Source organism: Aegilops tauschii, chromosome 6 (assembly GCF_002575655.3).
Source record: "Aegilops tauschii subsp. strangulata cultivar AL8/78 chromosome 6, Aet v6.0, whole genome shotgun sequence".
Taxonomy (NCBI): domain Eukaryota; kingdom Viridiplantae; phylum Streptophyta; class Magnoliopsida; order Poales; family Poaceae; genus Aegilops; species Aegilops tauschii.
Genome location: NC_053040.3, coordinates 195,031,129 through 195,103,217, shown reverse-complemented (window position 1 = coordinate 195,103,217; position 72,089 = coordinate 195,031,129).

Below are 72,089 nucleotides of genomic sequence, written 5' to 3'. Positions count from 1 at the left end.
GATTCATATTACTGGAGGCATTACATTGAAAACAACATTGGTTTAATGTGTCCTTACTTTTAACAGTGCGACTGCTACATTTTACCAGTGGCATTACATAAGAGTGGCTCGGGGCAACAAACATCAGAACATGATATCTGGGTTGGTCACATTTTTATTCGGTATAGCCACCTTATACTGTGTGAGGCTAGCGAATCTAGTGTTGTACTTACTCTATTGACTTGTCCCCAAGTCCCCACTTTCTTTCCCTGTTCAACCAATAGATTGGGTTTATATTGAGTTTGTACCGCGTCTCCCTTTATTTCCCTATTAGACCAAGAGACCAGTTGGATAGCCAGTCTCTGCTACTTTTCGCCCCCATTATTTCCACTTTCGACCAAGTCCTAGATTCAGGTAACAGAACTTCCCCCACCCCCACCCCCTTTCTTCCTTGTTTGAACCAAGTAGTACTAGATTCGAGTGCATGAACTACTTTTACCTCTTAACAGTAAAAATTTAGGTGGCTTTCGAACAGCCGATCGATCCTATCTATGAGGGGGACCTGGGAAATAGTAAAAGATACAAATGCAACGACGTCAGGAGCTTGGGAAGTAGAGCAAGGCCGGTTTCAAAGGAAGTTATACCTGAGGGTAGCTGGGATGTCGCTAGGTGGGCGGCGGGAGGCCGGATTTTCCCACACTTCGGCAGCGAGGAAGAAGCGGTCGGAGGCCCTCCCTAGCCAGCGGTGCTTGGGAGAGAACGGCAAGGCATGCTGATCAGGACGCACCGGCAGTGGGTAAGATCCGTCGCCGAGGACGACCGTGTGAACGTTTCACCTTCTCACCTTCCCCGACGGAGAGGATCTGGCTGGATCTGTGACTAGGGCTGAGCAGAGCGAGAGAGTGTGGCCACCGCTGTCATGTTTAGATCTGGAGAGGACGAGACAGTGTGAAGAGAGCAACACTAGCAAGCAAGCGCGGAGGCTCCTGCCTATATAGTAGAGTACTAGTTTTCTTTTGTCTACCGGAGCCGGCTTGACCTCGTCAATGACTGTCGACAAGTCTTCATGCACGTGCCCCGGAGGCGCAGTTGTCGTCATTTTGATCTGAAGCACCAGATTATAACATATAACACGAAAAAATGCCACATGACAAGAAACAATAACCTCACTGCCCAAAGGAGACAACATGAATCCCGACGGACAAACCAGACAAGGATCAAAGCTCAAATTAAAGATAAACTCGTAGAAAAGGGGTCCATCAATAGATATCCTAATTAACATAGCCGGCTTGACCTAGATGGCAGCCGAGTAGTCTTCGTGCATGTGCCCCCAATGACCAGCGCCTTGGAGGAACTCAGTTGTCATTGTTTAAGCCTCGCAGTGATCCGAAGCACATGACACCTAATATTGCGAGTTGACAAGAAACCTTTCTTTAGATTTCTCATCAGAACTACAGCCCCGTACAACACAGCCTGCACAATATGTAGACGATAGCCAATCCAGGCGTGTCTGCTGGAGTCTGGTCACATGCATGGACGAACTGATCTTCCATGTCATGAAGGGTCCGTCCAGGCACCTACGTCTGTACAACACTTCTCTAGTACTATCACTCGTGTCTCTCTTCTATTAACACACCCGACTTGCGGGGCCGGGGAGTGTGCCTATGGTCTTTTCTCGATTGCGGTCCCACATGTGTGTGCAAACGCAATATGTCGCGCGTTCCATTCGGAGAGCGGCGTGCCAGACCGACCGACCGTCTGGGGTGTGACGCGAACACGACGGGCATGCTGTATACTCAATACATGTGTACCGCCGTTTTCTTGAGGCTTTGATCCATGGCGCAATCCATGGATACAAAATTAGTATACTGTACTATTTAAAAGTCGAGGGCGGGGATTTTCCCGCACGGTAGACGGGGCAGTTCTGCCTAGTCGGTTCGACAAATACGCGAGAAGATGAGGGGGTAGGTTGTTGCAAACGTAGGGCTCTGTGATTTTACAGCGAGCTAGTGCTGGACAGGTGGGGCCCCGTGATATGCTTCCCATTATCATTTTAACTGCGGCGCTGCGACCGGCCTCAGTCTCCCGATTCCTGACCACCTCCATGGTATACAGGTGCCTCTCCCAATGCTCCACCATGTAGAGGCTGGCTCTTGCATGAGAGCCCACTCCTCCACTTTTTCCTTGCCTCTTTCCTCCACATATGCAAAAATGCCATGTAAGCGGGCTTATAGCCCACTATTGCACTTGCACGTACAGGTGCTAAGCCTGCCACATAGGCATAAAGGCTGATGTAGCAAGTTAATTAGTAAGAAGAGAGAGAGTAGTTTAGTGACCCCAGGAAGAAACGGTGCTAAGCGCGTGTACCTAGGTGAAAAGACAATTTTGATTCTATAGCTAATTAAATGAAGCAAACTTAGCAACAAAAAACTAAGCACCTATGCATTGGGGACTTGAGTTGCTAAGCCATTTAATGCCCTTAGCATCTCATCTAAGCACCATTTCATTGGAAGAGGTCACTACCTGGCAAATGCAATAAATACTACGAAGAAAGAGATAGAGAGAAGTAAAAAAATACTCTTATAGCCAACCTTATAGCTAACCTTATTGTATGAGTGACTAAGTGATGACTATGTATGACATGCCAACATCAGATAGCCTAACGCACCGTGTTAAATCTCCAAGGGTGCGACTGCGCGAGCGAGGCGACAGTCGTGGACTCGTGGTAGGCGCGACCATGATACGGGCTGCCGGCAGCCCTTGGATCTGAGATGGAACGGTCGCGTGCTAAGTTGCTGAACATTTGCAGAATAACCGTCCAGGATAGGATATTCACCCATAGGTCTAGAATCACGCCATGCAACCGTTCGATCTCAGATCCAAGTGCTCTCGGAAGCCCGTATCATGGGAGAATGGAAAGCTAAGTATCACCTGTAATTTTCCCGACGGTTGACATGACATCGAAAGACATTTAATTGGGCGTCAAGTAGACATGACATCTAATTGGGCCCCCATAGTACTGTGCATGAATCCATTTATCCATCAGGCAAGCCAGTACACTGTCGTTGGCATGCCCCACTCAGCATTTTTACAATTGACAAACCACTGGCAGTTCGCTCTTACTCGTCCCCGGACGTCCTTTAACATTACGGCAGTTCGCTCCTAGTCGTCCCGTCCTTTCATATTACGGCAGTTCAACTAATCCTAACCCTCCTCCCAAATCCATAGCGTCCCAAATCTCCATGATCAGCGGTGAGTACAAGGTTAGAACCATCACCCACGATGATTTCAACGTCATCTACACCCATTCTTCCGCAACGGTGAAAGGATACCTTGCTCGCTTCCAAAGCATGTTCGAAAACTCAAAGGTTGAGTGGGTCACTTGGCTAGATGTTGAGTACACCATAGTCCGGGAAAGCGAGAAGATTCTAAAGGAGGCAGAGAAGAAGAAGCCCGCCATAATCTAGGTTTGCATGCATGAATTATGCTTGGTCTACCACATATGCCATGCCCACGTTGAGTGCGAGGAATTTAAGAACTTCCGCAAGGGCGGCCGAGTCAAATTTGTTACTGTAGACTTTAGGAATGACAGGGATGTCCTTGATCGGATAGGCCTCGTCGTAGGCAACCCCTTCAACCTACAGAAGAATGGGATGGTTCCCTCCCGTGATCAGCCTTCAATGCTGACCCTGGCAGGAGCCATGGTTCATCCTTCGTACGGTACACTGAAGAAACCTCCGTTCAAGTTTCATCATGCATGGCAGTGGAATGCACTAGATATAGACCACATCCACTACACTGCAATGGACGGCTACCTTTGTTTCAATATCTACAAGGGTTGGATAAAGAGCAAGAGCCAAGTATGCGGTTAAAGCAAAGAAGTATCGGCCAAGAGGAAGAGGGACAAGGACAAAGTCGAGCACGTGGACGAGGAGTCCAAGTAAGGTGGCAGTGTCGTTGCTGAGGGTGGTTCTAATGCAGTGTCTACCGAATTAGTTGCTTAGTTTAATTTCAGGTGTGCTTAGTTTTATTTGAGGGGTGTGTTGTGCTGAGCCCCCAGCAGAACTATGTTATGTTCCTTATCGTTACTTTAACTCTTCAGTACGTACATACTAGTATTTCTTACAGTTCATATTTTAGTTGGTATAGTACTACCACTCGTTTCTTCACATTATATACGTACAATATATATGGCCCACATCATATAGCCAACAGTTTAGTTGTCAAAGAATTTCAGTGTGCTTAGTTTTATCTGAGGGGTGTGTTGTGCTGGACACCATTATTGTGACTCAAACCTCTTTGGCCATGCTATAATGACATAAATACTGATGGACCAACATGCCAGCTCTCCCTCTATCTCACTACAGTAAAATAAAGTGTGGGGCCTACTTGATCCCAACAACGTTCTTATTTTCCCGTAAAATTATTCGCTTGGTTACTCCTGACAAGTGGGGCCACACTTATCATTGTGAGAATCGGCTTATTTTTGTCATATAACATGGTCAACGAGTTTGACGTGAAAATAACAACGTCTAATGGCATTTTTTAGCAAACATCTAACTTAACGATGGCATTTTTGAGATATCTAATTGCATTTTTTAGCAGGCATCTCACAGATCGATGGCATTTTTGAGTAGTTGTAATTTCTAATGGCAAAACTCAGTAGTGATACACAACTAGTGGCATAAATAATAAGAACCCAAGAATTAAATAGGTATGCTAATTTCTTTAATAGAATTTAGCTCCCCATTTAAGCACGTACTAGCTTTTTTAATAGTACTATATGCATAATTTGGCGACGAGCGCTCTCTATATGTACCACCTTTTTTATTTAATTTCATCTTGTTAGTTTTGCTCCATGGCACAATCCATCGGTACTACTACTGTACAAAAGTATACATTTCTTAAATGGCTAGAGGGCGAGGCAGTCTAGCTTGGTCGGTTTCAAGAGAGGCGAGGGCCTTTGTGCCTTGTGATTTGACTGCTCGTATAAATGTGCCGACGACCTGAGGAGGAGCAAAGAACCGTGCGGTATACTCAAGTTTTCCACTGGAGTAGCACGACGGAGGAGCACGAAACACGACATCCTAGTGCCATATGGCGATAAAAAATGATCTAATTTGCTAGTCATCTCATTGTTAGCATTTTTCTATTCATGCCTCGCAGAGAACATGACACATGCGGCGAAACACACAAAGCAAAAGAAGAAACACAGGAACAAAAGAAGAAGGAAGATTATCACCCCAAAAAAAGAAGGAAGACGCACACACAAGTCTGGGGCGCTGCTCTCTACTACATGAAGGGTTGCTGGCCGCGGAGTCGTAACTGCTTCTTCATCGCCTCCACGACCTCCATCTCCTTGCGCGTCTCCTCCTCCATCTTCTTCATTGTATCCATGACGCGGGATTTCTCGACGCGAGCCTTCATCATCTATTCCATGGGCGCATTACGTACCTTGACAGCAGCCTGGTGCTCGATGCAGAGCTTCGCCAACACCTCCTTCTGTTCCATGACGAGGGCCTGCAGCATCTTCATCGAGGAACTACTATTCTCATGCAGCTTCTTCCAGCCAGCATTCTCCTCCTTCAGCAGGTCGAGCTCGTGGCAGAGCTTCGCCTTGTCCTCCTGAAGTTTTAGGATTTTGCCGGCGCCTTCTTCTTTGAGGCAATGCTCTCGTTCAGCAGGATCACCAAGCCGACGGTCAACTCCCCCTGCTCATTGAGCTCAGTAGGCATGTCGTCCCTTCAGCAGCTCCACCAAGCCGTGGATGAACTCCTTCTGCTTATTGAGGTGCTTATTGAGCTGACTGGGCATGCCGGCATGTTCGCCTCCGCGTCTACGGTGCTCCTGGGAGCCATCGCCTGCCCGTGAGAGATCTTTCGAGGTCTCTGCGTGGCAGCGAGCCCTCTTTTTTTCCGCAGCCTTGGTTGCCGCTCCATTGTTACGAGTACTTCTCGACCTAGAGCTCTCCACACCGGCCATGGCAAGGACGGACGAAGAAGGACTTATGAGGAGGAAGGTAGAGTAATTTTGGGTTAGGTAGTTCCCCTTTTGTCACATCCGGTTTTTCAATAAAATAATTATTGAGAGACCAATCCCTTTTACGGACCAGCGAGGAAGAATTCCTTCTCACTGGTAGACAATATCTTGGTCACAGAAGAAAAATACCAGGAGTGATAAATATAATACAAGGTTGAGCAGAGACTGCCCAACAATTTATTACATGCACGCCGATGAAACAAGACGGTGGGTAGGGTGGCAAACTACTAACTCACGATAATAACGGTGGTGGAAATATCATCGCGAAGCGAGTGATATGATTCCAGAAGACTACAACTCTTCGAGCGTCGGAGTGAGGCTCGAGAAGGCTTATTGCGGGTGGCGGAAGCGTATACAATACAAGTGACCAAAATCCGGGATCGCGCAGGACTGACTGGGACTCCTCTAGGCATCGGACGCGCTATCAAACTCTTCATCCAAGAGATCGCCTTCGTCAACATCTGGCCAAATCAACAAGCCAGGTGAGTACTATGAAAGTACTCGCAAGACAGTTCGGACATAAGGTATAACAAATGTAAACATGAAGCACATGAACAAGTTAACCAGTGCGATCAGACATAGAGATAATAAATACTGGGTGCCAAGCGAGGGTCTGAATGACGCCTCGAGCGGAAACTGCAGAATAGTAATACTGGTGCCAAACGAGTGTCTGAAAGACTCCTCGAGCGGAAAATGCGGAATAATAATACAGGTGCCAAACGAGTGTCTGAAAGACTCCTCGAGCGGAAAATGCGGAATAATAATACAGGTGCCAAACGAGTGTCTGAAAGACTCCTCGAGCGGAATATGCGGAATAATAATACAGGTGCCAAACGAGTGTTTGAAAGACTCCTCGAGCGAGAAATGCGGAATAATAATGCGGGTGCCAAACGAGTGTCTGAAAGACTCCTCGAGCGGAAAATGCGGAATAATAATGCCACAGTCGGGCGTCGAGGCGACACCACCTAAAGGGCTTATAACAGAAAATAAAGACAGTGCATGCCACAGTCGGACGTCTGAGCGACATCACATAAAGGGCTTATATTTAAAGTGAGAAACGAGTACACGCCACAGTCGGACGTCTGCGCGACGTCACATAAAGGGCTTGTGATACAGCTCAATAATACAATAGTTCGGGAACATAAATTATCACAAGCATGCGACAAATATAAAGTTAGTCCATCCACAGGAATAAAAATAAAACTGGATTTACCACTTGAGCTTGTTCACCCGGGACAAGTTTTTCACACAGATGGATATGGAAATAATGTTTACACTACTTGATCATGGATACGGTGATTTGGAAAGAATTGACTCTGCAGAGTTTGTACTTAACCACAGCCAACGGATTTCAGTAGTCACGGGGACTAGTTCCGTCTACGGTGTTTTGGAAGAAACACATCTAACCAGTACACACCCAATTCAACCATCCAAAGCCAGGGATCACCCTCGGCAACATTCAAGAAAAACCTTGAGACGGGGAGGCTACAACCTCGCGTAGCATGGGATCAAATTTCTATACGCGCGCTCTAAGGGGGTGCCCCCCCTCTCGGTCCCAACCGGAAACACCCATGCCCCCTGACCGGATGACTGGCTTTAATCCTGGGCCAAGGTACCATCATCCCGGCCTCTCTGTTTGGTGTGTACACGGAAAGAGGTTACCAACTTACTAAACCGCATCCTGGCAATGAGACATGTGGTAGCACGGAAAGGGGAAAGAACGGTAACGTGGCTCCAACCACGTTAACGTCGGAGGAAGTCGGATGACGCAAGGCTGGTATGCTACAACAGTACCACCTTGCTGCCCTTCATGTCACCACATGATTTGGCCATCTCTCATCAGAGATCATCGCAACTTTGGAACATGCGGGAAAAGAACAATAACGTGGCTCCAACCACGTTAACGTCGGAGAAAGTCGGATGACGCAAGGCTGGTATGCTACAACAGTACCACCTTGCTGCCCTTCATGTCACCACATGACTAGGCCATCTCTCATCAGAGATCATCGCGACTTTGGAACAACTGCGTCGTTGCCTTAAAGGCAACGAGGTATTTACCGACACTCATATGCCACGCACAACCTTTCAAGCGAACATGCAAAAACACTCATCATATCAAATGTTCAAACATGCTTGCCTGGTTCGGAGAAGTCGGAGTCTAGCTCGGCGAAGTTCGCGGCTCCTTCACCTCTTCCGGGACCTACGGCAATCACGAAACGGGTACTAATGTGAAAACCAACACATGCACAGGAACTTTTCGAAATATTTTTCCAATAAATCCCATAAAAAACTAGACAAAATTTGAAGATTGTCAGAAAAAGAATCACTCAAAAATACCTTTTTATTAAAGAGTTATAAAGGTTTCGGTCCAGGGACTTATCTGTAATGAAACAGAAAAGTTCTAGGGTTTTAACTGAGAAAACAGGAAACGCTTCGGTTGGGAATGCGTAAGCGCAAAGGAGAAAACGTATTTGCCCGAAGGCGCCAACAGAAAACGGTTCGGAGGAGAATAGAATAGAGGCTGACAGGCGGGGTCCACTTGTCAGGTTTAAAAAGCTCGCCGGCGCCCGAAGACTGCGGTGGACGCCGGCGTCGAACCACGGCGAGTTAGGAGAAACGAAGGGTACCAAGAGCTTCAGCGTCTTCTTCCGCGTCGGTGGGTGGTGGACTCGTCCAACGGGGAGCACCACGTCGACGGCGACACTATCTCCGGCGGACGGCGGCTCGGGTGAGGATGGGGAACTCCGGTGGAGGGCTGCAAACTACGAATTGAGGCGCGGGTCAGAACGAGGGATGCAAGGGGAAGCTACTGGAAAGAGGATGGGGGCGGGGAAGCACACACAGGGGCGAATCGGGCTGGATCCGGTGGCGGGTCGCGGCGGCCAGACTCGAGGAAGGAGACCTCCTCGGGGCTCTACCAGTGGCTAGGCTTGCTCTAGGGGGAGTGCAGGGATGGTGGGTGCTCGAGTTGAAGCTCGGGGCCTCTATTTATAGGCAGATCGACGGGGTGGCCGTGAACGGAGAATCTCCGGAGAGCGATTACGGCGGAGCAGTGGATTGGCAGGAGGTTTGAGTGGCCAGGCAGCATCAGTGGAGGTTACTGGAGTCGTTTCACAGCTAAACGGGGTCGGTCTTGGCGTAATGGCGTCGGTCCACGGTGAGGTGACCGCACGGGCTCAACGGCGGCAGAGAGCGCGCTCCGCGCCCTGCGGTTCACGACGAGAGCGGCAGCGCGTTCGGGGGAGTGGAAGGCCACGCGGCGAGCTCCGGTGGTTTGGGCGGCGCTGGGTGGCGTCGTCGGCGCCGTGTCTCCCGCTGGCGTCCGCAAAGCCGCCGCCGGCGTCGGTCACGGGGCGGCGCACCTTCTGCTGCTCGTCGCCGACGCCCGCAAGGCGCCAGGCGTTCGTGCGGTGCAGGAACAAGAGGGCGGGGATGAGGAGCAAGTCGACGCAGTGGTACTGGCGAGATCGACGTCCTTCTCTGAAGAAAACGACAGCAAGCCACTGATTGAATCTCTGAATTTTCTGAACTTGACATAGACAGTGCACTGCAGGTGTTCGACAGAAATATTTTGCAATGAGATGAATTTTTCTGGAGCTGTAACTTGGTGAGGTGACCACTCAATGCACCCAGAGGCTGCCTGATTTTACTTGGAATTTTTGGAGAAGGTTTTGAATGAATTTCACCAAATTTGACAAATCTGGTCCAAACTTGCAGCAGGTGTAGTTTGAAAATTTTGAACTGAAGACCAGTGGATCTTCATGGTTCTTGATTGAGGGTTCAAGGGACTAGGAGGGGAAAAAGGTTTGGGGGCAAAAATCAAGACAGAAAGTGGAGTTCCTTTGCAAATCTCCAAGTGCTAGGAAAGAAGGCAGAAATTTATTTGAATAGAATATAAATGGAAATAATCACATGGGGAGGTTCAACTTGCTGGATTTGATGCAAATCATGATCCAAAGGTGAGGAAAGGGTTAGGAGAGGGGATTTGCACTAAGGCCATGGCAAGAAGGAATTATTGAAAGTGGCAAAGGATTTTCCAAAAGCCATAGTGCAAATTTCAAGGAGATTTTCAAAAGTCATTTCCCAAGTGAAAATATTTTGTCTTGAGTCCAAGTGAAAAGCAAGAACCTCCAAGACCAAAGACAAATCTTGGTTGAATCCAAATAAAACTTTTGCCATAAAGAAAAATATTTGAGAGTGAGAGTTCTCTTGAAGAAAAAATTAAATCACTCCCCTCAAGTCAAATAAAAATCTTTTGAAAAATCCAAATAAAAACTTGGGTGTCACAACACCCACCCCCTTAGGAAAAATCTCGTCCTCGAGATTTCTACTGATCCTCAAATAGATATGGATACTCTGCTCGAAGGAAATCTTCCCTTTCCCATGTAGCTTCATCCTCAGTGTGGTTGCTCCACTGAACCCTGAAAAACTTTGTTGTTTTCTGACAGGTCCTCCGTTCAGACTCTTCTAAAATCTTTACTGGCCTTTCTCTGTAGGTGAGATCTGGTTGCATATCAATGTCCTCATGAGGTACATGCTTTTCTGGGTTGCTCACACATTTTCTTAACTGTGAGATGTGGAACATGTCATGGACGTCTGACAGATCCTTGGGTAGGTCTAGTTGGTAGGCTACCGTGCCTCTTCGTGCCTTTACACAAAATGGTCCAATAAATCTTGGGGCTAGCTTCCCCTTAATTTTGAACCGTTGTAGACCCCTCATAGGAGATACTCGGAGGTATACGGAATCACCGGGTTCAAAGCTGACTTCACGGTGCTTCTGATCATAGTAGCTCTTTTGGCGGCTCTGTGCTGTCTTGAGTCTGTCCCGGATTTGTTTAACTTTCTCCTCGGCCTCTTTAAGCATGTCTGGGCCGAAGATACGGCTGTCACCTGTTTCTGACCAATTCAGTGGGGTACGACACCTCCGTCCGTACAATGCTTCAAAGGGTGACATTTGCAAGCTGGCTTGGTAACTGTTGTTGTAAGCAAATTCGGCATACGGCAAACTCTCTTCCCAACTGGATCCATAGGTGAGCACACAGGCTCTTAGCATATCCTCTAGGATTTGGTTCACACGTTCCATTTGTCCATCAGTCTGAGGGTGGTATGTTGTACTGAAAGCTAGTTGCATGCCCAGAGCTTGTTGTAGGTGATCCCAAAATTTGGAGACGAATTGGGTGCCTCGGTCTGATATTATAGTATTTGGGACTCCGTGCAAGCAAACTATACGAGAGAGATAAAGCTTTCCCAGTCTTTGTGTGGAGTAGGTAGTCTTCATGGGAATGAAATGAGCAACCTTGGTTAGTCGGTCTGTGATAACCCATATGGCGTCATTCCCACGTTGTGATTGGGGTAATCCGACGATGAAATCCATTCCTATTTCATCCCACTTCCACTCCGGTATCCTGTTTGGCTGGAGTAGCCCTGCTGGCTTTTGATGCTTGGCCTTGATGCGCTGACATGAATCGTAACAAGCAATGAATGTGGCTATATCTCTTTTCATACCGTGCCACCAAAACCCTTCCTGAATGTCCTTGTACATTTTGGTTCCTCCAGGATGGATTGAGTATGGAGCGGTGTGGCTCTCTGTCAAGATCTGCTGCTTGAGTTCCTCAATGTTAGGTACGCAAAGTCTGTCTCGGTACCATAATGTTCCTTCACTGTCGGTGACGAACTCTGAAGTCTTACTAAGATTCATTTTCTTCTTTATGCCTTCGATGCTGGGATGTCCCTGTTGAGCCTTCTTAATTTGTTCCACCAGGGTGGGTTGTATCTCCAGGTTCGATACGGTGCCCTCAGAGACTAACATCATGTGGAGCCTAGCGAACTCTCGCTGAAACTCAGGCCTCAAGTTTTGCGGACCGTCATTGTCCGTGCTGGGGTTTCGACTAAGGGCATCGGCCACTACATTTGCCTTCCCTGGGTGGTAGTGAATGCCGACGTCATAGTCTTTGACCAGTTCCAACCAGCGTCGTTGGCGTAAATTCAGCTCTGGCTGTGTGAAAATATATTTGAGGCTCTTATGGTCCGTATATATTTCACAGCGATTTCCCAACAGAAAGTGCCTCCACTCCTTGAGTGCATGTATGACTGCTGCTAGCTCAAAGTCATGTGTTGGGTAATTTTCCTCATGTTTTCGCAGCTGCCTGGAGGCATATGCGACAACCTTGCCATCCTGCATTAGTACGCATCCGAGTCCTTTTCGGGATGCGTCACAATACACCTCAAAGATCTTGTGTATGTCTGGCACAGTTAAGACCGGTGCGGTTGTCAGCTTCTTCTTGAGTTCTTGGAAGCTCTGCTCGCATGCTTCCGTCCATACAAATTTCTTGTCCTTCTTGAGTAACTGTGTCATAGGTTTCGCCACAGTGGAGAATCCTTCAATAAATCTCCTGTAATATCCGGCCATTCCCAGGAAACTCCGCACATTAGTAACATTGGCGGGTGGCTTCCAGTCTAGTATGGCCTTGACTTTTTCTGGGTCTACGGCCACGCCTTCTTGGTTCAGTATATGGCCCAAGAAGCCAACTTGTCTTAGCCAAAATTCGCACTTGCTAAATTTGGCGTACAACTGATGTTTCCTCAATTCTCCCAAAACAATTCTGAGGTTCTCAGCATGCTCTTCTTGTGTCCTTGAGTAAACCAGAATGTCGTCAATGAATACCACCACAAATTTGTCCATGAATTTCATGAACACTTTGTTCATGAGGTGGACGAAATATGCGGGGGCGTTCGTTAGTCCAAAAGGCATCACTGTGAACTCGTATAACCCATATCTGGAAGTGAAAGCTGTCTTGGGGATATCTTCTGTCCGTACCTTCAATTGGTGATATCCCGATCTCAAATCAATTTTTGAGAATACCTTGGCCTGTGCGAGCTGGTCAAACAAATCATTTATTCGTGGCATCGGATATTTGTTTTTGATGGTGACCATATTGAGGGCTCGATAGTCTATGCATAGCCTCAGTGTCCCATCTTTCTTTTTGGCGAACAACACAGGCGAACCCCAAGGTGAGGAGCTGGCTCGAATAAATCCTTTGTCCAACAATTCCTTTATCTGCTTCTTCAACTCCACCAATTCTGAGGGTGCCATTCTATACGGCTTCTTATAGATGGGAGCGGTGCCAGGTGCTAGTTCAATGCTGAATTCTATCTCTCGGTCTGGTGGCATGCCTGGTAGTTCTTCAGGGAATACATCAGAAAACTCGCATACCACTGGAACTTTTCTCAGTTCTGCAATGTCCATTTTGTTCAGTTTTGGTTTCTGTGATCTTGGCCTTTCTTGAGCGGAAACTCTTATTGTCTTGCCGTGATGGTGAGTGAGAATCACTGTCCGATTGAAACAGTCGATGAATCCTTTGTTGGTGGTTAACCAGTGCATCCCTAAAATGACATCCAGTCCTTTACTTTCCAACACGATGAGATTCGCGTGGAACTGTAGTCCTTCGAACTCAATGACCACTCCTTGGCAGTAACCCTGAGCGATTTGCTTATTTCCGGGGGACTTGATGATCATAGATTTTTCCAAGGGAAGTATCGGAAAACCATGTTGCGAAACAAAACTCTTTGAAACGAACGAATGGGGAGCTCCAGAATCAAACAAAACCGTGGCAGGTACTGTGTTGACAGGGAACGTACCGAGCACGATGTCTGGGGCATTCTGCGCTTCTTCCCTGGTCACATGGTTCAGGTGACCCTTCCTGTGGTTGTTGCTGGGGTTGAAGTTGTTGCGCTTGGGGGCTGGATTGTTTCCACCATTGTTCGGCTTGGGTGCCGAGTCTCTTGGCTTCGGGCACTGTTTAGCATAATGCCCTTGTTGACCACAAGCATAGCAGGTGACCCCTGGACGGTATGTGAACTCCTTGTCCCTGGCATGAAACTGTCCGACGGGCCTTGGCTCAGTAGTCATGGATTTCCTTGCGTCTGTCCTTGGGACCTCAGTCTTGCCTCGGTTGCTGCGGGCAAGAGTCGTCTTGTCCCTCTTCCGCTTACGGATATCTTCCAGACTACGGCGCTCATTCTCCAAGGTTATGGCCTTGTCCACCAGCGTCTTAAAATCCGGAAAGGTGTGCACAATCAGTTGGCATCTTATCGCTGGTGCCAGGCCGTCCAGGAATTTTTCCACCTTCTTGCTTTCTGTCATGTGCTCGTCGTAGGCATAACGAGACAGCTGGGTGAACTGACCGTTGTATTCTGTGACTGACATGCCCCTCTGCTTCAGGTCATCGAACTCTCTCTTCTTGATCTTTAGGATGCTCCTGGGGATGTGTGCCCCACGGAAGCCTTCCTTGAACTCTTCCCAGGTGATGTTGTGTTCCCTGGGATGCATGTGTAGGAAGTTTTCCCACCATGCTGCGGCTGCTCCAGTAAGGTAGTGTGGTGCATAAAGCACCTTCTCACGATCTGAGCACTGAGCAATAATCAGTTTCCTTTCAATCTCACGAAGCCAATCATCGGCTTCCAGCGGCCTATCGGTGTGAGCAAAAGTTGAGGGGCGAGTCTTCTGTAACTCGGATAACTTGGAATGTGGTTGATAGGGTTCACGGTGGTTTCCCATATTGATGACATGGTTCATCATCTCTTGGTGCTGTTGCTGGCTTTGCTCGAAGAGACGGCATACTTGAGACAGTGCTGCTTCGCTGTCTTGTTGGCTGGACTGACCCTGAGTGAAATTGTTGCTGGTCTGTGTCCCGTAAACCTCTTCTGGCTGATTGGGCATGGAGCGAGTCCACGGGCGAGACATTTTTCCAGTCTGGGGTATTATTTGCAAAACCCATGAGAAAAACTGTGTAGCACAAGAAAAGAAATCTTGCAAAGGCAACAAATTTAAAAGACCTCAAGGTTTTCAAAGAAACATAAACGATTTTACACGGAGAAGGGCTGCTTAACATAAAACTTACATGCGAAAAGCAAACACAAGATACAACACTCAGGATGCGCGTACACAATCCTGACATGTTATTAAAAACTAGCGTACTACTCCGGAAGGCAGCAAACACACCAATACAAACTAGCATACAGATAAAACAACACACCATACAGGCAGGCATAACACGCGGCTACTCAGTGCTCTCAGTCGGAGATGGTGAAGATCTCCTTCCCCTTGCCGATGGCAAGGCTCAGCGGTCCAGGAGAGTCAACCTCCACCTCCTCTCTAGCTGGCTCCTGGCGTGTGACGCTGCGCTGCGGTGATGGTGCGGGGGCGAATGGTGGTAGAGTGTGTGCGGCAGGCGGTGCGGCTCTGACTGGAGTAGGAGCGATGACTCGGTCGAACTCCTCAGTGGTAGGCAGACGGCGATCAGTGGCCAAAACGGCCGGTGCATAAGAGGCTGAAGACGAGACGAATGTCAGGGGCGGCGCCGTGTTGAGAAGCTCCTTCCTGCTGGCAGGACCGCCCCGGACTAAGTCCATGCGGGCAGCCACAAGATCATCTACGAGGTTGTCGAAAGACTCCTCCAGAGCCTTGAGATACTCCACAACCATCTCGATGGCTTCATCTCGTTCTCCCCGATGGCAGGCATACGCATAGTGGCTGGTGTAAGGCACATGGCATGGGAGGTAGCGGTAGCGATGAGTCTTCATCGTAGGAAGGATGTCCCGAAGGCGAGCTATCGCCTCACGGGCAGCCATCTGCATGGCATGCCTCTCCGTAGGCATGGTCCTTCCCACAAAACGGAAGTGGCGAGCAGCAGAACGTCCTCCCTTGAATTGCACCACAGCCTGGTGCATAGACGCGTCGTCACTGAGCTTGTGCTGGTAGAGTGTGAACTCTGGGCGAGCTGCTGGCCCGATCGCGAGCTTGGTGATGGAGACGAGGAGCTTGACAAACCCCTCGGGCACGTTGGTGAACACTCGGTTCTCACAGCTGCTGCCAGCCCTCTACAAAAGTAGGCAAAAATTCTGAGTAGTCATGTCATAAATTTATGATGACCAACAGAAAATAGCTACAATTGCAAAATGCTGAAAAAGCACAAAAGACGCTAATAACCGATTAGCGATCGCACCTAGTGGCTTCCTACAGTCAGCCTGGCTCTAATACCAAGCTTGTCATGACCGGTTTTTCAATAAAATAATTATTGAGAGACCAATCCCTTTTACGGACCAGCGAGGAAGAATTCCTTCTCACTGGTAGACAATATCTTGGTCACAGAAGAAAAATACCAGGAGTGCTAAATATAATACAAGGTTGAGCAGAGACTACCCAACAATTTATTACATGCACGCCGATGAAACAAGACGGCGGGTAGGGTGGCAAACTACTAACTCACGATAATAACGGTGGTGGAAATATCATCGCGAAGCGAGTGATATGATTCCAGAAGACTACAACTCTTCGAGCGTCGGAGTGAGGCTCGAGAAGGCTTATTGCGGGTGGCGGAAGCGTATACAATACAAGTGACCAAAATCCGGGATCGCGCAGGACTGACTGGGACTCCTCTAGGCATCGGACGCGCTATCAAACTCTTCATCCAAGAGATCGCCTTCGTCAACATCTGGCCAAATCAACAAGCCAGGTGAGTACTATGAAAGTACTCGCAAGACAGTTCGGACATAAGGTATAACAAATGTAAACATGAAGCACATGAACAAGTTAACCAGTGCGATCAGACATAGAGATAATAAATACTGGGTGCCAAGCGAGGGTCTGAATGACGCCTCGAGCGGAAACTGCAGAATAATAATACTGGTGCCAAACGAGTGTCTGAAAGACTCCTCGAGCGGAAAATGCGGAATAATAATACAGGTGCCAAACGAGTGTCTGAAAGACTCCTCGAGCGGAAAATGCCGAATAATAATACAGGTGCCAAACGAGTGTCTGAAAGACTCCTCGAGCGGAAAATGCGGAATAATAGTACAGGTGCCAAACGAGTGTCTGAAAGACTCCTCGAGCGAAAAATGCGGAATAATAATGCGGGTGCAAAAGTGTCTGAAAGACTCCTCGAGCGGAAAATGCGGAATAATAATGCCACAGTCGGGCGTCGAGGCGACACCACCTAAAGAGCTTATAACAGAAAATAAAGACAGTGCATGCCACAGTCGGACGTCTGAGCGACATCACATAAAGGGCTTATATTTAAAGTGAGAAACGAGTACACGCCACAGTCGGACGTCTGCGCGACGTCACATAAAGGGCTTGTGATACAGCTCAATAATACAATAGTTCGGGAACATAAATTATCACAAGCATGCGACAAATATAAAGTTAGTCCATCCACAGGAATAACAATAAAACTGGATTTACCACTTGAGCTTGTTCACCGGGGACAAGTTTTTCACACGGATAGATATGGATATAATGTTTACACTACTTCATCATGGATACGATGATTTGGAAAGAATTGACTCTGCAGAGTTTGTACTTAACCACAGCCAACGGATTTCGGTAGTCACGGGGACTAGTTCCGTCTACGGTGTTTTGGAAGAAACACATCTAACCAGTACACACCCAATTCAACCATCCGAAGCCAGGGATCACCCTCGGCAACATTCAAGAAAAACCTTGAGACGGGGAGGCTACAACCTCGTGTAGCATGGGATCAAATTTCTATACGCGCGCTCTAAGGGGGTGCCCCCCCTCTCGGTCCCAACCGGAAACACCCATGCCCCCTGACCGGATGACTGGCTTTAATCCTGGGCCAAGGTACCATCATCCCGGCCTCTCTGTTTGGTGTGTACACGGAAAGAGGTTACCAACTTACTAAACCGCATCCTGGCAATGAGACATGTGGTAGCACGGAAAGGGGAAAGAACGATAACGTGGCTCCAACCACGTTAACATCGGAGGAAGTCGGATGACGCAAGGCTGGTATGCTACAACAGTACCACCTTGCTGCCCTTCATGTCACCACATGATTTGGCCATCTCTCGTCAGAGATCATCGCAACTTCTGAACATGCGGGAAAAGAACGATAACGTGGCTCCAACCACGTTAACGTCGGAGAAAGTCGGATGACGCAAGGCTGGTATGCTACAACAGTACCACCTTGCTGCCCTTCATGTCACCACATGATTAGGCCATCTCTCATCAGAGATCATCGCGACTTTGGAACAACTGGGTCGTTGCCTTACAAGCAACGAGGTATTTACCGACACTCATATGCCACGCACAACCTTTCAAGCGAACATGCAAAAACACTCATCATATCAAATGTTCAAACATGCTTGCCTGGTTCGGAGAAGTCGGAGTCTAGCTCGGCGAAGTTCGCGGCTCCTTCACCTCTTCCGGAACCTACGGCAATCACGAAACGGGTACTAATGTGAAAACCAACACATGCACAGGAACTTTTCCAAATATTTTTCCAATAAATCCCATAAAAAACTAGACAAAATTTGAAGATTGTCAGAAAAAGAATCACTCAAAAATACCTTTTTATTAAAGAGTTATAAAGGTTTCTGTCCAGGGACTTATCTGTAATGAAACAGAAAAGTTCCAGGGTTTTAACTGAGAAAACAGGAAACGCTTCGGTTGGGAATGCGTAAGCGCAAAGGAGAAAACGTATTTGCCCAAAGGCGCCAACAGAAAATGGTTCGGAGGAGAATAGAATAGAGGCTGACAGGAGGGGTCCACCTGTCAGGTTTAAAAAGCTCGCCGGCGCCCGAAGACTGTGGTGGACGCCGGCGTTGAACCACGGCGAGTTAGGAGAAACGGAGGGTACCAAGAGCTTCAGCGTCTTCTTCCGCGTCGGTGGGTGGTGGACTCGTCCAACGGGGAGCACCACGTCGACAGCGACACTATCTCCGGCGGACGGTGGCTCGGGTGAGGATGGGGAACTCCGGTGGAGGGCTGCAAACTACGAATTGAGGCGCGGGTCAGAACGAGGGATGCAAGGGGAAGCTACTGGCAAGAGGATGGGGGCGGGGAAGCACACACGGGGGCGAATCGGGCTGGATCCCGTGGCGGGTCGCGGCGGCCGGAGTCGAGGAAGGAGACCTCCTCGGGGCTCTACCAGTGGCTAGGCTTGCTCTAGGGGGAGTGCAGGGATGGTGGGTGCTCGAGTTGAAGCTCGGGGCCTCTATTTATAGGCAGATCGACGGGGTGGCCGTGAACGGAGAATCTCCGGCGAGCGATTACGGCGGAGCAGTGGATTGGCAGGAGGTTTGAGTGGCCAGGCAGCATCAGTGGAGGTTACTGGAGTCGTTTCACAGCTAAACGGGGTCGGTCTTGGCGTAATGGCGTCGGTCCACGGTGAGGTGACCGCACGGGCTCAACGGCGGCAGAGAGCGCGCTCCGTGCCCTGCGGTTCACGACGAGAGCGGCCGCGCGTTCGGGGGAGTGGAAGGCCACGCGGCGAGCTCCGGTGGTTTGGGCGGCGCCGTGTCTCCCGCTGGCGTCCGCAAAGCCGCCGCCGGCGTCGGTCACGGGGCGGCGCACCTTCTGCTGCTCGTCGCCAACGCCCGCAAGGCGCCAGGTGTTCGTGCGGTGCAGGAACAAGAGGGCGGGGATGAGGAGCAAGGCGACGCAGTGGTACTGGCGAGATCGACGTCCTTCTCTGAAGAAAACGACAGCAAGCCACTGACTGAATCTCTGAATTTTCTGAACTTGACATAGACAGTGCACTGCAGGTGTTCAACAGAAAGATTTTGCAATGAGATGAATTTTTCTGGAGCTGTAACTTGGTGAGGTGACCACTCAATGCACCCATAGGCTGCCTGATTTTACTTGGAATTTTTGGAGAAGGTTTTGAATGAATTTCACCAAATTTGACAAATCTGGTCCAAACTTGCAGCAGGGGTAGTTTGAAAATTTTGAACTGAAGACCGGTGGATCTTCATGGTTCTTGATTGAGGGTTCAAGGGACTAGGAGGGGAAAAAGGTTTGGGGGCAAAAATCAAGACAGAAAGTGGAGTTCCTTTGCAAATCTCCAAGTGCTAGGAAAGAAGGCAGAAATTTATTTGAATAGAATATAAATGGAAATAATCACATGGGGAGGTTCAACTTGCTGGATTTGATGCAAATCATGATCCAAAGGTGAGGAAAGGGTTAGGAGAGGGGATTTGCACTAAGGCCATGGCAAGAAGGAATTATTGAAAGTGGCAAAGGATTTTCCAAAAGCCATAGTGCAAATTTCAAGGAGATTTTCAAAAGTCATTTCCCAAGTGAAAATATTTTGTCTTGAGTCCAAGTGAAAAGCAAGAACCTCCAAGACCAAAGACAGATCTTGGTTGAATCCAAATAAAACTTTTGCCATCAAGAAAAATATTTGAGAGTGAGAGTTCTCTTGAAGAAAAATTTAAATCACTCCCCTCAAGTCAAATAAAAATCTTTTGAAAAATCCAAATAAAAACTTGGGTGTCACACCTTTTTATAACCTAAGTACTAGCACTAGTAGTAAAACCTGCATAATGGGAACACGTTCAGGTTTGGTACGTACTAGTAGGTGTGAGCAGGCTTGCACTTAATTGTAGCACTAGTACTTTGGAATGTGATGGGAACATAAATTGATGGTTTTGGTTTCGAGGCTCGAAAGGGCTCCCGATGAGTTTAGTGGAACATAAATTTCAAGTACTCCCTCCATCTCAGTTTATAAGGCTTGCACGTGTATCTAGCTCGTCAATGTAACTTATATAAAATAAATTATTTAACATAAAAAATACTCTGAATATTTGAAGTTTGTAATGGTTTTTTGTAATGTATGCCTCTTATTAAGTTTGTCAAATTAACGACCTAGGTACACGTGCAAGACTTGTAAACTGAGATAGAGGGAGTACTACACTGCAGAAATGTGGTCGCACAAGTCATTGATGTAACTGGTCGTACATGTCAGACCAAGCCGATGCGTGTCCCTTCGGTGAGACGCGGGTTTGACCGACCGTCTGTTGGTGCGACCGACTGTAAAGTATTACGCGATGGAGACTTCTGGTTGTGGCTTCGGTTGATTGTCACGACCAAGCATTCTAAAACTAGTGATAAATCAATTACCATCTTTTTCCAAACGACCAAGTATTTTCACAGGAACACAATACATATAGATGGAGTGATTGTCAAGTTTGCAAACCGACATGGCGTTGCAAGTTCACTACCGCAGCAACCGACTAGGTCACTACATCACTGGCGGGGAAGGAGGGCAGCTCACCTCGCCTATGATGCATGGCTAGCAGCGCCACTACAACTGGTCCGGGGATTTGGCTTCTCCTACCGCCCACTTGAACAATTGCACTGGTGCTCATGCCATTGCGCAGGCATGCGCGTTCTTTCCTCCGCAGTTGAATCCGTGAATATGATCTCTGCTATTAGCCCTAGTTTGAAATCAACGTGATGCTGCCAGATGCTGACATCCCTCAACATCTCTCCCCTGAGATCGAGTTGCGCCTCCGCCTTGTGCTGCACCAGGCGCAACTCCTTGGAACTTCTCTCCAATCGATGCGACACTTCCTTGATCCGATTTGCCCTTGCTTCCCACCACTTGAAACATAGCCTTGGCATGTCCTCCGGCGCCACTGATCTGTGATTACAGAGCAATGGATCCCCTCTAAAACAAATGTGGGTTTCGCTCAAAGGCGGCAGTGCCGCGGGCCGCAGTGCCGCGGGCAGCAGCGAGAGGGTAGCCCGCAGGATCCTAGGATCTAAGGGATTATCCATGGCGGGATACGGTGGGCGAGGCGGGGAGGTGAGCCTAGGCGCCGGGAGAGCCCTACGAGGCTAATATAAAGATAGTACTACTCCACTCCATCCATATTTAAATACAAAGGCCAAAAACAGTAGCCCTGTCAAAAATTCATCATGCTGGCTGCGTCCTGGTTTATTGGCCCCCTTTTTGTGCCACTTTTTATGACATGCATAAATATTATGTTACTTAAAAATATGGTAAAAAATTGGCACAAAATACGAAGGAGACCAATGGAATTAGCAACCCATGATTTAACTACTCGCATGCATGCAGTGGAGTAGTAATGTCTTTCTTCCTCCCTCACGTCTACTCAATTTGCATGCGCTGTATTAATTGACCATCAATGAAGTGAAGGACTTTACACGCGTCAAATTATCACATGGGGTGGATCTTCGAACAAAAATGCGTCCCCCCGTGTACCTGCGTGTGCGTCTGAGGGAATGAGTCCGTGCGTGGCATGCGTGCACATCTTCGCATCGTGCATGTACCGCCAGTGTGCCTCAGAGAGGACGAGTACATTCTTCTAGAGCCAGCAGCGCGTCACTGTGATCAATCCACACAAGGAGGTAACGACAACGCCTCCACATGTGCCACGTGGCTTCATGAACTGTAAGAGAGACACTGTGTAGCGTGCCATTGGAATTCTAATTTATGTGTTTTGCAAATACTCGAAGTACTAGTAAGGTACACGTGGATTCCACGCATCAGATTTGGCAACCAAATTATGAATATATACCACACTATAGCATTTAAGCTTTGAGTCATATATGCCTGATGTAGACGTTCGTTTAATTCTTATAGTTCATATCATTCAAAATCAATTAGTTTTTATAAAAAAGCTAGGGCCTCTTTGATTCGTAGGATTTCCAAAACGCGGGAATAGGAAAAACATGGGATTAGAGTGGAGTGTCGTCTTGAATCCTACAGGATTGTACAAGTGTTTGATTGTGCATAGAAAAAATGCAGGATTCTTTCAAAGAGGTTTGAGTGGATGGGATGTTTCCTATGAAATCTAGTGCAAATGAATCCTATGGAAAAATTCCTATGGTTTACAATCCATCGAATCAAACCACCAAGATAGGAAAAATTCCTAAGGATTAGAATCGTCCAAAATTCCTTTGAGAATCCTTTGAATCAAATAAGCCCTTAATCTATTTTGTGATTCATGGAATTGTGCGTTGTAAAGCATAAAGTAAAAACAAATAATGGCAATTCAACTAGAAAAAAGTTTGGGCAGTTATGATACGGTAGATTCTAGAACAAAGGAGAAGCACTTGTGTTTTGAGGTTTGTGCATTATGCTTAAGTTCAACCATGGAGTCTGCTAGATTGTACATGTGGCAAAATCCGATGGGGGGCTAGAAGATAGTGCGAGGGGCCAAGTGGAGGGAGACTATGAAGGAGTGCACAAGTGAGAGATTGATATTTAAAGAGAGGGGGCGAGAACGTGCGCTGTTGCGCGCAGTGGCGGAGCCATGAAAAATAAATGAGCTAGGGGGGCAAGCATTGCTAATCCTTTACGAGGAGGGTCAATTCATCACATTCATATTAGCCTCGATATATAGTGATGTTAGGGGGCGGTAGGGCCCCTGCTGCCCCCTGTCTTCACCACTGTGTGCACGTCTAAGAGATGAAGTGGAAGGCATGGATGATGAGAAGGGGACGTTGGATATATAATTAATGTGGGTGTATTAGCTATGTAATCCTATATAGAGAGTGATAGGTTGATCGATGTGGGCGTGGGAAAGAGGGTGAGGCCTCACTAGATATATAGATTGATCGGTTTCTGTGGAAAACTGTGAAAGACCTAGCTATATATACACACACATACAGGAACATCGATTGTTGCGCATGCACGTGAGAGATATAGAATGCCCGATATGATGGAGAGGGGAGGTGTGCATGCATGGGAGACCGACCTAAAGAAAAATATTGCATGTGTGCGATGGATAATGCCAACGGGTAGTGTGTATGCATGCATGCACGAGAGAAAGTTAGTGGTACATTTATAAAGAGAAGACGACTGTGTGGGTGTAAAAGACTAGATGAGGTCATAAACAAATGTAAAGTTCAATTCAAATATTTGAATAGGAGATCATGATGTTCGAAACCCATGCATGCATGAATATATTTGAGATATGCGCAGTGTGGTTTGGAAACGAGCATGTTGAACTGTATACGCATTGAAAAAGGTCATACTGATTTGAATTTGAGATACCGATGGCAGGCATCATTTGGCCACATTGCATCCGTGCATGGACACACTATTCTAATTGGAGATGATGGGTGGCTTTCGCATCACAATTCTATATATACCCCTATATATTATATTTTATATTTTTATATAGTGTGCGGATAACTTTAATTAACTTTGAAAGATGGTCGTTGGATGAAGCCAATCCGATGGTGCAGAGATGGCAAATTTGAGCACTACTGGCCGTTGGATATCATCAAGATTCCACCAGATTTTTCCACATGTACAATCAAGAAGACTCCATGGTTGAACTTAAGCATAATGCACAAACCTCAAAACACAAGCACTTCTTCTTTGTTCTAGAATCTACCGTATCAGAATTTCCCAAATGAGCTTTCTACATGATTTGCCATTATTTGTTTTTACTTTATGCTTTACAACGCACAGTTCCATGAATCTTAAAATAGATTAGCTTTCTTATAAAAACTAGATGATTTTGAATGAAATGAACTATAAGAATTAAACGAACATCTACATCATGCATATATGACTCAAAGCTTACATGCTATAATGTGGTATTTATTCATAATTTGGTTGCCAAATCTCATGTGTGCAATGCACGTGTACCTTACTAGTCTAAATGGTGTTTGTGTGTGTGTTGTGCGTGTTAAACACATTGTACGTAGTATCCTAAATGGTTTAGATTCCGAACATCTAGCTAGAGCATACATGTACTATGATTAGAATTAAACATAAAATGGATACATATATTTGAATTTGAGATTGTATGTACATGTAGTTCGTATTTATATAGGAATTTACTTCTCCTATATTCATGTCATGTGTTGTGAAGATAATATTTAGATGGTTATATAACTAACCCGAGTACAATCCCATTCAAACAGGGAAAATGTACTCAAATTTAGTCCATATGCTAGACAACACACATTGTTTTTTTATTGTTGAGGGAAGTGCAAATTTTTTTGGTACTGTACACGTTATGTTTGTTGTCCCGATTTTTTTAGTTTTCTTTGTTGTATTTGAATGCATTTCTAGTAATATAGTAAAACGGGACATGGATCTCACTAGTGATGAGGTGCGAATTGTCTTTATTTTGGGTACACGTTAAGCTTGTTCTCCCAAAATTTCAAGCGGCGCCTTGTTATGCCGAAATTTCATGCTAGCATCTCTGTCTATCATGCTATTAAACTCCCGCCTCTTCAACCCGAGCCTTGTTACCCCAAAATATTTAAGATAGATCTTTGTCTTGTTGTGCTCCGAAATCTCCCTCCATCTCAACCCGCGCCTTGCTATCCCAAAATTACAACGCACGCGAAAACTCCCACCTCCTGCGAAATCCTGACATGCGAAATGCCCGTGATACCCCTGAACCGAAAGAACCGCCTAGCATAAATCGGTAGGGGTACTTTCATAACTTACCCCACATTTCGGACAAGCGCGTCCCTAAGCCATGGTTCCCCACTCCCATCCCATCATTCCACCCATTCGTACACCGAGGCTGCGAAAACCCGCGAAGCCCCACACCCTCCTCCGTCCGCCACCTGCCGGAGCCTCTTCCCCGACGACATCATCCACAGCAACACCTCGACGTCCCTCATCCACCGTATCAGATGAGGATCCGTCGTCGATCTCATCGTCCCACCGATTCAGTCACCCCGTCCTCCACCTCCAAGGAGTTGCCCCGACGTTCCCCTCGTCTTTCGCGCCACCTCCATTCCCACACCGCCATCTTCACCTGCACCACCGGATGAGCATCATCGTCACCGTTTCCTTGGATGAAGCCGAGGCCTAATCGGCGCCGCCAAAGAGGTTGTACACTAATCGCCGCATTTTCTTCTTGATTCGATCTCACGGTGCTGCCGGCTCTCGGTCCCGAGCCGACATGGCGCGACTCCATCCACGGCGGCGTCGCCGGCACCTTCCTCCACTGCATCGTTCCCTCGGCGGTGACGTCCACATCAGTAGGGGTTGCTGCTGCTTTAGCTCTCGCTCGCGCTGCTGCTCTGCTCTTGCTCTCGGTCCCCTGCCTGGTCTGCTCTTGCTATTGCTCTTGCTCTTGCTCTTGCTCGCGCTGCTGCTCTCGCTCTTTCTCTTGCTTGTGATGCTGCTCCGATTTGGCTACACTTCAGCCTACTGAATAGACTTTTGGGTCAGTCGATTTTTAGGGGGTGGGGGGCTCGCCGGAGATAAGGAAGAACCAGCCGCAGTGGTTAGGGGGGTCGCTGGAGAGGTACCCCACTATCTATCTTAGGGTTCAGGGTGGGGCGGTGGTCACTGGCGGTGGTGGGGCGGTGGCGTGGGGATTGCCGGAGAAAAAGCTCGGCACGGTGGGGGGGGGGGCAGAGGGATGGCCGGGGCGGCGGTGGACCGGTGGTGCAGAGTGGTTTCGGGGTGGGGTTTGGCCGGTGGTGTCAGTCGACTAATGCTGCTACACGACCAGCTGCCCCGGCTCTCACAAGCGCTGCTGCTGCTGCTTTTCTGCTACTAGAGCGTTCAGTTTCGACAGTAAAATTCAGTTTCGACAGCAAAATTCAGTTTCGACAGTTAAGTTCAGTTTCGACAATTAAATTCAGCTTCGACAGTTAAGTTTAGAGATGAGCGGCTGATGTATTTTACATCTAGCGCTTTGTGGTTATGTATTTTACGTCATCTATTGGAGATGCTATTAGAATTCCACTCAGGTTAACATTGTCTCTCTTGTCCTGCTTCAGCCTCGGCGTCGTACAACTCATCGGAGCTGCTTCAACGACGAAACCCTCCATCACAGCGGAGCAGTACCCTGGGCTCCATCTCCAGACACCTAAGATCTTCTTCCCCTCCTCCGACAGCCAAGTCAGCAGGAGCATCCTCACCGACCAACCCAATCACGCTGAGATCAACATGGCTTCGCCAAAGAGGTTGTACACTTGTTGCATCTCTTTTTTATTCTACATGTTATATATATTGTCTACTGAGCACACGTAGTAACGTGAAATACGATTATTTTATCCTACTATATGACAAGCAGTGAGGTACCAGGCAACTTAGCTATCCGTGATGGACTCTCTTGAATGCCATCATTCTTTATCTTTGCGCGTTTGAGCTGTACATTTGTCGATGGGCCTGGGAGTTGAGATAGTAGGGCAGTGACCTGGGTCCAAAGTACTAGAAGTAGCAAAAAAACATTTTTTAGTGTAGGCTTTTCCTTGCTCAAGCCTGCCTACTAGAATCGCCAGTGCTTGAAAGGAAAAGTGAAGGAAAACATAGGAATTGGAAAGTTTCCTATGGTACTACTATTCATGCATTTGGTTCAAAGGAATGGATCAAAGGAAAACTGTAGGATTTGTTCCTTTAGTGTCTCCTTGAAAGAAAAACCATAGGAATTTTAATTTCCACTTGTCGTCCTTTTCAAATTCCTATTCATGAAGCACAAGACTAAGAGATAGTAGCATAATAGCATTATAACCGTACATTTTCTTGTGGTTTGACTTAATCTCACCACGCTTCTTTGCATCCTGTGATCTTCCAATTATTGTGAACCAAACACCTAGATTGGCAGAAATCCTGTGTTTTTAAATTCTCTGGTTTGCACGTGCATTCCTATCCTATTCCTGTCTATTTCCTATCCCTGCATTGTTAGATTTCTCAAATTCAAACAAGCCCTTACACAATTACTTCTGTTACACATATGTGTCAAAGGAAACCTTGTATGGTTTGTCCTGCTCCTGCTGCGCTGTGTTCCACCCCAGCTCAGCTGCTCGAACGACGGAAGGGTTCACCACAGTAGGGATCCGCTCTCCAGACTGTCTTTCGCCGCCTCGGCTCTTCTTCCCCGCCACTGGCAGCAATGTCAACTGCATTACCATCAACAACTGAGCAGATGACCTTGAGGACTACACGGGTTGGTAAGAGAGGTCGCACTCTTCCGTGTCTGCTTACATTATGCATCGCTTAATATGATCACATGCTACTTTATCGTCGTGTTCACCCATTAGACTCCAAGTCAGGTCCAAACTAATGCTGAAACTTGAGTTTTTAAATGGTTGTGGGGTACATATTGGGCAGCAATCAGTACTATCTATCTACTATCTGGTTAATCTCGGGTGTCTAATATGAGTTTCATGTTGGGTGCAAACAAACATTAAAGGAGCCATTATCTATATTTTTTAACTAAAGCTATTACCTGCCTGCTATCATTGGTTTTGGGTCTATCCATAGTTTGCTACCATCACTCTGGATTTGTGCATGTGCTCCTTACATAATCTCGCTATGTTTTATTCCTATGCATGTCAGTTATTGTACACAATGGAACTGAACATGTAGAGCAAAAGAGACGAGCCTTGCGTGGGAATAAAATTTCGTGCAGACGTCACTCCATGGTGGGTGCAAAGGCAGCCCCCTCCACCCATTTCGGATTGTAATCAAGAGGAAGATAACTATTCCGAGGGGGATTTAGAAGGAGAAGACCACTCCTATTTACCCCCTGAGGTCTTTGTTCTAACTTGTCATGCTGATGTTGATAATATCATGCATATGGTGCCTTGCATTGCTTACTTTATACATCAAACATGTCATTTGCTTAGTTTAGACATGATTTGCGTCAATGCCATCTGTTTAGTTTCTTTATCGTATATGTGAATCATGCAATGCCATCTTGTTTAGCCAGGCATCATATATGTGAATTTTGCAATGCCACCCTAGTTAGCCAGTCATCTTATATGTGAATTATATCATGCCATCATTTCTTTATTACATGTTAAATTTCTCAACAATTTTAGTATATTCAATTACTCTTCCTGTGCATCAGCCATTCGGCACGGTCATGAAAACATATGGAATGGAAACAAGGTCTTCAGAGCAGACAATGCTATCTGACGAAGCGCATGTCTTGCTGGTTACGGATAACTCCTCAGAGGAGGATTCGGAGACAGATACCCAGTCCTCTTTCCCCCCCGAGGTGCATGCTCTAACTTGGCAGGGTTATGTTGCTCATATCGTGCGTATGGTATCTTGCATTGCTATGTCATTTGCTTAGTTTAGACATGCTTTGTGTGAATGCCACCTGTTTAGTGGCTAATTACCATATATGTGAATTATGCAATGCCATCTTGTTGCAAGACATCATATATGTGAATTATGCAATGCTATCTTGTTGCAAGGTATTATATATGTGAATTATGCAATGTCATGCTGTTTAGCCAAGCATCATATATGTGAATTATATCATGTCGTTCTTTTTTTGTATTTCTCGTTGCATTTGTCGACATTGTTTGTATATTCAACTGCTCTTCCTGTGCATCAGCCATTTTGGTGATGGAGAAATCTGGAGTGAAAACAAGGTCTTCAGAGCAGACAATGCTACCTGCTGAAGAAGATATCTTGCTGGTTACAGATAGCTCTTCACAGGAGGATTCAGAGGCAGATGACTAGTCCTATTATCCCCCTGGGGTGTATGATCAAACTTGGTAGGGTTATATTACTCATATCATGCATATGTTGGATTGCAATGCTTAGTTTTTACCTCATATATGCGATTTCCGTCTGCTCACTTGCTTATTATATAAATCATATATTTGAATTATATAATGCCATGGTGTCTACATAGACAACATGTATCTGAATTATGGCATGCCAACCCATTTTCTAAAGACATAATATAATTATATCACCTCATCCTGTTTACATCGTCATCATATTTCATTCTATCCTGTTTAGTTAGCCATCATACATGTGAAATTGTTTCATGCTATCCTGTTTAATTAGCCATCATATAAGTGAAATTATGTCCTGCTATTCTGTGTGGTTAGACAAGATAAATGTGAATTATTTCATGCCCTGTTTTCTTCCCTACTATCCATTGCACCTGTCTATCTTACAATGTCTGTACATTCAATTACTTTTCTTGTTTATCAGCCATTTCAATTGGAGGGGGTGATGGCAGTATCTGTGGGAGTAAAAACATGGTCTTCAGAAAAGATTGTGCTACCTGTCAATGCAGATAGAACCGCGGTTGGATTTGCCCAAGAACCAGCCCCACCACACATAACCCAGACTCACGCATATTGTACCCCTACCCAGTTGGATAGACAACCAACTACACCCCTTCTAACCCCAACCCCAGCAGATAGTAACCAAGTTCCAGTTGACACAGCACCGTCTCCACCACAGAGCACCCAAACACGAGCAGTTAGTAAGGCAACTGCAGTGCCCAAAGCACGAGGACCACCACTCCGAACCCCAAGTCAACGCTTAAAGAAGAAGAAGAATTATTCTCAGGTCAGGTTCCGTAGCTATGGTTCATACTAGTTTGCTCTTGCATTAATGTATTTACTCATACCAACTAATTTCGAATTTGAAGGATGCAATTGAAACTCCAATGGTGCAACATGTATGTTTTAAACCTGTTTATTTAACGTGTTTGCTCTTGTAACTTGCTCTATGTTGATTTCAGTTTCAATTGAATAAACAATTATGTTCTCATGCCATGCACACTACAAGTGTTGTTATTGCTGTGTTGTTTCCCACACTTATATTCTGTCTATGCTTCTTTGTCTTAAATAGATATGATTCGAACTCTCTCTATCTTGATTTGGTAACATAAATGAGAATCATATAGACCATACAGTGACCATACTACACAGATATATGTTTGTTTCATGTTGTTATCCTGTCCACCTTACTACTGAATTGGTTTACTAAAATGAGTTTCATATACAACATGGTAAACATGTGATGCGTTTGTTTGTTTCTCTTTTAGAATGCGAATAAAATATTGGAGAAGAGTACCCCGTTATGCAATGGTAAAGGAAGTAATGCAGATAAGGTTCAAGATAGTGAGACATCCCTGTTGGTCTCTAGAAAAGCTGATAAAAACTATATTGAAGACACTGAGACAACCCCAAAGTCCTATATTGATGTAGTGTTCGAGTTACTGGCTACTACTGCTGGCACCAGCTCTTCGAACTCGCTGCCTGAATCAATTCGGTTTCTTGAGTCTCAAGTTCAAGTTGAAAGACATCGATCAGATGTTATGCGATAGGAAGCCCAAGGACTGAGGAAGTCCCTGCAGAATTTAGATGCATACTTTCTGGTGAAACAGCCAGTGCTGGAGGATTTAAGCGCCAAACAAGATAAAGTTAATAAGCTTGCTAAGTGATAACCCACAAGTATAGGGGATCGCAACAGTTTTCGAGGGTAGAGTATTCAACCCAAATTTATTGTTTTGACACAAGGGGAGCCAAAGAATATTCTCAAGTATTAGTAGTTGAGTTGTCAATTCAACCACACTTGGATAACTTAGTATCTGCAGCAAAGTATTTAGTAGCAAATTAATATGGAAGTAACGGTAACGATAGCAAAACTAATATTTTTGGGTTTTGTAGTGATTGTAACAGTAGCAACGGAAAAGTAAATAAGCAGAGAACAATATATGAAAAGCTCGTAGGCATTGGATCGGTGATGGAGAATTATGCCGGATGCGGTTCATCATGTAACACTCATAACATAGGGTGACACAGAACTAGCTCCAATTCATCAATGTAATGTAGGCATGCATTCCGAATATAGTCATACGTGCTTATGGAAATGAACTTGCATGACATCTTTTGTCCTACCCTCCCGTGGAAGAGGGGTCCTAATGGAAACTTAGGGATATTAAGGCCACCTTTTAATAGAGTACCGGACCAAAGCATTAACACATAGTGGATACATGAACTCCTCAAACTATGGTCATCACCGAGAGTGGTCCCGATTATTGTCACTTCGGGGTTGCCGGATCATAACACATAGTAGGTGACTATAGACTTGCAAGATAGGATCAAGAACTCACATATATTCATGAAAACATAATAGGTTCAGATCTGAAATCATGGCACTCGGGCCCTATTGACAAGCATTAAGCATAGCAAAGTCATAGCAACATCAATCTCAAAACATAGTGGATACAAGGGATCAAACCCTAACAAAACTAACTCGATTACATGATAAATCTCATCAACCCATCACCGTCCAGCAAGCCTATGATGGAATTACTCACGCACGGCGGTGAGCATCATGAAATTGGTGATGGAGGATTGTTGATGATGACGACGGTGACGGATTCCCCTCTCCGGAGCCCCGAACGGACTCCAGATCAGCCCTCCCGAGAGGTTTTAGGGCTTGGCGGCGGCTCCGTATCATAAAACACGATGAATCCTTCTCCCTGATTTTTTCTCCCCGAACATGAATATATGGAGTTGGAATTGAGGTCGGTGGAGCGTCAGGGGGCCCCCGAGGCAGGGGGCGCGCCCAGGGGGGCAGGCGCGCCCCCACCCTCGTGGACAGGGTGTGGGCCCCCTGACGTGGATTCTTCTTCCAGTATTTTTAATATTTTCCAAAAAGATGTTCCATGGAGTTTCAGGTCATTCCGAGAACTTTTGTTTCTGCACATAAATAACACCATGGAAAGTCTGATGAAAACAGCGTCAGTCTGGGTTAGTTCCATTCAAATCATGCAAGTTAGAGTCCAAAACAAGGGCAAAAGTGTTTGGAAAAGTAGATACGACGGAGACGTATCAACTCCCCCAAGCTTAAACCTTCGCTTGTCCTCAAGCAATTCAGTTGATAAACTGAAAGTGATAAAAAAAAATTACAAACTCTGTTTGCTCTTGGTGTTGTAAATATGTAAAGCCAGCATTCAAGTTTTCAGCAAAGATTATGACTAACCACATTCACAATAACTCTTAGGTCTCATGTTTACTCATGTAAAATGCATAATCAACTAGCGAGCAATAATAATAAATCTCGGATGACAACACTTTCTAAAAATGATCATAATATGATATAACAGGATGGTATCTCGCTAGCCCTTTCTGAGACCGCAAAACATAAATGCAGAGCACCTTTAAAGATCAAGGACTGACTAGACATTGTAATTCATGGTAAAAGAGATCCAGTCATAGTCATACCCAATATAAATTAACAATAATGAATGCAAATGACAGCAGTGCTCTCCAGCTGGTGCCTTTTAATAAGAGGGTGATGACTCAACATGAAAGTAAATAGATAGGCCCTTCGCAGAGGGAAGCAGGGATTTGTAGAGGTGCCAGAGCTCGGTTTTGAAATAGAGATAAATAATATTTTGAGCGGCATACTTTCATTGTCAACATAACAACCAAGAGATGGCGATATCTTCCATGCTACACACATTATAGGCGGTTCCCAAACAGAATGGTAAAGTTTATACTCCCCCTCCACCAACAAGCATCAATCCATGGCTTGCTCGAAACAACGAGTGCCTCCAACTAGCAAAAGTCCCACGGGGAGTTTTGTTTGCAATTAATTTGATTTAGTTTGCATAAAGCATGGGACTGGGCATCCCGGTGACCAGCCATTTTCTCGCGAGTGAGGAGCGGAGTCCACTCCTCTTGAGAATAACCCGCCTAGCATGGAAGATACGGACAACCCTAGTTGATACATGAGCTATTCGAGCATACAAAACAGAATTTCATTTGAAGGTTTAGAGTTTGGCACATACAAATTTACTTGGAACGGCAGCTAGATACCGCATATAGGCAGGTATAGTGGACTCATAAGGAATAACTTTGGGGTTTAAGGGATTGGATGCACAAGCAGTATTCTCGCTTAGTACAAGTGAAGGCTAGCAAAAGACTGGGAAGCGACCAACTAGAAAGCGACAACAGTCATGAACATGCATTAAAATTAATAGACATTGAGTACAAGCATGAGTAGGATATAATCCACCATGAACATAAATATCGTGAAGGCTATGTTGATTTGTTTCAACTACATGTGTGAACATGTGCCAAGTCGAGTCACTTAAATCATTCAAAGGGGGATACCACCCCACTATACCACATCACAACCATTTTAATACCATGTTGGCACGCAAGGTAAACCATTATAACTCATAGCTAATCAAGCATGGCACAAGCAACTATAATCTCTAATTGTCATTGCAAACATGTTTATTCATAATAGGATGAATCAGGAACGATGAACTAATCATATTTACAAAAACAAGAGAGGTCGAGTTCATACCAGCTTCTCTCATCTCAGTCAGTCCATCATATATCGTCATAATTGCCTTTCACTTGCACGACCGAACTGTGTGAATAATAATAAGAGTGCACGTGCATTGGACTAAGCTGGAATCTGCGAGCATTCAATAAACAGGAGAAGACAAGGCAATATGGGCTCTTGGTTAAATCAACAATAATGCATAAAAGAGCCACTTCAACATTTTAATTATGGTCTTCTCCTATCGACCCCCAAAGAAAAGAAATAAAACTATTTACACGGGAAAGCTCCCAACAAGCAAAAGAAGAACAGGAAATCTTTTTGGGTTTTCTTTTCAATTATTACTACTACAGCAAGAAAAGTAAACTAGCTAAAGCTATTACTAATTTTTTTGGTTTTTCTTAAGATTTATCAAACACACAAGAAGAAAGCATAAAAAGGGAAAATAACTAGCATGGATATTACAGTGAAAAAGTATGAGCACTGACATCTAGCAATGAGTGTGTGAACATAAATGTAATGTCGGTGGAAAATACGTACTCCCCCAAGCTTAGGCTTTTGGCCTAAGTTGGTTTATTGCCATGGATGGCCTGGCGGATATCCATAGTTGTAGTTGGGGTCGTACTATGATGAAGAAGACTCTGATTGCCACTGGTTGGCAATCGTCTCCGGATCCCACTGGTAAGTAGACTGTCGTGGAGGTTCAAATTGTGGTTCCGGCTCCGTGGCTGGTGTAGGGTTCCGGTAGGCGTGAATGGCCGCCAGCGGAACGAGATACGGACCTGCAGATAAATTAAACAAGGAGGGAGCAGGCAAGGTAATAGTCTCAGGGTGATGTTTATCAAAGAACAATTTGTATTTAAGCGCCCCTTCCCTATTCTTAATAATAAAGTCATGCGCTACCATACTCTTATAATATAAATAAGCGTTGGGCAGCAATTTTTCTTCTTTTTCATAGTGCCTAATAGGTATGTTATAATGTGCAGCAAGGCGTGAAGCGTAAATACCTCCAAAGATGGGGCCCTTTGTACGGTTCAAACTTAACCGTTTAGCAATAATACCGCCCATACTAACAGTGTTATCGCAGAATAAACCATGGAACAAAATGATAATATCAGGAACACTAAGGTTTCCACAGTTTCCGCGACCAATTAAGCAACAACTAGCAAATATGGCAAAGTAGCGTAAAATAGGAAAATGTATGCTAGTGATTCTTGCATCGGAAACCTTCCTAGTTTCCCCTACAGTGATAGTATCAATGAACCCCTCCACATCTTTACGATGTGGTTCCTCTAAGCTACCCTCGAAGGGTATTTTGCAAACCTTGCAAAATTGATCTAGTGGCATCTTCTTAACCATATCATATAAATGAAACTCTACTGAAGGAGGTGATTCCTTAGGATAATAGTAGAAGTTTTGCACAAAAGTATTGGTGAGTAAGAGATACTATTTGCGTTGGTCGCGGAGGAAGTCGGTGAGGCCTGCATTCTTAGCCAATTCATAAAAATCATCATAAATCCCGGCCGCTCTCAAGAAATCATCGGAAGGCCACTCACATGGCCGAACCTTCGCGGTCCGAGGCAAATTATATTTGGGCCTCTATGCTTCTTCTCTCTGCTTTTCCTTCGAACTTCGGCTCGACGAGCCCCTCAAAAATCTCTTCATAATTTTTTGTAAAATTCTGAAATTTTAGTAACTTCAAATAAAAGTGAACCAAGCTCAACAAAATTGATAGCAACTACTCCTACAAGTGCCTAGAGCCTATATCATGCATTAGAACTACTTGGAACCATATAAATTTGACATGCAAGCTCAAGAACATGGTCACCTAGGCAGCACAAATTTGCAATGAATAAAGCACTATAACAAAAACTAATTTGACCAATGGAGGAGTCACATACCATGGAACAATCCCCTCAAGCAGTTCTGTGAGAGGTGATTTGAGCAAGGAGATCGAAAATCGCAGTAAAATGAGCTAGAACTCGTGCTTGAGCTGGATGGTGATTTTTTTTGGGAGGAAGAAGAAGTGTGTGGGTGGTGGAATAAGTGGAGGGGAGCCACCATGGGCCCATGAGGCAGGGGGCGCTCCCTATAGGGGTGGGCGCGCCCTGGACCCTCGTGGCCAGGTGTTTGCTCCCCCTGCTGTGTTCTCAGTTCCAGATATTCTCAAATATTCCAGAAAAAAACATATTTTAATTTCAGGGCATTTGGAGAACTTTAATTTTCGGGGTATTTTTATATTGCACGGACAAATCAGAAAACAGACAGAAAAATACTATTTTTACTTTATTTCAACTAAATAACAGAAAGTAGAAGGATGGTACAGAAGGTTGTGCCTTCTAGTTTCATCCATCTCATGCTCATCAAAAGCAATCCACTAACAAGGTTGATCAGGTCTTGTTAACGAACTCATTCCGAATAACATGGAACCGGAGAAATTTCGAATAACACTATGTTACCTCAACGGGGATATGCACATCCCCTATAATAAGAATATCATATTTCTTCTTGACAGTAGGAAGAGGAAATTCAAAACCTCCAAAAATAATCGATGGAATTTTTCGAATAGAATTGATATTGTGGACTTGAGGTTGTTTCCTCGGAAAGTGTACCGTATGCTCATTACCATTAACATGAAAAGTGACATTGCCTTTGTTGCAATCAATAACAGCCCCTGCAGTATTCAAAAAGGGTCTTCCAAGAATAATAGACATACTATCGTCCTCGGGAATATCAAGAATAACAAAGTCCGTTAAAATAGTAACGTTTGCAACCACAACAGGCACATCCTCACAAATACAAACAGGTATAGCATTGATTTATCAGCCATTTGCAAAGATATTTCTGTAGGTGTCAACTTATTCAAGTCAAGTCTACGATATAAAGAGAGACGCATAACACTAACACCGGCTCCAAGATCACATAAAGCAGTTTTAACATAGTTTCTTTTAATGGAGCATGGTATAGTTGGTACTCCTGGATCTCCAAGTTTCTTTGGTATTCCACCCTTAAAAGTGTAATTAGCAAGCATGGTGGAAATTTCAGCTTCCGGTATCTTTCTTTTATTAGTAACAATTTCTTTCATATACTTAGCATAAGGATTCATTTTGAGCATATCAGTTAATCGCATACGCAAGAAGATAGGTCTAATCATTTCAATAAAGCGCTCAAAATCCTCATCATCCTTTTTCTTGGATGGTTTGGGAGGAAAAGGCATGGGTTTCTGAACCCAAGGTTCTCTTTCTTTACCATGTTTCCTAGCAACAAAGTCTGTCTTATCATAACGTTGATTATTTGATTGTGGGTTATCAAGATCAACAACAGGTTCAATTTCTACATCATTATCATTACTAGGTCGAGCATCATCATGAACATCATCATTAACATTTTCATTAGGTTCATGTTCATTACCAGATTGTGTTTCAGCATCGAAAATAGAAATATCATTTGGATTCTCAGGTGGTTCAGTAATAGGTTCACTAGAAGCATGCAAAGTCCTATCATTTTTCTTTTTCTTCTTTTTAGAACAACTGGGTGCATCAATATTATTTCTCTGAGAATCTTGCTCAATTCTCTTATGGTGGCCCTCAGGATACAAGGGTTCCTGAGTCATTTTACCAGTTCTAGTTGCCACTCTAACAACATAATCATTTTTCTTACTGTTCAATTCATTGAGCAAATCATTTTGAGCTTTAAGTACTTGTTCTACTTGAGTGGTAACCATAGAAGCATGTTTGCTAATCAGTATAAGTTCACCCTTAACTCTAGACATATAATCACCCAAGTGTTCAATCATATAAGCATTTTGTTTTAATTGTCTACCAAAATAAGCATTAAAATCTTGTTGCTTAACCATAAAGTTATCAAACTCATCCAAACATTGGCCAGCAAACTTAGTAGGAGGGATTTCAGCTTTATCATATCTATAGAGAGAATTTACCTTTACTACCTGTGTCGGGTTATCAAGGCCATGAGTTTCTTCAATTGGTAATGGATTAGGATCATATATTTCTTCAACAGGCGGTAAATTAAGACCATGTATTTCTTCAATAGGAGGTAAATTCTTAACATCTCCAGCTTTAATACCCTTTTCTTTCATAGATTTCTTTGCCTCTTGCATATCTTCAGGACTGAGAAATAGAACACCCCTCTTCTTCGGAGTTGGTTTAGGAATAGGCTCAGGAGTTGGCTTAGGAATTGTCCAATTATTTTCATTTGTCAACATATTATTCAATAGAATCTCAGCTTCATCCGGTGTTCTTTCCCTGAAAACAGAACCAGCACAACTATCCAGGTAATCTCCGGAAGCATCGGTTAGTCCATTATAAAAGATATCAAGTATTTCATTTTTCTTAAGAGGATGATCAGGCAAAGCATTAAGTAATTGGAGAAGCCTCCCCCAAGCTTGTGGGAGACTCTCTTCTTCAATTTGCACAAAATTATATATTTCCCTTAAGGCAGCTTGTTTCTTATGAGCGGGGAAATATTTAGCAGAGAAGTAATAAATCATATCCTGGGGACTACGCACACAACCAGGATCAAGAGAATTAAACCATATCTTAGCATTACCCTTTAATGAGAACGGAAATATTTTAAGGATATAACGGTAGCGAGATTTCTCATCATTAGTGAACAGGGTGGCTATATCATTTAATTTAGTAAGATGTGCCACAACAGTTTCAGATTCATAGCCATAAAAAGGATCAGATTCAACCAAGGTAATTATATTAGGATCAACAGAGAATTCATAATCCTTATCAGTAACACAGATAGGTGAAGTAGCAAAAGTAGGGTCATGTTTCATCCTAGCATTAAGAGATCACTGCTTCCATTTAGCTAATAACCTCTTAAGATCACTTCTATCATTGCAAGCTAAAATAGCTCTAGCAGATTCTTCATCCAGAACATAACCCTCAGGAACAACAGGCAATTCATATTTATTAGGGGGAGAGTCTTCATCATCACTATCATCGATATTATCAGTTTCAGTAATTTCATTCTTTCTAGCCCTAGCAAGTTGTTCATCAAGAAATTTACCAAGTGGCACAGTAGTATCAAGCATAGAAGTAGTTTCAACATAAGTATCATGCATAGCAGAAGTGGCATCATCAATAACATGCGACATATCAGAATGAATAGCAGAAGCAGGTTTAGGTGTCGCAAACTTGCTCAAAATAGAAGGTGAATCAAGTGCAGAGCTAGATGGCAGTTCCTTACCTCCCCTCGTAGTTGAGGGATAAATTTTTGTTTTCTCGTCTTTCAAGTTCTTCATAGTGACCAGCAGATATAAATCCCAAGTGACTCAAAGAATAGAGCTATGCTCCCCAGCAACAGCGCCAGAAAATAGTCTTGATAACCCACAAGTATAGGGGATCGCAACAGTTTTCGAGGGTAGAGTATTCAACCCAAGTTTATTCATTCGACACAAGGGGAGCCAAAGAATATTCTCAAGTATTAGCAGTTGAGTTGTCAATTCAACCACACCTGGATAACTTAGTATCTGCAGCAAAGTATTTAGTAGCAAAGTAATATGGAAGTAACGGTAACAATAGCAAAAATAATATTTTTGGGTTTTGTAGTGATTGTAACAGTAGCAACGGAAAAGTAAATAAGCAGAGAACAGTATATGAAAAGCTCGTAGGCATTGGATCGGTGATGGAGAATTATGCCGGATGCGGTTCATCATGTAACAGTCATAACATAGGGTGACACAGAACTTGCTCCAATTCATCAATGTAATGTAGGCATGTATTCCGAATATAGTTATACGTGCTTGTGGAAAAGAACTAGCATGACATCTTTTGTCCTACCCTCCCGTGGCTGCGGGGTCCTAATGGAAACTAAGGGATATTAAGGCCTCCTTTTAATAGAGTACCGGACCAAAGCATTAACACATAGTGAATACATGAACTCCTCAAACTATGGTCATCACCGGGAGTGGTCCCGATTATTGTCACTTCGGGGTTGCCGGATCATAACACATAGTAGGTGACTATAGACTTGCAAGATAGGATCAAGAACTCACATATATTCATGAAAACATAATAGGTTCAGATCTGAAATGATGGCACTCGGGCCCTAGTGAAAAGCATTAAGCATAGAAAAGTCATAGCAACATCAATCTCAGAACATAGTGGATACTAGGGATCAAACCCTAACAAAACTAACTCGATTACATGATAAATCTCATCCAACCCATCACCGTCCAGCAAGCCTACGATGGAATTACTCACGCACGGCGGTGAGCATCATGAAATTGGTGATGGAGCATGGTTGATGATGACGACGGCAAGGGATTCCTCTCTCGGGAGCCCCGAACGGACTCCAGATCAGCCCTCCCAAGAGGTTTTAGGGCTTGGCGGCGGCTCCGTATCGTAAAACGCGATGAATCCTTCTCCCTGATTTTTTCTCCCCGAACACGAATATATGGAGTTGGAGTTGAGGTCGGTGGAGCGTCAGGGGGCCCACGAGGCAGGGGGCGCGCCCCCACCCTCGTGGACAGGGTGTGGGCCCCCTGACGTGGATTCTTCTTCCAGTATTTTTAATATTTTCCAAAAAGATGTTCCGTGGAGTTTCAGGTCATTCCGAGAACTTTTGTTTCTGCACATAAAGAACACCATGGAAAGTCTGTTGTAAACACTGACAGTCCGGGTTAGTTCCATTCAAATCATGCATGTTAGAGTCCAAAACAAGGGCAAAAGTGTTTGGAGAAGTAGATATGACGGAGATGTATCACTAAGCATCTTGCCAGCATTATGGGTACCCAGGATATTGTTTCTTGAGCTCTTCTGAAGTGGTTTCGGTTCTGGACTTGTTTTGCTGCGGCGTTTATTTGCACTGGTCGCCAACTTTGAGAACCAGTGTATATGATATGCTGCTTTGTTCCCTATATTACTGGTGGCAAACTTTGATGCCCAGTGGATGTAATATGCGTAATAGCCGTGATAGCCTAGCGTAAGTTGCTTGCTTATTTATTTCCTTGTTCTCTTGTTTATTTCTTTGCTTGTAGTGAGTGCAGTTCTTTTTCCGCGGTTTGCTAGTGGCTACAATAACCTATTTTTTAAAACTAGGCCACAATAACCATGGGCTACATATTTACTATAGTTACCATGGGCCTGCTACGGGTCGTAGAAACAATGGGCCTTCCCAGGGCCATAGAAAAAATGGGCCTCCTACGGGCTGTAGCATCAATGGGCCTTCTACGGGTCGTATGATCGATAGGCCAAACATGGGCCAATAACAGACCGCATTATGGGCCGTAAACAGGCTAGATTTGGAATCGCCCGTTCATGGGCCGACAATAACGGGCCGTCGTTAATCGGCCGTATTTGATGACGCTATGAAAAGGGCCCAACTGATTAACGGGCCGCAAACGGGCCGATTGTAACCACGGGCTGAATTTGGCCCACAAGCAGAAAAGGCCAGTAACGGGCCGTAAGTAACCGAATGCTGGAAATGAGCCCAAGAATAAATGGGCCTTGAGAAGGCGGAAAGATAACACAGGTTGGAAACGGCCCTATGGAATAAGGGGCCGTTGATGGGTATAAAGCGGTACACTCTTCATTGCGGGCCGGATTCACCACAGGCCGTTAATGGGCCAAGAGTTACAAATGGCCTTGTATGGGCCGAAAGACATCATGGTCCATACATGGGTCGGAAGTTACAACGGGCTATAATCATATTGGACGGCTATCGGTGTCAAAACCGGCGTACTCGGGTAGGGGGTCCCGAACTGTGCATCTAAGGTCGATGGTAACAGGACACGGGGGACACGATGTTTACCCAGGATCGGGCCCTCTTGATAGAGGTAATACCCTACTTCCTGCTTGATTGATGTTGATGAATATGAGGATTACAAGAGTTGATCTACCACGATATTGTAATGGCTAAACCCTAGATGTCTAGCCTGTATGATTGTGATTGCCTCTATGAACTAAACCCTCCGGTTTATATAGACACTGGAGGGGCCTAGGGATGTACAGAGTCGGTTTACAAAGGAATGAATCTTCATATCCGAACGGCGAGCTTGCCTTCCATGCAAAGGAGAGTCCCATCTGGACATGGGAGGAAGTCTTCTTTCTTGTATCTTCATGGCCCATCAGTTCGGCCCACGTCACATAGGCCGGACGCCCGAGGAGCCCTTAATCCAGGACTCCCTCAGTACCCCTGAACCAGGGTTCAATGACGATGTGTCCGGCGCGCAGATTGTCTTCGGCATTGCAAGGCAGGTTCCTCCTCCGAATATTTCAAAGCAGCCCTCAAACACAGAAAACGTGTCCGGCTCTGCAAAACAAGTACCACACACAACCGCAGAGAATATAATAGTTTACGAGTCCCATCTACTGACAACTTTTGTAGCGAGACATTACGTCCCTGCTCGGTTATTATTTCGAACCGTTTTTTAGCCTCCCGGCGGTTTCCATTGGCACGTCTTGTTGAAGCAGAGATCATGTCCCCTTATCACGGGATCCTCATTAATATGGATGTGGTAATCCAACCGTGTTGTTGGCGATCCCTTGGGAATAGGCGAGTTTTAAGGCCCGTGAGGAGGCGTTCGATATTCTTCGCCTTTATAAAGGGGTGCAGACCCGTCTTTCTCCCCCCACGCCTACCTCTTCCTCAACCTTCCCAACCTCAGGCTCTAGTGATACGTCTCCAACGTATCTATAATTTTTTATTGTTCCATGCTATTATATTATCTATTTTGGATGTTTATGGGCTTCATTAAACACTTTTATATTATTTTTGGGACTAACCTATTAACCCAGAGACCAGTGCCAGTTTTTGTTTTTCCCTTGTTTCAGTGTTTCGCAGAAAAGGAATATCAAACGGGGTCCAAACGGAATGAAACCTTCGGAAGAGTTACTTTTGGAACGGAAGCAATCCAGGAGACTTGGAGTACACGTTAGGGAATCAACGAGGAGAGCACGAGGCAGGGGCGCGCCCTCCACCCTCGTGGGCCCCTCGTGGCTCCCCTGACCGACTTCTTTCACCTATATATACCCATATACCCTAAAACAATCGAGGAACAGAATAGATCGGGAGTTCCGCCGCCGCAAGCCTCTGTAGCCACCAAAAACCAATCGGGACCCTGTTTCGGCACCCTGCCGGAGGGGGGATCCCTCACCGGTGGCCATCTTCATCATCCCGGCGCTCTCCATGACGAGGAGGGAGTAGTTCACCCTCGGGGCTGAGGGTATGTACCAGTAGCTATGTGTTTGATCTCTCTCTCTCTCTCGTGTTCTTGAGGTGATACGATCTTGATGTATCGCGAGATTTGCTATTATAGTTGGATCTTATGATGTTTCTCCCCCTCTACTCTCTTGTAATGGATTGAGTTTTCCCTTTGAAGTTATCTTATCGGATTGAGTCTTTAAGGATTTGAGAACACTTGATGTATGTCTTGCATGTGCGTATCTGTGGTGACAATGGGATATCACGTGATCTACTTGATGTATGTTTTGGTGATCAACTTGCGGGTTCAATGAACTTATGCATAGGGGTTGGCACACGTTTTCGTCTTGACTCTCCGGTAGAAACTTTGGGGCACTCTTTGAAGTACTTTGTGTTGGTTGAATACATGAATCTGAGATTGTGTGATGCATATCGTATAATCATACCCATGGATACTTGAGGTGACATTGGAGTATGTAGGTGACATTAGGGTTTTGGTTGATTTGTGTCTTAAGGTGTTATTCTAGTACGGACTCTATGATAGATCGAATGGAAAGAATAGCTTCATGTTATTTTACTACGGACTCTTGAATAGATCGATCAAAAAGAATAACTTTGAGGTGGTTTTGTACCCTACCATAATCTCTTCGTTTGTTCTCTGCTATTAGTGACTTTGGAGTGACTCTTTGTTGCATGTTGAGGGATAGTTATATGATCCAATTATGTTATTATTGTTAAGAGAACTTGCACTAGTGAAAGTATGAACCCTAGGCCTTGTTTCAACGCATTGCCATACCGTTTGTGCTCACTTTTATCTTTTGTTACCTTGCTGTTTTTATATTTTCAGATTACAAAAGCCTATATCTACCATCCATATTGCACTTGTATCACCATCTCTTCGCGAACTAGTGCACTTATACAATTTACCATTGTATTGGGTGTGTTGGGGACACAAGAGACTCTTTGTTATTTGGTGGCAGGGTTGTTTGAGAGAGACCATCTTCAACCTGCTCCTCCCACGGATTGATAAACCTTAGCTCATCCACTTGAGGTAAATTTGCTACTGTCCTACAAACCTCTGCACTTGGAGGCCCAACAACGTCTACAAGAAGAAGGTTGTGTAGTAGACATCAAGCTCTCTTCTGGCGCCGTTGCCGGGGAGGTAAGTGCTTGAAGGTATATCTTTAGATCTTGCAATCAAATCTTTTAGTTTCTTGTTTTATCACTAGTTTAGTTTATAAAAGAAAACTACAATAAAAATGGAATTGAGTTTGCCTCATACGCTTCATCTTTTTAATATCCTTCGTGAGAATGATGGATGGGAAAATTGTGCTCAAGTGCTAGAAGAAGAAATCTATAAAATGTTTGGCACTAAATATTTGAATGATGAGCATGATTGCAATGTTGTTAGTATGAATTCGTTGAATATCCATGATGCTAATGATATGCAAAGCCACAATCTTGGGGAAGCTATGTTCAATGAAGATGATATTTTTTGTCCCGCAAGCTTTGGTGAGCAAATTTACTATGATGAAAGCTTGCCTCCTATATATGATGATTATTGTGATGACACGTATGCTTGAAAGAATAATGATAACCATGAAACTTTTCATCTTGATCTTAATTTTCAATCACATGATAGTTGTTTTGTTGAGCTTTCTCCCACTACTATTCCGAATGAGAAGAATTTTGCTTATGTGGAGACTAGTAAATTTTCTATGCTTGTAGATCATGAAAAGAATGCTTTAGGTGCTGGTTATATTGTTGAATTCACTCATGATGCTACTGAAAATTATTATGAGGGAGGAATATATGCTTGTAGGAATTGCAATAATATCAAGTTTCCTCTCTATGTGCTTAAAATCTTGAAGTTATGCTTGTTTTACCTTCCTATGCAAGTTGATTCTTGTTCCCATAAGTTGTTTGCTCACAAAATCCCTCTGCATAGGAAGTGGGTTAGACTTAAATGTGCTAGTCATATTCTTCATGATGCTCTCTTTATGTTTCAATTCTTATCTTTTATGTGAGCATCATTGAAATCATCATGCCTAGCTAGGGGCGTTAAACGATAGCGCTTGTTGGGAGGCAACCCAATTTTATTTTAGTTTCTTGCTCTTTGGTTCTGTTTAGTAATAACTAATCCTTCTAGATTCTTTTTAGATGTGGTTTTATGTTTTAATTAGTGTTTGTGCCAAGTAGAACCTTTGGGAAGACTTGGGTGAAGTCTTTATGATCATGCTGTAAAAAACAGAAACTTTAGCGCTCACGAGATTAGCTTCAACGTTTTACTGGAGAGTGATATTTAGTTGACCCTTTTTGAATATGATTACTAGACAAATTCCTCAGGTCCACCAATTGATTATAGAATTTTTGGAGTTCCAGAAGTACACGTTTGATACATATTACTACAGACTGTTCTGTTTTTGACAGATTCTGTTTTCATTGTGTTGCTTGCTTATTTTGATGAATCTATGGCTAGTAAAATAGTTTATAAACCATAGAGAAGTTGGAATACAGTAGGTTTAACACCAATACAAATAAAGAATGAGTTCATTACAGTACCTTGAAGTGGTGTTTTGTTTTCTTTCGCTAACGGAGCTCACGAGATTTTCTATTAAGTTTTGTGTTGTGATGTTTTCAAGTTTTGGGTAAAGATTCGATGGACTATGGAATAAGGAGTGGCAAGAGCCTAAGCTTGGGGATGCCCAAGGCACCCCAAGGTAATATTCAAGGACAACCAAGAGCCTAAGCTTGCAGATGCCCCGGATGGCATCCCCTCTTTCGTCTTCGTTCATCGGTAACTTTACTTGGAGCTATATTTTTATTCACCACATGATATGTGTTTTGCTTGGAGCGTCATTTTATTTTCTTTAGCTTTGCTTGCTGTTTGAATAAAATACCAAGTTCTGAAATTCTTAAATGTTAGAGAGTGTTCACATAGTTGCATAATTATTCGACTACTCATTGATCTTCACTTATATTTTTTGGAGTAGTTTGTCGTTTGCTCTAGTGCTTCACTTATATCTTTTAGAACACATTGGTGGTTTTATTTTGAAGAAATAGATGAACTCTCATGCTTCACTTATATTATTTTGAGAGTCTTTATAACAGCATGGTAATTTTCTTTGGTTATGAATTTTGTCCTCATATGATGGGCATCCAAGAGGGATATAATAAAAACTTTCATATAAAGTGCATTGAATACTATGAGAAGTTTGATTCCTTATGATTGTTTTGAGATATGAATATGGTGATATTAGAGTCATGCTAGTTGAGTAGTTGTGAATTTCAGAGATACTTGTTCTAAAGTTTGTGATTCTTGTAGCATGCACGTATGGTGAACCGTTATGTGATGAAGTCGGAGCATGATTTATTTATTGATTGTCCTCCTTATGAGTGGCGGTCGGGGATGAGCGATGGTCTTTTCCTACCAATCTATCCCCGTAGGAGCATGCGTGTAGTACTTTGTTTCGATAACTAATAGATTTTTGCAATAAGTATATGAGTTCTTTATGACTAATGTTGAGTCCATGGATTATACACACTCTCACCCTTCCACCATTGCTAGCCTCTCTAATACCGCGCACTTTTCGCCAGTATCATACACCCACCATATACCTTCCTCAAAACAGCCACCATACCTACCTATTATGGCATTTCCATAGCCATTCCGAGATATATTGCCATGCAACTTACCACCGTCCCGTTTATTATTACACGCTTCATCATTGTCATATTGCTTTGCATGATCATGTAGTTGACATCGTATTTGTGGCAAAGCCACCGTTCATAATTCTTTCATACATGTCACTCATGAGTCATTTCACATCCTGGTACACCGCCGGAGGCATTCACATAGAGTTATATTTTTGTTCTAAGTATTGAGTTGTAATTCTTGAGTTGTAAGTAAATAAAAGTGTGACGATCATCATTAATAGAGCATTGTCCCAGTGAGGAAAGGATGATGGAGACTATGATTCCCCCACAAGTCGGGATGAGACTCTGGACTTAAAAAAAAGAGGCCATAAAAAAAGGAAGAGAAAAGGCCCAAATAAAAAAATGAGAGAAAAAGAGAGAAGGGACAATGCTACTATCCTTTTACCACACTTGTGCTTCAAAGTAGCACCATGATCTTCATGATAGAGAGTCTCCTATGTTGTCAGTTTCATATACTAGTGGGAATCTTTCATTATAGAACTTGGCTTGCATATTCCAATGATGGGCTTCCTCAAATTGCCCTAGGTCTTCGTGAGCAAGCGAGTTGGATGCACACCCACTTAGTTTCTTTTGTTGAGCTTTCATACACTTATAGCTCTAGTGCATCCGTTGCATGGCAATCCCTACTCACTCACATTGATATCTATTGATGGGCATCTCCATAGCCCGTTGATACGCCTAGTTGATGTGAGACTATCTTCTCCTTTTTATCTTCTCCACAACCACCATTCTATTCCACCCATAGTGCTATGTCCATGGCTCACGCTCATGTATTGCATGAAGATTGAAAAAGTTTGAGAACATCAAAAGTATGGAACAATTGCTTTGCTTGTCATCGGGGTTGTGCATGATTTAAATATTTTGTGTGATGAAGATAGAGCATAGCCAGACTATATGATTTTGTAGGGATAGCTTTCTTTGGCCATGTTATTTTGAGAAGACATGATTACTTTGTTAGTATGCTTGAAGTATTATCATTCTCATGTCAATATTAAACTTTTGTTTTGAATCTTATGGATCTGAATATTCTTGCCAGAATAAAGAAGATTACATTGATAAATATGTTAGGTAGCATTCCACATCAAAAATTCTGTTTTTATCATTTACCTACTTGAGGACGAGCAGGAATTAAGCTTGGGGATGCTGATACGTCTCCAACGTATCTATAATTTTTTATTGTTCCATGCTATTATATTATCTGTTTTGGATGTTTATGGGCTTTATTAAATATTTTTATATTATTTTTGGGACTAACCTATTAACCCAGAGCCTAGTGCCAGTTTCTGTTTTTCCCCTTGTTTCAGTGTTTCGCAGAAAAGGAATATCAAACGGAGTCCAAACGGAATGAAACCTTCGGGAGAGGTATTTTTGGAACGGAAGCAATCTAGGAGACTTGGAGCACATGTCAGGGAATCAACAAGGAGAGCACGAGGCAGAGGGCGCGCCCTCCACCCTCATGGGTCCCTCGTGGCTCCCCTGACCGACTTATTTTGCCTATATATACCCATATACCCTAAAACCATCGGGGAACGGAATAGATCGGGAGTTCCGCCGCCGCAAGCCTCAGTAGCCACCAAAAACCAATCGGGACACTGTTCCGGCACCCTGCCGGAGGGGGGATCCCTCACCGGTGGCCATCTTCATCATCCCGGCGCTCTCCATGACGAGGAGGGAGTAGTTCACCCTCGGGGCTGAGGGTATGTACCAGTAGCTATGTGTTTGATCTCTCTCTCATGTTCTTGAGGTGATACGATCTTGATGTGTCGCGAGCTTTGCTCTTATAGTTGGATCTTATGATGTTTCTCCCCCTCTACTATCTTGTAATGGATTGAGTTTTCCCTTTGAAGTTATCTTATCGGATTGAGTCTTTAAGGATTTGAGAACACTTGATGTATGTCTTGCATGTGCGTATCTATGGTGACAATGGGATATCACGTGATATACTTGATGTATGTTTTCGTGATCAACTTGCGGGTTCAATGAACTTATGCATAGGGGTTGGCACAGGTTTTCGTCTTGACTCTCCGGTAGAAACTTTGGGGCACTCTTTGAAGTACTTTGTGTTGGTTGAATAGATGAATCTGATATTGTGTGATGCATATCGTATAATCATACCCGTGGATACTTGAGGTGACATTGGAGTATCTAGGTGACATTAGGGTTTTGGTTGATTTGTGTCTTAAGGTGTTATTCTAGTACAAACTCTATGATAGATCGGATGGAAAGAATAGCTTCGTGTTATTTTACTACGGACTCTTGAATAGATCGAACAGAAAGAATAACTTTGAGGTGGTTTCGTACCCTACCATAATCTCTTTGTTTGTTCTCTGCTATTAGTGACTTTGGAGTGACTCTTTGTTGCATGTTGAGGGATAGTTATATGATCCAATTATGTTATTATTGTTAAGAGAACTTGCACTAGTGAAAGTATGAACCCTAGGCCTGTTGAGGGATAGTTATATGATCCAATTATGTTATTATTGTTAAGAGAACTTGCACTAGTGAAAGTATGAACCCTAGGCCTTGTTTCAACGCATTGCCATACCGTTTGTGCTCACTTTTATCTTTTGTTACCTTGCTGTTTTTATATTTTCAGATTACAAAAACCTATATCTACCATCCATATTGCACTTTTATCACCATCTCTTCGCCGAACTAGTGCACCTATACGATTTACCATTGTATTGGGTGTGTTGGGGACACAAGAGACTCTTTGTTATTTGGGTGCAGGGTTGTTTGAGAGAGACCATCTTCAACCTACGCCTCCCACAGATTGATAAACCTTAGGTCATCCACTTCAGGGAAATTTGCTACTATCCTACAAACCTCTGCACTTGGAGGCCCCACAACGTCTACAAGAAGAAGGTTGTGTAGTAGACATCATCCAGCGCCCAGGATTCGATTTCTTCCATTGTTACCAGGCCTTCTAGCTGTGTCCGGATCCATCTCCCAAGGTAGGTGGGCAGCCTCCTCGGTCACCGAGGAGGCTATCGCGAAGCTTTGGAAGGCGAGGTACCTGACTACGGAAATCCCCAAAAGGCTCCCTACTAAAGGGCAGGTCATCCCCACACCAAAATCTGGTGAGAGGGTTGTATTCATCTCCCACTTCCTCTGCGGGCTAGGGTTTGCTTTTCACCCGTTCGTTCACGGCCTCATGTTCTATTATGGGCTAGATTTTCACGATCTAGCTCCGCACTCTTTTCTCAACATCTTGGCATTCATCGTCGTGTGCGAAGCTTTTCTCCGCACCCCCCCCCCACTTCGGCCTGTGGCTCAAGACTTTCAATGTGAAGCCCAAGCTAGTTAACGGGGAGCAAGCGGAGTGCGGTGGTGCTATGGTGAGCAAGCTTGCCAACACTATCTGTGTAACATCCCAAAATTCTAAATTGTAGAATGTTATATTAAATAAATAGTTTTGATTGATTGTTTGATTGTGGTGTGGTTGCCTGTGTGAAATTGAGTGAAATTTGAAACTTTTTGAAAGTTAAATGAGAGGGAATAAAAGGACTTTCCCAAACTTTCATTTTGCATTTATAATCTCAATGAATTCAATTTTTTTTTCAAATACAAAACCCTAGAGAGAAGATGATATGACTTCTTCCATTTAATTAAATGAAAAAGGGTTTTGGAGATATTTTAAATTCAGAAACTTTAAGCAACTCAATGATTTTCACGAGAGAAGATAAAATGACTTCTTCAAAACCTATGAAATATGAGTTGGAAGTTTCAAAGAATTAAATTTAAAATCCTTTTGAAATTATTTTTCAATTTGGAGTTATTTGGGTTTTATTAAAATTATTTTTCTCCAAAAATAAAATATATGGAAAATGGGGTAAAATGATTTCCTACATGAGAAAATTGGAGAGAACTAATTTTGAAACCATTTTGGTATTTTTAAAATGATTTTTATTGGGTTTTACTGCAATAGTAGCAATCTTTGCTTTATTTAAAATTTTGTGGATTTTATTTGACGCTAGAAAAATGTTCGTGCTGTAGGAAATCTTTTTCTGAAAATTTTGCCTATATATTTTTTATGTTGTATGGTTTATTCTATTTTTGGTTGTCTATAAAAAATTATATAAAAAAACCCTTCCTCCGACTGGGCCAGCCCAGCTAGCCAGCCAGGCCAAGCCCAGACGCGTCGTCACCGACCTCCCGCAGGAGACCGAGCCCGTGCGACGCCGGCCACCGCCGTGCAACCACCAGATTTCGCCCCCTCGAGGCCGCCCTTGCTCCTATAATTACCGGACCCCCGTGTCCCGTTTCCCCACGCCGCCAGCCCCTCTCTCCCCTCACAGCCGCCGCCGCCGCCGCCCTAGTCGCCACCGCCGCCTGCTGCCATCGCCACTGCTCGCCGCCGCAACTGCATCTCGCCACCGCTCCCGACACCGCCGCCCCACGCCGCGCCGCCCCACGTCGCTGCTGCCGGCCGCGCCACTCGCCGGAACCGCCGTTGCCGCATCGCCGGAGCCGCCGCGCCGCCGATCCGGTCCGCCGCCGGTTTTCTTTGGTAAACCGATATAAACCGCAAACCCGCCCCGGTTTATTTTTATTCGTTTTTGGTTTTTATCGTTAGATCGTTTTTTAGTAGGTTTAGTTATATAGCGCACGCTCACTAGTTTAGGTTTGTAACGAACTGTTTTCGCTAGGTTAATCCCTGTAGCGAACGTTCGTTCTATAGAGTTTTTCTTTTTCTTTTTAGTTTTCGGCCAGGGACCCATCCATGAATATTTTATTTACAGATTAGCCTCTGGTTTTCAAACGACTACAACTTCTTGCTCGTTTATCCAAATCCAACGAAACCAACGCCCAATTCTTCGTTATGATCTCATCTATCCAGATAATAAACTTGAACATGTTTTTGAAAGTTTAAAATTTGATTTCAAACAAATTTGAATTCAAACTTATATTGTTCATAACTCGAGTTTTATAACTCCGACTTAGTTGATTCTTTTTGCTAATCGAAGCTCTTGACCTAAACTTTCTGATAAGGCCAAATTCACCCAATTTTGGTACTGTTAGAAATTGTTTTTTCTGTTGCAAGAGTTATTTGCTTGTTTTCGAAGTTTTCTGAGATCTTTTCTTCGATTCTTTTGCATGAGTGCTTATGTATGCAATTGCTTGCTTACGATAGATTGAACAGAGTGTGACGAATAGAACCACCAGGAGTTATGAGTGCGAATGATCTACATCAACAGTACAAGGCAAGTTCACACTTTGATCATATCTGTTTAATACCCAGTTTTTATGCATTAGTTTCACCCTCAAACATTGCATGGTTAGGAATTGATAACATGTGGGTACTAGGAAGTAGTTGATGAGGTAGGAACCTATTGTCCTGCATTCAAACCTTGGGAGTTACTTCTACGTTATGCTCATACTGCTCTGCTATGCTCGTAGACGTGGATTGGTTGAGTGTATTCATGATAGATGTGAGAGTTATTATTAATGGTTAACTTAAGGTGACTACTTTAATACACATCTGGGTGGATTGGTTGGGGCACCCTGGGGATATACCAGTGGCTTGCCTGGACACCTGGGGATATTCCAGTGTTGTCCTAGGAGATCCCGGGGTACCCGTGTGATCATCCTATGGAATGCCACCTAGGCTCAAAGGGATCATAAGATTATTCATGCTAGAAACCTCCGTGTGCAGCCACAAGCTATTATGGGCTCTAGCATAGTTGAGTATGTTGCATGACCTCTTTCAGTGGTGGGCTAGCAGATGTAGGGGAAAGTAGGTGTAACTGTCCACCCAGAGTAAAGAGTTATTGTTTCTGAAAGACTGTGTCTCGGTCATTCGTTTCTCAAACACCATGTAGTGCGAGAAATACAACGGAGGAGATCGAGTCTTGTGGGGAAAAGTGTGCAAACCTCTGCAGGGTGTACAAACTAATCATGATTAGCCGTGTCGCCGGTTATGGACATCTTGAGTATCTGGTTATTGGATTATCATGTTGATCTTATCACTCTACTTAATTAATTTGTTGGGTTGTTAACTTCTAATTGGGATTGAGTTGGGGATATACCTTCTCAATATTTTCAACAAACTTTGTAGTTAAATAAAATATATTCCTTTGCAGTAGGGAAAAATTGGCTTTTCGGAAAAACATTATAACCATAGAGCCTCCACCAGCCAAATATGCATGTATTGATAGCCATTATTCAGCATTGCTCTACAGTGTGAAATTGCCAGCATATTCAATGTACTGACCTATATGGCTGCAACGTCTCATGTTGCAGGATTCTTACGACGAGTAAGTGATACGTTAGGGTTATGGTTTCTACACTCAACTTTGCCGTTGGTGTTGTTGGGAATACACAACCTTGTTGTTACTTCCGCTATTTGGATTGAGGTAATAGTATTTACGTTACTTTCTACATGTGATTTACCTTTGTTATAAATCCTCGAGTACTGTGTGTCAGCATACCGATCCAGGGATGACACTTAAGCACAGAGACTTGATCTATTCGGGTCGGGTCGCTACAAAATGGTATCAGAGCACATGTTGTCTGTAGGATTTGACCCCTAGAAACTGGCAAGCCCATAGGAAAGACTTTCTCTAGAACTTTCTTTTCAAAAAGATGTTTTACCTCTCTTCTTTTCTGAGCTTTATCAAATATTCCCTTTTAGTTAGACTATACCCTTTTCCCCATTTGACCACACGAAGATTTGACTGATGAGACCACTCCAAGAAGTACAACATATCGGAGAACTAAAGATCACTTCGGAATAAAGAGGATTTTACTGTGCATTAGAATAATGGAAACTACAACGGTTGAAGACTCCAAAGCCCAGGAGAAGTTGAAGGCTCTAAAGGATTTCCATATTTGTATGACCTAGGAAGGCTACCCTTATGGAACTTGTGAGACTACTAAAGCAGTCAATACTCGAGATCAAGGTGTGTCGGAGAAAGACCGGAACATGGAGCATTAGAACTCAAAGTTTTTTTAAGAAAACCCTAAGGCAAGAGATATCAACTATGGAATGATAGTTCATGTCGATGACATGGGCATAACCACGGCTATCCATGAAGTTCTCACCCGCGTATGCTATTGTCACCGTGCTGAGTTAAGCATGCATTTCTTCGGAAGGATTGGATGGTAGAAGGCTGACGGAGCACCTAATCAGCAAAACAAGAAGTTTTAACCTTAGCTGGTGTATCACCAGGATCTGGAGTATTAAATCAAGAAGTTTAGGATGGACCTGCAAGAAACCGTATTTGATAAGGAAGCATTTCGTGAAAAACTCAGGACCCAAAAGTTGAAAGTAGCCAAGCTGGAGGAGCAAAACCTCGAGATACCGGAGATTTGTCAGGATCTGAAGGACAATAGGACATGGTTCATGTCAAGGATGTTGAAACCCAGAAGTTTGGAACGCAACTCCAGAAATATTAAAGGACGTCACAAGAGACTTCGTGTCAACAGAGATGATCTAGCAAAAGAACTTGAGAAGGACAAGCACGATCGGAAGAAGCCACCGGAGACATGGACAAGGCTTGAAGAGTTTGACGACTTTGAAGATTTATTGACCTTTAGAAGACAAAACCTTTGTTATTTAGACATACCTATGTTAGATGAGACGTTTGTGAGCTGTCATTTGTTTGATGTTTTTCCGACAGCCACAAAATAAAATCTGTCTTTTCAAAACTATTGTTTGTATTGTGAGTATCCCCCTCTACCTCTCTTATCTCACCCCAAAAACCCTGGACCCAATAGAGGATGAATGCAGATGAAATCACCTTTCCGGGACCGATAAGTCAATTGGAGACGGACCAATGGATTCAGAACATGGAAGATCATAGGGAGAATAACACTATAGCCGGAAAGGATATGCCCAGCATGCTCTTTAGTGTTTTGAAAGAGGTGTTGCTACTTGGTGGAGGAAGTACCAAACCATCAATGGATGGCAAGGAGTAACCACTTGGAAAGAATTTAAGTTGACTTTGCCAAAGTCTCAGCTTGTGTCCCAGAAATTGAAGCCTTATGGAAATGATATGAAGAAACCTTGTGCATGCAAGCTCGGTGGAGAAATAGGACACAACCATAAAGAACACAAGGATGAATGCCTTCATTGTGAAGAAAGTCACCTAGCTGAAGAGTGCCCAACTAGGCAGATTACTTGTTTCTTGTGTGAAGGGACTACCCACAACCCTGCTCAGTGTCACATTTACCCCGTGGTTCAAAGAACCATCCAGCACAAGAAAGAAGCAATGAAAGGAGCCTCATGGAAATTTTAGAAGAACCTATGATGAAGGAAGAGGTGGAGGACACACCCGAAGAAGACCCAATTAAACCCTGCACTAAGTCTTGCTATTCATGTGGAGAAGAAGGACACATCTCCCAGAATTGTCTGAAGGGTGGTCTAGTAGAATTCCCGACAGAGGATGTAGAGTATGACCCACAGGAAATAGAAGCCCTGATTGGCTCGGAAAAGTCCAGGAAGAGAAATAGATTGGATTCCAGGAAGGACCTGAGTCATATCACCTGTTCTAGGTGCAATGAGTCAGGGCACTACTTTAGCGGTTGCCCAAAAAGGAAACATCGAGACTTGTCAGAAGTAATATGTTTTCGTTGTAATGAAGCAGGGCAATTTGCCAGAGATTGTCCCAAGGAGAAGGAGACTTGTGATAATTAGTTGTGTCTGTGAGAAGTATAGTAGTAGTAGTGGGAACAATTTCTTTTGAAGTGTTGAGTTGAGACATGTAAAGGAAATGAAGGAGATTGTAATAATTTGAGAATCAATAAAGCTAGCAGCATTGGTACTGATTTGGATTTTATGAGTTGTTACTATATGAAGAAAGATTTTGACCATTTTCGGGGATTAGAGAAATATGGTCTATGGATGAATTTGTGCATTTCAAGGGTGGTAGTTGTTGGGGAACGCAGTAATTTCAAAAAAAATCATACGCACACGCAAGATCATGGTGATGCATAGCAACGAGAGGGGAGAGTGTTGTCTACGTACCCTCGTAGACCGATAGCGGAAGCGTTAACACAACGCGGTTGATGTAGTCGGACGTCTTCACGATCCGACCGATCAAGTACCGAACGCACGGCACCTCCGAGTTCAGCACACATTCAGCTCGATGACGTCCCTCGAACTCCGATCCAGCCGAGTGTTGAGGGAGAGTTTCGTCAGCATGACGGCGTGGTGACGATGATGATGTTCTACGGACGCAGGGCTTCGCCTAAGCACCGCTACGATATTATCGAGGTGTAATATGGTGGAGGGGGGCACCACACACGGCTAAAAGATCGTTGATCAATTGTGTGTACAGAGGTGCCCCCTGCCCCCGTATATAAAGGAGCAAGGGGGGGTTCGGCCGGCCTAGAGGAGAGGCGCGCCAGGAGGAGTCCTACTCCTACCGAGAGTAGGACTCCCCCCCTTTTCCATGTTGGACTAGGAGAGAAAGGGAGAAGAGGTGGAGGGGAGGAAGGAAGGGGGGGCGCCGCCCCCCTCTCCTTGTCCTATTCGGACTGGGGGGGAAGGGGCGAGCGGCCCTACCCTGGCCTCCTCTCCTCTCTTCCACCTAGGCCCACTAAGGCCCATTAAGTTACCGGGGGGTTCCGGTAACCTCCCGGTACTCCGAAAAAATCCCGATTTCACCCGGAACACTTCCGATGTCCAAACATAGGCTTCCAATATATCAATCTTTATGTCTCGACCATTTCGAGACTCCTCGTCATGTCCGTGATCACATCCGGGACTCCGAACAACCTTTGGTACATCAAAACATATAAACTCATAATATAACTGTCATCGTAACGTTAAGCGTGCGGACCCTACGGGTTCGAGAACTATGTAGACATGACCGAGACACCTCTCCGGTCAATAACCAATAGCGGAACCTGGATGCTCATATTGGTTCCCACATATTCTACGAAGATCTTTATCGGTCAGACCGCATAACAACATACGTTGTTCCCTTTGTCATCGGTATGTTACTTCCCCGAGATTCGATCGTCGGTATCCCGATACCTAGTTCAATCTCGTTACCGGCAAGTCTCTTTACTCGTTCCGTAATACATCATCCCGCAACTAACTCATTAGTCACAATGCTTGCAAGGCTTACAGTGATGTGTATTACTGTGTGGGCCCAGAGATACCTCTCCGACAATCGGAGTGACAAATCCTAATCTCGAAATACACCAACCCAACAAGTACCTTTGGTGACACCTGTAGAGCACCTTTATAATCACCCAGTTACGTTGTGACGTTTGGTAGCACACAAAGTGTTCCTCCGGTAAACGGGAGTTGCATAATCTCATAGTCATAGGAACATGTATAAGTCATGAAGAAAGCAATAGCAACATACTAAACGATCGAGTGCTAAGCTAACGGAATGGGTCAAGTCAATCACATCATTCTCCTAATGATGTGATCCCGTTAATCAAATAACAACTCATGTCTATGGCTAGGAAACATAACCATCTTTGATCAACGAGCTAGTCAAGTAGAGGCATACTAGTGACACTCTGTTTGTCTATGTATTCACACATGTATTATGTTTCCGGTTAATACAATTCTAGCATGAATAATAAACATTTATCATGATATAAGGAAATAAATAGTAACTTTATTATTGCCTCTAGGGCATATTTCCTTCAGTCTCCCACTTGCACTAGAGACAATAATCTAGATTACAGAGTAATGATTCTTACACCCATGGAGTCTTGGTGCTGATCATGTTTTGCTCGTGGAAGAGGCTTAGTCAACGGGTCTGCAACATTCAGATCCGTATGTATCTTGCAAATTTCTATGTCTCCCACCTGGACTAAATCCCGGATGGAATTGAAGCGTCTTTTGATGTGCTTGGTTCTCTTGTGAAATCTGGATTCCTTTGCTAAGGCAATTGCACCAGTATTGTCACAAAAGATTTTCATTGGTCCCGATGCACTAGGTATGACACCTAGATCGGATATGAACTCCTTCATCCAGACTCCTTCATTTGCTGCTTCCTAAGAAGCTATGTACTCCGCTTCACACGTAGATCCCGCCATGACACTTTGTTTAGAACTGCACCAACTGACAGCTCCACCGTTCAATGTAAACACGTATCCGGTTTGCGATTTAGAATCGTCCGGATCAGTGTCAAAGCTTGTATCAACGTAACCATTTACGATGAGCTCTTTGTCACCTCCATAAACGAGAAACATATCCTTAGTCCTTTTCAGGTATTTCAGGATGTTCTTGACCGCTGTCCAGTGATCCACTCCTGGATTACTTTGGTACCTCCCTGCTAAACTTATAGCAAGGCACACATCAGGTCTGGTACACAGCATTGCATACATGATAGAGCCTATGGCTGAAGCATAGGGAACATCTTTCATCTTCTCTCTATCTTCTGCAGTGGTCGGGCATTGAGTCTTACTCAATCTCACACCTTGTAGTAATGGCAAGAACCCTTTCTTTGCTTGATCCATTTTGAACTTCTTCAAAACTTTGTCAAGGTATGTGCTTTGTGAAAGTCCAATTAAGCGTCTTGATCTATCTCTATAGATCATGATGCCCAATATATATGCAGCTTCACCGAGGTCTTTCATTGAAAAACTCTTATTCAAGTATCCCTTTATGCTATCCAGAAATTCTATATCATTTCCAATTAGCAATATGTCATCCACATATAATATCAGAAATGCTACTGAGCTCCCACTCACTTTCTTGTAAATACAGGCTTCTCCAAAAGTCTGTATAAAACCAAATGCTTTGATCACACTATCAAAGTGTTTATTCCAACTCCGAGAGGCTTGCACCAGTCCATAAATGGATCGCTGGAGCTTGCACACTTTGTTAGCTCCCTTTGGATCGACAAAACCTTCCGGTTGCATCATATACAACTCTTCTTCCAGAAATCCATTCAGGAATGCAGTTTTGACATCCATTTGCCAAATTTCATAATCATAAAATGCGGCAATTGCTAACATGATTCGGACAGACTTAAGCATCGCTACGGGTGAGAAGGTCTCATCGTAGTCAATCCCTTGAACTTGTCGAAAACCTTTCGCAACAAGTCAAGCTTTATAGACAGTAACATTACCGTCAATGTCAGTCTTCTTCTTGAAGATCCATTTATTTTCAATGGCTTGCCAATCATCGGGCAAGTCAACCAAAGTCCATACTTTGTTCTCATACATGGATCTCATCTCGGATTTCATGGCCTCAAGCCATTTTGCGGAATCTGGGCTCACCATCGCTTCTTCATAGTTCGTAGGTTCGTCATGGTCTAGTAACATAACCTCCAGAACAGGATTACCGTACCACTCTGGTGCGGATCTTAATCTGGTTGACCTACGATGTTCAGTAATAACTTGATCTGAAGTTTCATGATCATTATCATTAACTTCCTCACTAATTGGTGTAGGTGTCGCAGAAACTGATTTCTGTGATGATCTACTTTCCAATAAAGGAGCAGGTACAGTTACCTCATCAAGTTCTACTTTCCTCCCACTCACTTCTTTCGAGAGAAACTCCTTCTCTAGAAAGGATCCATTCTTAGCAACGAATGTCTTGCCTTCGGATCTGTGATAGAAGGTGTACCCAACAGTCTCCTTTGGGTATCCTATGAAGACACATTTCTCCGATTTAGGTTCGAGCTTATCAGGTTGAAGTTTCTTCACATAAGCCTCGCAACCCCAAACTTTAAGATATGACAACTTTGGTTTCTTGCCAAACCATAGTTCATAAGGTGTCGTTTCAACGGATTTTGGTGGTGCCCTATTTAGAGTGAATGCAGCCGTCTCTAAAGCATAACCCCAAAACGATAGCGGTAAATCAGTAAGAGACATCATAGATCGCACCATATCTAGTAAAGTACGATTACGACGTTCGGACACACCATTACGTTGTGGTGTTCCGGGTGGTGTGAGTTGCGAAACTATTCCGCATTGTTTCAAATGTAGGCCAAACTCGTAACTCAAATATTCTCCTCCACGATCTGATCGTAGGAACTTTATTCTTTTGTTACGATGATTTTCAACTTCGCTCTGAAATTATTTGAACTTTTCAAATGTTTCAGACTTATGTTTCATTAAGTAGATATACCCATATCTGCTCAAATCATCTGTGAAGGTGAGAAAATAACGATATCCGCCACGAGCCTCAATATTCATCGGACCACATACATCTGTATGTATGATTTCCAACAAATTAGTTGCTCTCTCCATAGTACCGGAGAACGGTGTTTTAGTCATCTTGCCCATGAGACACGGTTCGCAAGTACCAAGTGATTCATAATCAAGTGAGTCCAAAAGTCCATTATTATGTAGTTTATTCATGCGCTTTACACCGATATGACCTAAACGGCAGTGCCACAAATAAGTTGCACTATCATTATCAACTCTGCATCTTTTGGCTTCGACATTATGAATATGTGTGTCACTACTACCGAGATTCATTAAAAATAGACCACTATTCAAGGGTGCATGACCATAAAAGATATTACTCATATAAATAGAACAACCATTATTCTCTGATTTAAATGAATAATCGTCTCGCATCAAACAAGATCCAGATATAATGTTCATGCTCAACGCTGGCACCAAATAACAATTATTTAGGTCTAATACTAATCCCGAAGGTAGATGTAGAGGTAGCGTGCCGACGGCGATCACATACTCTTTGGAACCATTTCCCACGCGCATCGTCACCTCATCCTTAACCAATCTTCGCTTAATCCGTAGCCCCTGTTTCGAGTTGCAAATATTAGCAACAGAACCAGTATCAAATACCCAGGTGCTACTGCGAGCATTAGTAAGGTACACATCAATAACATGTATATCACATATACCTTTGTTCACCTTGCCATCCTTCTTATCCGCCAAATACTTGGGGCAGTTCCGCTTCCAGTGACCAGTCTGCTTGCAGTAGAAGCACTCAGTCTCAGGCTTTGGTCTAGACTTGGGTTTCTTCTCCTGAACAGCAACTTGCTTGCTGTTCTTCTTGAAGTTCCCCTTCTTCTTCCCTTTCCCCTTTTTCTTGAAACTAGTGGTCTTATTGACCATCAACACTTGATGCTCCTTTTTGATTTCTACCTCCGCTGCCTTTAGTATTGCGAAGAGCTCGGGAATTGTCTTATTCATCCCTTGCATGTTATAGTTCATCACGAAGCTCTTGTAGCTTGGTGGCAGTGATTGAAGAATTCTGTCAATGACGCTATCATCCGGAAGATTAACTCCCAGTTGAATCAAGTGATTATTATACCCAGACATTTTGAGTATATGCTCACTGACAGAACTATTCTCTTCCATCTTGAAGCTGTAGAACTTATTGGAGACTTCATATCTCTCAATCCGGGCATTTGCTTGAAATATTAACTTCAACTCCTGGAACATCTCATATGCTCCATGACGTTCAAAACATCGTTGAAGACCCGGTTCTAAGCCGTAAAGCATGGCACACTGAACTATCGAGTAGTCATCAGCTTTGCTCTGCCAGATGTTCATAACTTCTGGTGTTGCTCTTGTAGAAGGCCTGGCACCTAGCGGTGCTTCCAGGACGTAATTCTTCTGTGCAGCAATGAGGATAATCCTCAAGTTACGGACCCAATCTGTGTAATTGCTACCATCATCTTTCAACTTTGCTTTCTCAAGGAACGCATTAAAATTCAACGGAACAACAACACGGGCCATCTATCTACAATTAACATAGACAAGCAAGATACTATCAGGTACTAAGTTCATGATAAATTTAAGTTCTATTAATCATATTACTTGAGAACTCCCACTTAGATAGACATCTCTCTAATCATCTAAGTGATTACGTGATCCAAATCAACTAAACCATAACCGATCATCACGTGAAATGGAGTAGTTTTCAATGGTGAACATCACTATGTTGATCATATCTACTATATGATTCACGCTCGACCTTTCGGTCTCCGCGTTCCGAGGCCATATCTGCATATGCTAGGCTCGTCAAGTTTAACCTGAGTATTCCGCGTGTGCAACTGTTTTGCACCCGTTGTATTTGAACGTATAGCCTATCACACCCGATCATCACGTGGTGTCTCAGCACGAAGAACTTTCGCAACGGTGCATACTCAGGGAGAACACTTTTATCTTGAAATTTTAGTGAGAGATCATCTTATAATGCTACCGTCAATCAAAGAAAGATAAGATGCATAAAAGATAAACATCACATGCAATCAATATAAGTGATATGATATGGCCATCATCATCTTGTGCTTGTGATCTCCATCTCCGAAGCACCGTCATGATCACCATCGTCACCGGCGCGACACCTTGATCTCCATCGTAGCATCATTGTCGTCTCGCCAACTATTGCTTTTACGACTATCGCTACCGCTTAGTGATAAAGTAAAACAATTACATGGCGATTGCATTGCATACAATAAAGCGACAACCATATGGCTCCTGCCAGTTGCCGATAACTCGGTTACAAAACATGATCATCTCATACAATAAAATATAGCATCATGTCTTGACCATATCACATCACAACATGCCCTGCAAAAACAAGTTAGACGTCCTCTACTTTGTTGTTGCAAGTTTTACGTGGCTGCTACGGGCTTAAAAAGAACCGTTCTTACCTACGCATCAAAACCACAACGATAGTTTGTCAAGTTGGTGCTGTTTTAACCTTCGCAAGGACCGGGCGTAGCCACACTCGGTTCAACTAAAGTGAGTGAGATAGACACCCGCCAGTCACCTTTAAGCAACGAGTGCTCGCAACGGTGAAACCAGTCTCGCGTAAGCATACGCGTAATGTCGGTCTGGGCCGCTTCATCTCACAATACCGCTGAACCAAAATATGACATGCTGGTAAGCAGTATGACTTATATCGCCCACAACTCACTTGTGTTCTACTCGTGCATATAACATCAACGCATAAAACCTGGCTCTGATACCACTGTTGGGGAACGTAGTAATTTTAAAAAAATTCGTACGCACACGCAAGATCATGGTGATGCATAGCAATGAGAGGGGAGAGTGTTGTCTACGTACCCTCATAGACCGATAGCGGAAGCGTTAACACAACGCGGTTGATGTAGTCGTACGTCTTCACGATCCGACCGATCATGTACCGAACGCACGGCACCTCCGAGTTCAGCACACGTTCAGCCCGATGACGTCCCTCGAACTCCGATCCAGCCGAGTGTTGAGGGAGAGTTTCGTCAGCGCGACGGCGTGGTGACGATGATGATGTTCTACCGACGCAGGGCTTCGCCTAAGCACCGCTACGATATTACCGAGGTGTAATATGGTGGAGGGGGGCACCGCACATGGCTAAAAGATCATTAATCAATTGTGTGTATAGAGGTGCCCCCCTGCCCCCGTATATAAAGGAGCGAGGGGGGGTTCGGCCGGCCTAGAGGAGAGGCGCGCCTGGAGGAGTCCTACTCCTACCGGGAGTAGGACTCCCCCCTTTTCCATGTTGGACTAGGAGAGAAAGGGGGAAGAGGTGGAGGGGAGGAAGGAAGGGGGGCGCCGCCCCCCTCTCCTTGTCCTATTCGGACTGGGGGGATGGGGCGCGCGGCCCTGCCCTGGCCTCCTCTCCTCTCTTCCACCTAGGCCCACTAAGGCCCATTAAGTTACCGGGGGTTCCGGTAACCTCGTCTGTCGATTTCACCCAGAACACTTTCGATGTCCAAACATAGGCTTCCAATATATCAATCTTTATGTCTCGACCATTTCGAGACTCCTCGTCATGTCCGTGATCACATCCGGGACTCCGAACAACCTTCGGTACATCAAAACATATAAACTCATAATATAACTGTCATCGTAACGTTAAGCGTGCGGACCCTACGGGTTCGAGAACTATGTAGACATGACCGAGACACCTCTCCGGTCAATAACCAATAGCGGAACCTGGATGCTCATATTGGTTCCCACATATTCTACGAAGATCTTTATCGGTCAGACCGCATAACAACATACATTGTTCCCTTTGTCATCGGTATGTTACTGCCCGAGATTCGATCGTCGGTATCTCGATACCTAGTTCAATCTCATTACCGGCAAGTCTCTTTACTCGTTCGGTAATACATCATCCCGCAACTAACTCATTAGTCACAATGCTTGCAAGGCTTATAGTGATGTGTATTACTGAGTGGGCCCAGAGATACCTCTCCGACAATCGGAGTGACAAATCCTAATCTCGAAATACGCCAACCCAACAAGTACCTTTGGGGACACCTGTAGAGCACCTTTATAATCACCCAGTTACGTTGTGACGTTTGGTAGCACACAAAGTGTTCCTCCGGTAAACGGGAGTTGCATAATCTCATAGTCATAGGAACATGTATAAGTCATGAAGAAAGCAATAGCAACATACTAAACGATCGAGTGCTAAGCTAACGGAATGGGTCAAGTCAATCACATCATTCTCCTAATGATGTGATCCCGTTAATCAAATAACAACTGATGTCTATGGCTAGGAAACATAACCATCTTTGATCAACGAGCTAGTCAAGTAGAGGCATACTAGTGACACTCTGTTTGTCTATGTATTCACACATGTATTATGTTTCCGGTTAATACAATTCTAGCATGAATAATAAACATTTATCATGATATAAGGAAATAAATAATAACTTTATTATTGCCTCTAGGGCATATTTCCTTCAGTAGTACCCTGTGAGGACACTCGACCCCTGGAAAAGATAATGATGTTCCCTGAGTGGACTTCGGACAAAATAAGTATGAGTTTTGTCTCGATATGTGGGATACCCCAAGGATATGAAGGGATGAAGTACTATTGGATATAGAGGAGGTATAATGTGGGTAATATGGAGCAATTGTAACTCCATGATGAGCCTGAGTAATCCAGTCTCAGTTTGGTACAAATAGAAGGAAGGGAGACAGTAAAATTGGATGGAATTAAGAATGCTAGGAAGCTGGATGTGGGAAAAATGATCAGTTGCCCCGATGATGAGTTCAAGGTTTACAAGTGATGAGATGGGCCATAACCCATAGGCCCTAGGACCTGCCAAGAAGCAAGCACACTCTTGCTGAAGGAAAAACCCTGGAAGAAGTTATGCCTTTATCGACAGACGATCTTATAGGAGTAACGCAAAACCTGAGGGATGTGAAGAAACGATAGATGTTTGTTCAGCTTGCAGAACCCATGGATTCTTCCGAACTTAGTTCGTCGACAAGAGAAATTCTACAATGCTTGTGAGGATGACTGCTACCTCTTGAGCTTGCGTTGGTTTTTCCCTTGAAGAGGAAAGGGTGATGCAACAAAGTAGCATAAGTATTTCCCTCAGTTTTTGAGAACCAAGGTATCAATCCAGTGGGAGACTACACACAAGTCGCCTCGTACCTACACAAACAAATAAGAACCTTGCAACCAACACAATAAAGGGGTTGTCAATCCCTTCATGGCCACTTGCAAACGTGAGATCTGATAGAGATAATAAGATAAATGTTTTTGGTATTTTCATGATATAGATTGAAAGTAAAGATTGCAAAGTAAAAATAGATTGGAAACTTATATGATGGAAAATAGACCCGGGGGCCATAGGTTTCACTAGTGCCTTCTCTCAAGATAGCATAAGTATTACGGTGGGTGAACAAATTACTGTCAAGCAATTGATAGAAAAGTGCATAGTCATGAGAATATCTAGGCATGATCATGTATATAGGCATCACGTCCTCGACAAGTAGACCGAAATGATTCTGCATCTACTACTATTACTCCACACATCAACCGCTATCCAGCATGCATCTAGAGTATTAAGTTCATAAGAACAGAGTAACACGTTAGGCAAGATGACATGATGTAGAGGGATAAACTCAAGCAATATGTTATAAACCCCATCTTTTTATCCTCGATGGCAACAATACAATACGTGCCTTGCTGCCCCTGCTGTCACTGGGAAAGGACACCGCAAGATTGAACCCAAAGCTAAGCACTTCTCCCATTAGAAGAAAGATTAATCTAGTAGGCCAAACCAAACTGATAATTCAAAGAGACTTGCAAAGATATGAAATCATACATAAAAGAATTCAGAGAAGATTCCAATATTGTTCATAGATAATCTTGATCATAAACCCACAATTCATCGGATCTCAACAAACACATCACAAAAAGAATTACATCGAATAGATCTCCAAGAAGATCGAGGAGAACTTTGTATTGAGATCCAAAGAGAGAGAAGAAGCCATCTAGCTAATAATTATGGACCTGAAAGTCTGTGCTAAACTACTCACACATCATCGGAGAGGCTATGGTGTTGATGTAGAAGCCCTCCGTGATCGATTCCCCCATCGGCGGAGTGCCGGAAAAGGCCCCAAGATGGGATCTCACGGGTACAGAAGGTTGCGGCCGTGGAAATAGGGTTTCGTGGTGCTCCTGGATGTTTTCGGGGTATATGGGTATATATAGGAGGAAGAAGTAGGTCGGTGGAGCTGCGAGGGGCCGACGAGGGTGGGGGCGCGCCCAGGGGGGCAGGCGCGCCTCCCTGCCTCGTGGCCTCCTTGCTTCTTTCTTGACGTCCACTCCAAGTCTCCTGGATCACGTTTGTTCCAAAAATCACTATCCCGAAGGTTTCATTCCGTTTGGATTCTATTTGATATTCCTTTTCTGCGAAACACTGAAATAGGCAAAAAATAGCAATTTGCACTGGGCCTTCGGTTAATAGGTTAGTCCCAAAAATAATATAAAAGTGTCTAATAAAGCCTATTAAACATCCAAAATAGATAATATAATAGCATGGAACAATCAAAAATTATAGATACATTGGAGATGTATCAAGCATCCCCAAGCTTAATTCCTGCTCGTCCTTGAGTAGGTAAATGATAAAAACAGAATTTTTTATGTGGAATGCTACCTAACATAATTTTCTAAGTAATTCTCTTTATTGTGGCATGAATGTTCAGATCCAAGAGATTCAAGATAAAAGTTTAATATTGACATGAAAATAGTAATACTTCAAGCATACTATCTAAGCAATTATGCCTTCTCAAAATATCATGGCCAAAGAAAGTTCATCCCTACAAAATCATATAGTTTGGTCATGCTCCATTTTTGTCACACAAGAATGCTCTCATCATGCACAACTCCGATGACAAGACAAGCAATTGTTTCATACTTTAGTAATCTCAAACTTTTTTCAACTTTCACGCAATACATGAGCGTGAGCCATGGATATAGCACTATGGGTGGAATAGAGTATGATGGGGGTTATGTGGAGAAGACAAAAAAGGAGAAAGTCTCACATTGATGTGGCTAATCAACGGGCTAGGGAGATGCCCTTCAATTAATGTCAATGCAAGGAGTAGGGATTGCCATGCAACGGATGCACTAGAGCTATAAATATATGCAAGCTCAACGAAAGAAACAAAGTGTGTGTGCATCCAACTTGCTTGCTCATGAAGACCTAGGGCATTTGAGGAAGCCCATTGTTGGAATATACAAGCCAAGTTCTATAATGAAAAATTCCCACTAGTATATGAAAGTGACAAAGCAAGAGACTCTCTATCATAAAGATCATGGTGCTACTTTGAAGCACAAGTGTGAAAAAAAAGGATAGTAGCATTGTCCCTTTTTTTATTTTTTTCTTCTTTTCTTTTTTTGGGCCTTTCTCTTTTTTTTATTTGGCCTTTCTTCTCCTTTTTTTATTTGGGACAATGCTCTATTAATGATGATCATCACACTTCTATTTATTTACAACTCAATGATTACAACTCGATACTAGAACAAAATATGACTCTATCTAAATGCCTCCGGCGGTGTACCGGGATGGGCAATGAATCAAGAGTGACATGTATGATAAATTATGCATGGTGGCTTTGCCACAAATACGATGTAAACTACATGATCATGCAAGGCAATATGGCAATGATGAAGCGTGTCATAATAAATGAACCAGTGGAAAGTTGCATGGCAATATATCTCGGAATGCCTATGGAAATGCCATAATAGGTAGGTATGGTGGTTGTTTTGAGGAAGATATAAGGAGGTTTATGTGTGATAGAGCGTATCATATCACGGGGTTTGGATGCACCGGCGAAGTTTGCACCAACTCTCAAGGTGAGAAAGGGCAATGCACGGTACCAAAGAGGCTAGGAATGATGGAAAGGCGAGACTGCGTATAATCCATGGACTCAACATTAGTCATAAAAACTCACATACTTATTGCAAAAATCTACAAGTCATCAAAAACCAAGCATTACGGGCATGCTCCTAGGGGGATAGATTGGTAGGAAAAGACCATCGCACGTCCCCGACCGCCACTCATAAGGATGACAATCAAAGAACACCTCATGCCTCAAATTTGTCACACAACGTTTACCATACGTGCATGCTACGGGACTTGCAAACTTCAGCACAAGTATTTCTCAAATTCACAACTACTCAACGAGCACGACTCTAATATTACCATGTTCATATCTCAAAACAATCATCAAGTATCAAACTTCTCATAGTATTCAATGCACTTTTTATGAAAGTTTTTATTATACCCACCTTGGATGCCTATCATATTAGGACTAATTTTGTAGCCAAAGTAAATTATCATGCTGTTCTAAAGGACTCTCAAAATGATATAAGTGAAGCATGAGAGATCAATAATTTCTATAAAATAAAACCACCACTGTGCTCTAAAATATATAAGTGAAGCACTAGAGCAAAATTATCTAGCTCAAAAGATATAAGTGAGGCACATAGAGTATTATAATAAATTCTGATTCATGTCTGTATCTCCCAAAAGGTGTGTACAGCAAGGATGATTGTGGTAAACTAAAAAGTAAAGACTCAAATCATACAATATGCTCCAAGCAAAACACATATCATGTGGTGAATAAAAATATAGCCTCAAGTAAAGTTAACGATAGACGAAGACGAAAGAGGGGATGCCTTCCGGGGCATCCCCAAGCTTAGGCTTTTGGTTGTCCTTGAAATTTACCTTGGGGTGCCTTGGGAATCCCCAAGATTAGGCTCTTTCCACTCCGTATTCCATAATCCATCAAATCTTTACCCAAAACTTGAAAACTTCACAACACAAAACTTAGCAGAAAAATCTCATGAGCTCTGTTAGGGAAAGAAAACAAACCACCACTTAAAGGTACTGTAATGAACTCATTCTTTATTTATATTAGTGTTAAACCTACTGTATTCCAACTTCTCTATGGTTTATACCCTCCGATACTAGCCATAGATTCATCAAAATAAGCAAACAACACACAAAAACAGAATCATCCAAAAATGGAACAGTCTGTAGTAATCTGTATCAAATGTATACTTCTGGAACTCCAAAAATTCTGACCTAAATTGCTGGACGTGAGTAATTTGTCTATTAATCATCTTCAAAAAGAATAAACCTAAAATCACTCTCCAGTAAAAAATGGCAGCTAATCTCGTGAGCGCTAAATTTTATGTTTTTTACAGCAAGATCATAAAGACATCACCCAAGTCTTCCCAAAGGTTCTACTTGGCACAAACACTAACTAAAACATGAAAACACATCTAAACAGAGGCTAGATGAATTATTTATTACTAAACAGAACCAAAAAGCAAGAAACAAAAATAAAATTGGGTTTCCTCCCAACAAGCGCTATCGTTTAACGCCCCTAGCTAGGCAAAAAGGCAAGGATAGATCTAGCTATTACCATCTTTGGTATGCAATCCATAAGTGGCTCTCATAATAGATTCATTAGGTAATTTTATTTTCTTTCTAGGAATGTGTTCCATGCCTTTCCTTAACGGAAATTGGAATCTAATATTTCCTTCTTTCATATCAATAATTGCACCAATCGTTCTAAGGAAAGGTCTACCAAGAATAATAGGACATGTAGGATTGCAATCTATATCAAGAAAAATGAAGTCTATGGGCACATAATTCCTATTTGGAACAATAAGAACATCATTAATTCTCCCCATAGGTTTCTTAATGGTGGAATCCACAAGGTGCAAATTTAAAGAACAATCATCAAATTCACGGAAACCTAATACATAACACAAAGTTTTTGGAATCGTGGAAACACTAGCACCCAAATCACATAAAGCATAGCATTCATGATATTTAATTTTAATTTTAATAGTAGTTTCCCACTCATCATAAAGATTTCTATTGATAAAAACTTCTAATTCAAGCTTTTCTTCATAAGATTGCATTAAAGCATCAACGATATGTTTGGTAAAAGCTTTATTTTGACTATAAGCATGAGGAGAATTTAACACGGATTGCAACAAGGAAATACAATCTATTAAATAACAATTATCATAATTAAATTCCTTGAAATCCAAAATAGTGGGTTCATTGCTATGTAAAGTTTTGACCTCTTCAATCTCACTTTTACCAATTTTTGCATCAAGATCTGAAAACTTTGAATCATTGGGACGCCTTTCAACAAAAGTTGACTCATCTCCAGTCCCATAATTTTCAAGATTCATATTGCAAAACAATTATTTAATAGGGGACACATCAATCACTTTTAGATCTTCATCCCTATTATCATGAAAACTAGAAGAACATGCTTTTACAAAGCAATCTTTCTTAGCACGCATCCTAGCGGTTCTTTCTGTGCACTCATCAATGGAAATTCTCATGGACTTGAGAGACTCATTGATATCATGCTTAGGAGGGATAGATCTAAGTTTCAAAGAATCAACATCAAGAGAAATTCTATCCAGGTTCCTAGCCAACTCATCAATGTTAGGCAATTTTTCTTCAAGCACAGCATTGAAATTCTTTTGAGAAATCATAAATTCTTTAACACTAGTCTCAAAATCAGAGGGCATCTTATTAAAATTTCCATAAGAGTTTTTGTAGGAATTACCATAATTATTAGAGGAATTACTAGGATAGGGCCTAGGATTAAAGTTTCCTCTATAAGTGTAGTTACCAACATTGTTCCTACCAACAAAATTCACATCCATAGATTCATTATTATTCTCAATCAAAGTAGACAAAGGCATATCATTAGGATCAATAGGAGCACTCTTATTAGCAAACAACTTCATAAGTTCATCCATCTTTCCACTCAAAACATTAATCTCTTCTTTCGCATGAACCTTTTTACTAGTAGATCTTTCGGTGTGCCATTCAGAATAATTAACCATAATATTATCTAGGGGTTTAGTAGCTTCTCCTAAAGTGATTTCCATAAAAGTGCCTCCCGCGGCCGAATCTAAAAGATTTCTAGAAGCAAAATTCAATCCGGCATAAATTTTTTGTATAATCATCCATAAATTTAAACCATGTGTAGGGCAATTACATATCATCAATTTTATCCTCTCCCAAGATTGTGCAACATGCTCATGATCAAGTTGCTTAAAATTCATAATATCGTTTCTAAGAGAGATTATCTTAGCGGCAGGAAAATACTTAGAGATAAAAGCATCTTTGCACTTATTCCAAGAATCAATACTATTTTCAGGCAAAGACGAAAACTAAGTTTTAGCACGATCTCTAAGCGAAACGGAAATAGATTCAATTTAACAATATCATTATCCACATCTTTCTTCTTTTGCATATCATACAAATCAACGAAGTTGTTTAGATGTGTAGCAGCATCTTCACTAGGAAGGCCAGAGAAATGATCTTTCATGACAAGATTCAGCAAGGCAGCATTAATTTCACAAGTTTCAGTATCGGTAAGAGGAGCAATCGGAGTGCTAAGAAAATCATTGTTGTTGGTATTGGAAAAGTCACACAATTTAGTATTATCTTGAGCCATAATGACAAACGATCCATCACACAAGCACACAAGAAGCAAGCGAAAAGAGATGAATGGAGAAAGAGGGCGAATAAAATGGCAAGGGTGAAGTGGGGGAGAGGAAAACGAGAGGCAAATGGCAAATAATGTAATGCGAGGGATAAGAGTTGTGATGGGTATGTCTTGACTTGGCGTAGATCTCCTTGGCAACGGTGCCAGAAATCCTTCTTGCGACCTCTTGAGCTTGCATTGGTTTTTCCCTTGAAGAGGAAAGGGTGATGCAGCAAAGTAGCGTAAGTATTTCCCTCAGTTTTTGAGAACCAAGGTATCAATCCAGTAGGAGACTACACACAAGTCACCTCGTACCTACACAAACAAATAAGAACCTTTCAACCAACGCGATAAAGGGGTTGTCAATCCCTTCACGGCCACTTGCAAAAGTGAGATCTGATAGAGATAATAAGATAAATATTTTTGGTACTTTTATGGAAAGATTGAAAGTAAAGATTGCAAAGTAAAAATAGATTGGAAACTTATATGATGAAAAATAGACCCGGGGGCCATAGGTTTCACTAGTGGCTTCTCTCAAGATAGAATAAGTATTATGATGGGTCAAAAAATTACTGTCGAGCAATTGATAGGAAAGTGCATAGTTATGAGAATATCTAGGCATGATCATGTATATAGGCATCACGTCCGCGACAAGTAGACCAAAACGATTCTGCATCTACTACT